The sequence below is a fragment of the Engraulis encrasicolus genome, chromosome 3 (assembly GCF_034702125.1).
Source record: "Engraulis encrasicolus isolate BLACKSEA-1 chromosome 3, IST_EnEncr_1.0, whole genome shotgun sequence".
Taxonomy (NCBI): Eukaryota; Metazoa; Chordata; class Actinopteri; order Clupeiformes; family Engraulidae; genus Engraulis; species Engraulis encrasicolus.
Window position 1 is genome coordinate 33,939,177 of NC_085859.1, and position 72,089 is coordinate 34,011,265.

Sequence of the window (72,089 nt, forward strand, 5' to 3'; positions counted from 1 at the left end):
GTAAGTTTGAATTGATAAATCCCTGGCTATATGTAAAAAGTGTTACATCATATTTCTTGTTATCATGTTGACACTTTTATCCAAAGAGACTCACACTTAAGGTACAGGGTATTGGTTATGGTCTCTGGAGCAATGCCGGTTGGGTGCGATGCTTAAGGAGTAAAAGAGGTCTAGTGGTGTAAACATCCAAAAGTGCAGGTGCTGGACAAAACTCATACAATATAAAAATAAAATGAAATCTCCATACACTCACTCCCATTTGGTTTGTATTTCCCAGTTAACATTTCTAACATAATACAAAGCAAACCGAGAATGAGTGTGAATACATTTCATCCACACATTTCACCCACACAAATTCTTCTTAATACCTAGAAAGTATACCCAGCTCCATGTTAAAAAAAACCTCTCTGTTGATCTACAAAGCCTTGCTCTTGATGGAATAGCTTAAAAGCCAACATAATTTGACAGATTATTCAACCTGTGTAGACCTACTGTACTTGTGAAAGTCGTATTTTTCAAGCTGTTGTGAAATGTACATTTTAACATATAGTTTTATGTAGTCAGTCACAGAAAAGACTAAAACATGTCTTCTTTGTGTGATTGCCTGTATAATTGTGGAATATAGCGAGTCAGCTGAAGTGTCATATAATCTGTCCAATGATTATTTAATCATTAGGGGTAGCCTATGGACAGGTATCCATTATCACTTTGTTCAGTGGTGAAGTGCAAGTAATATTATTGCCGTATTGGCTTACACATGTTGCTGACAACAAAAGCTAAAGAAAAGAATATCTAATCTATCAAACTACCTGAAAACAGCATTACATGTAAAATGCCAACCTACCATATTTTCTTTACCATATTTCATTAGGCCTGAGGTAGAACAGGTGAGTATTTATTGAGTTAGAAGTCCGCAACACTGTTATTTGCAAATAAATCACTGGGAGCATTAACAGTGTTGCAGACTTCTATCATTTATTTCAGTTACTTTATTTTGTCCAGCACCTGTACCACTGATGTGCGCGCATTCTCTACCTTATTTATTGAGTTAGGCTAAGTTTACATGGGGACGATCAAAATGGAAGACACAACATTGGCGTCTCGTCTTCAATTTTTTCATGCCTTTTATACAAGGACAATTGCAAGTGGAAAAGATAAAATATTTTGTCTGAAATGTCTTTCATTTACATGGCAAACATTTCTGAATGGGCAGCATGAATTCTAGAAATAAATTAAAATATTACGCAGTGCACCTTTAATGTCTTTTCACATGTGTCCTGCTTTCAGACAGTGCTGTCCTTGACCCAGGAACCCACACATACCCATTCACAGTTGAGGTCCCTGAGTAAGTCCTAATAATACTCCATGAGAAGATATTATTTTTGTATCAGAGTGGGACACTGAATATGTCTAATTCACATTTTCTTAGGAATTGGCCACCGTCCTTTAAAGGAGCATATGGACACATTTCCTACAAGTTGAATGCAGAACTGCGGTGGGCTGGGTACCACAAAAAAGATGTAGTGCCTGTTGATTATATACCAAAGCCAGATCTGTCCATTCTTGAACTTAAGGTGAGCCTGTTCTTTATCAATGGCCTCGGTTACATGGGACATTTAATTGCGAATAAAACTTAATTCTGAATGGTTAATTTAGTAGGCTATCATGTAAACGTAGCCATTGTAAATCGCACTATTCTATAGCCAAGAAATGGCACTCATGGCAATTCAAATCAATGTATGTTCTACTCTGGATAGCACATCTTACTTGCTGCCAGCAGTCAGCTGTACCTGATTAATGACTAATTAAAGGATAACTTCTGCCAATTTCGACATGCAGTTGTAATGCTCACACTACCCTGGACTTGTCAGTACCTGAGAATATTTTTAGATAGTTTTTTTTTCTTCAGCCTTTTCCGAGATACTGGTCATTGTAATGGGGGCAGAGTATGTTAACGTTTAAAAAAAACTTTTTGATTTATTCCCAATATCATCCAAAAGGTTATTCAACATCAGCAGACAACTAGCAAACAGCGATACCTTTTTGGATAATATTTGGAGTAGGCCTATGTTAAGAGGGTTTTTAATGTAAACAAAGTCTGCCCCCATTAGCCCGGAAAGGGCTGAGCCGAAAAAATGCAGCATCACCTGGTACTGCAAGTCAAGGGTAGCGTGAGCAATACAACAGCACATTGAAATTGGCAGAAGTTCTCCTTTAAGCTTGGACGTTCTCTTGCATTGAGTGACAGTTCTGTGTTCTAAAATTAGGTGGTTCCACAGTCGAACAAGAAGAATAAGACTTCTGTCAGCGTCCACACAGACAAAATTGGCTACTTTTGCGGTAAGATTTCAAAACAGTGTATGAGGGCTTTTTCACACTTCAGCCATCTAAAAAGGTTTTTTTCTTTTTCGACTATTGATGACAGGATAGTATGAGAGATGGACAGGAAGCGAATGGGGAGAGAGATGGGGAGAGATCGCAAATGACCCGGGCCAGGAATCGAACCGGGGTCGGCTGCATGGTAGATGAATGCCCAACCGGTTGGCCACAGCAGGGCCACACTTCAGCCATCTAAACGGATGACTCAGCTTTTTTGTGCACAAAATGAACGAATTAATTTTGAATGCACCAATCCATACCCAGACCCCTCTGAAGCAGTTTGTACTCGAATCTTTATTAGTAGGGCTTCAGTATAGTTAGCTAAAAATGTAGTGGTACAATTCGCCTATATCCACATTATGAACCCAACATGAACTGAGATCTCTTGACCTATTCAATTAACCTCTTGGCTTACCATACAGTTGCAATAGCTTGACACTGACCAGAGGTTTATGTGGAGAATACTCACTCTCTGAGGTGTTCTGGCTGTCACTGCCCCAGATTTCAGCTATGGAGGGATCGCGAGAAAGTGTAGAATGAATGGAAGTCAATGGAGATGACCAAAATAACATGCCATTTCTTTTTTCTTATGTCATGTTTTATTTTAAATTCAATATAACTTGCTATAAAGACAATTTCTTTCCATATTTGGATTTTTGTGTTTCTAGGCTGTCATACAACGACTGGAACTCTGATTAGCAGAGGCCACTGTCAGTCAAAATGATGAAAAAAACTTCACAAATAGCATGAAAATAGACCAAACTCACAAATAACTTGAAAATTATTTATCCCATTTAAAACCAACTACTGTACAGTATAATTCATCACCGGTAATTGCAGTCATATTGCAAAATGTTGCTTTTGAGGAAAATATTATGAGATCAAAAATGTGAGTTAAATGACTTCCAAGTCCCAAACCTAGTAATAATATATCATACTGATAGAGTATATCACCTTTTGTGTAACAGGAGAAGGAATTTCAATTGTGGCTGACGTCCATAATGACTCCCCTCGTAACGTCAGGCTGCGCTACTGCCTTCATCAGAAGATAGTGTTTGTTGCCAAGCGTTCAGTGGAGATAAAGAGAAAAAAGATATTTGAAGAGAGTGGAGATTCCATTGCACAGTCCTTCAACAAAACCGTAACCAAGGTGATCACCATCCCAGAAGGTCTCACCATGTCTATCCTCCACTCCAAGGTGATCGGAGTGGAGTACAAACTCAAGGTAAAGAACCACCATCAGTCAAATAGAACAGTCTTCAAATATGGAGGTGGCAGGGTGAAGCTGTGGGATTGGGTTGGTCTTTTAAGGTCTTCTATTCATACTATTTCATTAGTAAAATGATGTAATACAAAGCCAGTGGTGTGGTCCAGAAAGAGAACGCAGTCCCTCTTTGTTATACACTCACAACACAGTTCAAACACAAAATACTGGAATTGAATCCGAGTCGCTGGCATAGCAGTGAAGTGCCCTACCGTTAGAGCCAAGGCAGGGCCTCTGATGTAATTTCAGTTGTAGCATCACAAAGGTGAACTGGATAGCATCGCATGCGAGCAATGGTCTATGTAGCATGTGTAGCAGAGTGGAGGTTGGTAGGATTACTAACTTTTAAGCAATTAGGTTTTAAAAGGTGACTACGCCAGTCTCGTTAAGGGTGAGACAACCCAGATGTTAAAAATACAATTTTCCCCGACAGGTTCTAGATGACAAGGATGACACAGCTGTTGCACATACAATAGTTTTTATTTTCTTCTGCTTTCAGTCTTATTCGTTTTCAAAATGAGCAGGCAGTTCACTTGAGTCCATATACACAAACAGAGTCTTAACTCGACTGAAGTCAATACAGGTACATATCGTGAAACGGTGACGGCTTAAGTGCGAGAGCACTGAGTAGGCCTAGTACAGGTAATTTACTGAGTGTGTTAACTACACACTGCACTGTGAATGCAAAATAACACTGCAATCAATCAAAACTGTACACACAAAACATAATCAAAATAAACAAAATAAGTCACAGCACACTGAAATGATTCACAGTGAAGAGGTAGCCTATGTTTATCAAATCAGGCCTCTTGGCAGAGAGTTTACTATACCACTCAGGGGATCTACACCTCACCAATAAGTTTACACGATACTGCTACAAATCTCAACCGGCCAGTCCCCAATCACTCATCCCTTGTCTAAGGGGTGGGTGACAGGAGCTGACCGTGTCAGACCGTATGGCTGAAAGACAAAAGCGTCGCGCACCTGCGCAAAGGAACAACAACCTGCCACTAAAGGAGCTCGTGGTGGTAAAAAGGCAAAATAACAAACACAAACACCGGGAAAAGACGGCGGCGTCCCCCACCCCAGCCAATTGACAATAATGTGCTCAACCTAGAAAGCACAAGACAGACTGGGTTAATGCCAGGGAAATGCCATTATCAATGAGCAAGGTGTGGCATGAAAGCCACAGGCACAGAGTGACGGTTAATTAGAAATTACCTTCAGTTGCAATTGGGAAGCACTGGACCGAGCTTGGAAGTCTACGGTTGACCCTTGCTTCACCATGCAATGCTGCAGTGAAACAACATCTCATTAGCCACAGTACAAACATAATTGGCTATCGCCAGGTGCACACAGAAGGGCTTACCTTCGAGCCGGTTAGGCTACATGCGGCAACCTGGCGTCCGCATTTCAGCTGCGCTCTACGCGCTCCAGTGTGGGTCCAATACCCAACACGCCAACATCACCTACTTCACCCAGCGTACAGGGCTTCCCCAAGCGCCAACCGGTACTGAGGTTAGCCACACCTGGCTAACAGACAACATAGTAGGCAATTTATACTAACCGGAAGGGCTCCACCCTCGCCCACACGGGCAGCTGTTTTCAATTACAACATGCACACTAACAGGGGACCTAGTCCAACCTGTTACACATGGCACACATGTATCTCACAGACTTCCTGTATTGCTCAGGATAGAGGATTTGCAAGAGCCATTAGTTAAATTTGAAAAACAGTTCCACTAGCTACAGTATAACAATATACAGTAAGTGTTAATTCCTTTAGGAGCACTGGAAAATGTTGCATGCCCTGCCATGTTCCTCTCCCATAACTCAAACACTCTCTCTGCATCAGGTACACCTTGACAGTGTAGTTGTCAGGCTTCCAATCACCATTCTCCCTGGCAATGGAGGTGGGCAGACTGAACCATCAGCATCCATCGGATTTAGGGGCGGTTTGAAACCAAATCAACCAGCATTGAGTAGCGATGCAGCCAACAATACCCGTCAACAAGCAACAGCTCAACTAGTACCGCATGGCGATGTCCCTCACAATATGCATCAACAATCAGTGTGGCAGAGCGCCCACTATAGTAATACTCCTCAACAGCAATGGCAGAGTGAAGCCTCATACAATGCACAACAACAGTGGGCCAGCCAAAATTATAGTGGTTCGCCCAATGCTCTGCACCAGCCAGAATGGAGTGCACATGGTACAACTCAACCAGCATGGAATAGTGATGCACCCAACACCACTCTGGAACCAACGTGGAATAACACACCATTCACTATTCCTCAACCAGAAGCGAATAATGGTGCACCCAACATAATGCAACAACCAGCCAGTCCTGCACCGCAACCCCCTTGGAATTGGAATGCAAGCAACACTATGCCTCAACCAGCGATGGACAGAGATGCATCCAACATTATGCGCCAAATGCCATGGGATAGCAATGTACCCAACCTCACACAACAGTCAATGTGGAATAGCCACGCACCCAACACTACACAACAACCACCATGGCATGGAAGTGCCCATAACCTTATGCAACAACCAGTCTGGGGTGGTATTGGACCGCCCTATCCCACCCAACCAGCCTGGGGTGGCAATGCACCTAACACTACACGACAGTCAATGCGGAACGGCTATGCACCCAACACTACACAACAACCAGCCTGGTATGGAAGTGCGCCCAACATCATGCAAAACCCAGTCTGGAGTGGCAATGGACCGCCCTCCCCTCATCAACCAGTATGGAAAAGCAATGCACCCAACTATATGGCTCCAACAGCAAGGGATAGCGGCCTCCCCAACACTACACCACAACCACCCTGGCATGGCAGCGCCCCCAACAATATGCAACAACAACCGGTGTGGAATAGCAATGGACCCCCTTCTAGTCATCAAGCAGCATCAGGTAGTGATGCACTTAACACTACACGCCAGTCAATGCAGAGTCGCAATGCACCCAACTCTATGGCTCAACCAGTGTGGAATAGCATGTTGCCCAACACTACACAACAAGCAGCCTGGCACGGAAGTACCCCCAACCTTACACAACAACCAGCATGGGGTAGTGCAGCACCCAACACAACACGACAATCAATGCAGAGTAGCAATGCACCCAACTCTATGGCTCCACCAGCAAGGAATAGCGGCCTCCCCAACACTACACCACATCCAGCCTGGCACGGAAGTACCCCAAACCTTACACAACAACCAGCATGGGGTAGTGATAGGCCACCCTCTACCAATCAACCAGCATGGGGTAGTGGAGCACCCAACAAAACACGACAATCAATGCGGAGTAGCAATGCACCCAACTCTATGGCTCCACCAGCAAGGAATAGCGGCCTCCCCAACACTACACCACATCCAGCCTGGCATGGAAGTACCCCCAACCTTACACAACAACCAGCATGGGGTAGTGATAGACCACCCTCTACCAATCAACCAGCGTGGGGTAGTGGAGCACCCAACACAACACGACAATCAATGCGTAGTAGCAATGCACCCAACTCTATGGCTCCACCAGCAAGGGATAGCGGCTTTCCCAACACTACACCACATCCAGCCTGGCATGGCAGCGCCCCCAACAATATGCAACAACAACCGGTGTGGAATAGCAATGGACCACCCTTCACTAGTCAACCAGCCTGGAGTAGTGGAGCCCCCAACCCTATTCGTCAACCAGCGTTCAATAGTGGAGCCCCAAACACTATGCACTATACATAATATAGTGTGCCATACACTGCCTCTCAATCAACATGGAAGACAGAATTCAGACACATTTTTTGAACAGCCCAGTTATGTTTTTTTTTTCCTATATGAAAAAGTGCTGATATACGTACAACAGTACACTACTCATTCTACATGAGATGATTAGATATAAGGCATCATTTTACAGTAATATCAATACATCAGACATGTTTTGACAATGACAATAAACTCTTGATTGATTGATTAACGTAAGGTTTAAAATTCTGTAACATCTGTAACACAAATTAAATGTCTACATGAGCTGTACAATATTCATATTATTTTGATAAACCTTGAAAGGTGATTCCTGCTTACGTAAATCAAAATCATGATTTGACATGTACTACCTTAGTGATTTTTTATGACTCACACTAGGGCTGCACGGTATTAGAAAAATATGCGATACACGATAACATGACTGTATATCGCGATATCGATATTACTCGCAATATTTAATACATACATATATTTTCTCCTCTACTTGCCATTCTACACTTTATCCTGTATGAAACAACTGAGAGCAATGTTTTATTTAAAACATTATTTTTATTCGGAAAAAAACATGTCTAATATACAGCATCAACTTAAAATGTCAACCTTTTTAATACCTTTTTTAACCTTTTCACCAAATTGGCTGTCATTAAAAACTAAAAAGTAGGTATCACGATATAACCAACTTTTGCGATACGTGTATCGCAAGCCCTGATATCGCGATATCGATAAATTTTCGGTATATCGTGCAGCCCTAACTCACACCCAAAGAGACTTTCTTCATTCTTATGAATTCAAATTTCCCTGTTGTTTACTTCAATTTCAGCATCTTTTTGACTTTAAAAAAAAAAATATGTTTCACCTGGAGAACAAAAAACCTATCCAAATAAAACAAAAATTAATGTTAAGATTGTTGTGACTGATACCAGATTTTTAGAGTAATGTGAGATCAGCATTTCATGTAGTATGTCTTGTTTTTTTTGTATTTATGGCTTCCGTATGGACTGATGTGTTATGATGTTAGAACATCAGAAGTGCATTGCCTAGCCTCTATTAAGGATTTTATTGCTCCTTTCATAATCTTGTTCGTAATTTTCCTGCAGTAACAGTGACTGTGAATTAGGGGCTAGTGTGTTGGAGCCATATTTTTGATTTATATCCATTTGCTCTAAGTTGCATTGTAACCTACCTGTTAATGAAAGACTTTTAGGTTGGTTAAATACTTACCTGCTACCTGTTTGTTTTATATACTTATCTTTTTATTTTTACCTGTTTATGTCTTACATACAAACGTACGTACGTACGCCCTGCACCTGTAATGTGATTGAATGGTACTGTGAACCCCTCCCTTCGATGTGCATTGGTGACACGACTCACAAATTGCTAATTAATTGGTACACTCACAGACAGAGCGTGGAGAGGAAACTGCATAACGTTTCCCTTTAGTTTATATCCATTGTTTCTTTATTTCCTGAATTAGGTTTATATTCGTTGTTTCTTTATTTCCTGAATTAATGGAAAGTCAACCAGACTGTTGAAAACTGTTGGGCATCTCGTTTTGTAATTCCATTTCTGTGCGTGTTAACTTGGAATGCACGTCTGAACACCTTCACACTCTGTCTCACATGGCCATGAAAAGTTTGGTAGGGAAATGGCCTCTGCAGTATTGTAATGCAAAAGTGATGGTGGTGACGTGCTATGGTTGTGACCCTTGCAGTGTTCGAAACAATGAACAAATTTACACAAGCTTCAGTGATGGTTATGCATGCAATCGAGCTGAAGGGTTTGAAAAGGGGTCCACAGTAACGTACATGACCTTATGAATGCCTGAATTTATTGTCTTTTAAAAAACGTTGATGACGAAAATGTAGGGACACATTTTGAGCAATCAGAAAATAAGAGTAAATATTGTTCTGACTGCAGTTCTGTAGAACTATTTCAATATGTTCTTCCATGTAATGGTGATATTATTCAACTTCATCAGTGAGTTTTTAAATTTGAATTAATTGAAATTATTATACCCGTGCTTAGGACAACAGGTTTTATGGGGGAGGGAACGTTTTTAGTAATGGAAGACAATAAAATTACAATTAAACATTTAAAATAAATGCACATTTGTGTTGCAGACCCCTTGATCATTGCCCAGAATTGTGTTTGTTCTTGAAAATCTCAACAAAATTTGCACTTATGAGCCATGTTTTGCCAAACGTTCAAGAATCAGTGCAATGCATGCTGAGTGTGCCAAATGCTAACAAATTAACGCCACTGATTTCTGGCACGAAGGAAGACCAGAGGTACACATGAACTCGTCTCAGATCAGACAAGAACATATAGCTCAGTGTGGAAACACAGTAGACTGCTTCTTTAAGCACACACTGTGACAAAGGACAGATCCTTGTTCACGGGTGATACATCTGTTTCCACACACAACACACACAGTTCACAGATATAAATTTTTAGTAATTTATTCATCTTCTGCTGATGGACTAATTACATACCACACTGTTTGAACTAAGTCAGAGTAGGCACCCGATACCGTCCAGATACTGCCTTTCTGCATGCAAGTTTTGACCATCAAACATGTAGTTGCCATTATACAAGCATTCCAATGACACATATTTCCACAACTCAGGGGTGCATTTCTCGAAGCCATAGTTGCTAACTATGTTAGCTACTATGTTGTTTGCAATGCAATTTCCCATTGATAACTACCTAAGTTGCTAACTGGCTAACAACTACGCTTTCGAGAAACACACCCCAGGTGTGTAAAACGGCTGTAAAACAACAATGTTTATGGCAACCATTAAAAGACAGTTTACTGATGATTAGTCAGTTTAATGATGGCTTATGGACTGGATAACTTGAAAAATGCAGTAGGTTGAAACACAGTGTCAATAAACTCACTGGCATCAGCCAGAGGAGTATGTGGTTCATCTTTTGACTCCTATTACAACAGTAGGAGAGAAATGTGGGTAGGTAAGTAAATAACCAACACTCACTGCACCATCAACAGTAACTCATCCCTTTCGTGAAGTCTTTACGAGAAAGCCTCGTGGTGCCTTTACGAATAGCCTCGTTTCTCTTGGTTGGGCGACGAAAGGGGGAACTGACAATTGGGGTTAAGGTTAGGGATAATGTTGGAGGAATTGAGACATGGCATGAAGCTGAGACAACGACAGCGCTCCCCTCCCGGAATGCACGCTTCTCTCTCTCACTCGCTCTCTCTCACCCACTCGACAACAGCGCGCGTTGCCCAACTACGAAAAATGAGGCTATATCGTAGCGGCACCACAAAGCTTGTAGTTGATTTTTCACAAGAATGGGCTCGCACCATAGATGTCCTTCAACCACACACTACAACAACAGGGCCGTCCCTGTGCCAGATTCACTGAAACACTAGAGTGCTTCAAAACCAATGTCATGAATTTAGAAGAAAAGACTACAATCCCTCAAACAAATATATAGTACCTGCAAGTGGACAAGGAACATTATTAATTAAAAATAAATAAATATGGAAATGGTACCTCAGCATTTTTGAGCCCATCTCTGGGGTGATTAATATGTACCGCATCTCCAATGAATGTGATTTTTTAAAATCTTAAGATATTGTGTGTGTGTGTGTGTGTGTGTGTGTGTGTGTGTGTGTGTGTGTGTGTGTGTGTGTGTGTGTGTGTCTGTGTGTGTGCGTGTGTGTGTCTGTGTGTTTGTGTGTTTGTGTGTTGGGTGGGGGGGGGGGGGGGGGGGGGGGGGGGGGAGGGGGGGGGGGGGGGGTTGTTGGGGGGTGAGTGTGGATGTTTTATATGGTTGTTTTTTTTTTCTTTTTATAATGTATATTTATGTCTTGTTGATAATCTGGACCCTGAGTCTGTTCAATAAAAGTGTACTATTACTTTCTACCTCCACATAACTCACGCGGATATCTGTTTTAGGCTATATACTTAGTGCTTCATTATAGTCACCTAATGGTCTAACGATTGTCTCTTCCCGCTAATAATATCATAATTGTCATGAGGCGAAAGATCAACATGCTGTATTATACACTTCACAGTACCTTTGACCTCATCAACAGTGCCCTCACCTTTAGTATACAGTAGATGTTCACAGTCACATACTGTATACTGCACTGTACACAGTGGCGGAACAACTGCACGCAGGGCCCCAGGGCAAAACACTCATAGGACACATATGAGGGTATGGCCAGAGATTCTAGAGGTATAGAGATATGCCAACGTAATAGGTTGCTATGGTCACCTAACATGACCAGGTTCCGGTCTGCCTAAAGGGGCGTGTCATAATACTCCTAACATTGAATAGAACAGTCCTTAGGTCTGCCTAGGTCTGCCTAAAGGGGGATCCCTCCCCTCCCCCTTGCAATAATAGAACCCGGAAACAATGGGCCAATGGAACCTCTCTCTCTCTACTCTCTCTGGTATGGCCTGCCAAGGTCATAATAGGGCCCCTACCAATACAAGAGTGCCCAGGGCCCAGGGGCTCACTTACTGCAAAACTCATGAACCTTGACCATAATGGCATGCCCCGTTTCACTGCCGAAGGGCAATTTTAGTCAGGGGTTAGATGTGTGAAGGTGCATTGCTGCTGGTTTCTTGTCAGACCTACAGTAGGTGGCATCCCTAAAAGGGGCTCTTAATTAAAGCATAACTTTAGGCCAGCGACACTGTGCTGTATGCAACATGTGTGTTTTTTAAGAGTTAGGACAACCTGTCCAGCCTGCCCTGTCTGTTTTTCCATTCTGTTCATTCACAACAGGTAAAAACATTTTTGTTGTAACAACTCCACAGGTTAATAAGTAAGCACAAGTCTGCCTGTTTTTTTTTTTTTACATCGACCTGGCTGTTCACTTCACATCTCAACCAAGTCAGGTAGGTACGTGCTGTATAGGTAGGTGTGTCTGTGGGCTGTAACCAGAGAGGATATAGACTGTGCATACTTAGGCTATATGTGCTTGGTGATTTGATATTTCACAGCTCACAAGATGCTGTCTGCTGTCAAGGGGATTACAGTTTCCTATGACAACATCAACACTAGCAACACCTTCACCTCCGGCGACACGATACATGGACGAATTAGAGTCAAAATAGCCAAGAAGACCAAGATAGATTCACTGGTGATAAAATGTATAGGGGAAGCACGGGTGCGTTGGGGTCAGGTTCAAATATTTGTTCCTTTAGGCCTATTTGGGGTTTTTTTGTTTAATATATTTTGGGGGCTTTTTATGCCTTTATTGACAGGACAGTATGAGATGCTGACAGGAAGTGAGTGGGAGAGAGAGATGGGGGAGGATTGGGAAATGACCCTGTCCGGACTCGAACTGGGGTCCCCATTGGCATGAAAGCCCAAATGTGGGTGGCTAAGTCACAGCGCCCCCCTAGGCCTATTTGTTTTTTTATGAAAAAGGACACATATTTTAAACATCAGCAATTCTTCGTAAACAACATAGAAGGTGATGGTAATGTAAAATCGTACCATTTATTGAGGTTTTGAATAACCCTGTTCTTTGGGCTTCAAATACTTCAATGTGATGGCCTCTGTTTTGTCTCACAGATGACACATGTCCACCTCTAAAAATGAAGATGGACAACCTTGTAAGTTTGAGTTAATACATTTATATTCTGTTGATATTTTAACCGTCTAAACCCAGGCTGTGTACATGTGCAAATTTAGATACTGTATATCAAAAACTGAATCTCCATTTTAGATAACTAAGGTCCATAGCTTACAGCTTACAGCAGCACAATTTAGAGAATGATCCTAGCAGTATGTGCTTTACTTTTGAAAGTCTTCTTTCACGCTGTTGTGACTGTGAACTTCAACATCATTTACCTCAGACAGCACTTCCATGAGCCATATCTGCAGCTCTAGACATAAAAGTTAGGATGTGATAAAAATCACACTGCCTTATCAACCAAGGAGTTGGCATCCAGTTTTATGACATGGACATGCACAGTAAATGACATACAGTATATCACGAAAGTGAATACACCCCTCACAGTTTTTGCAGGTTTTTTTTTTTCTGAGTGAACAAGAAATTTAAGCAGTTAAATAAGTTGTTAAAATGTCACTAATCATTGTGTCAAAGTGAAATTTCTGTAATGCTTTCCTATGAAAAGATATACTCAAAAATCTGCAAAAACTGTGAGGAATGTATTCACTTTTGGGATATACTGTATTGTGAAAAAAGGGTTGGCAGCTGCAAGTAGACTAAGTAGACTAGGTGTTGCCTCAAGAAACAGTCAATTGTAATAATTTAAGTCCTGAAGTAGCCCTTTAGTCTACTGCACAGTATAGTCTGCTAAGTTCAAAAGTGGAAAAGTGAGGAAGCACATGAAAGGAAATTATTACGTCTTTTGTACGGTTTAGGGTAATTGTTGCTTTAATATCTATTCAAACTTGTGTCTTCAGTGGGACCTTCGGTGTTCTCAGATAGTGCTGTTCTTGGGCCAGGAACTCCCCATTCAACATACCCGTATCACATTTGAATTTCCTCAGTGAGTCTCAATGCCATTTAGATGCAGCAAATGTTCTCCATGTGTCAGAGTGCAAAGTGAATGTGTCCATCTATAATAGTGTTTCTCAACGGGGGTGCTACAGCCCCCCAGGGGGCGTTGGGGAGCCCTAGGGGGGCGTTGAGAAGGACACAACTGAGTGGGGGGCGGGGCTTAGTCACCATCGGGGGGCATTAGTCCATTTTATTTTTCAATGCTAAGGGGGCATTGGCAGGCTTATGATGAGGTCAGGGGGCGTTGTGAGGCTTATGAGGAGGTCAAGGGGGCGTTTGTTCAAAAAAGGTTGAGAACCTCTGATCTATAATCTCCATCTCGTTTGTCCAGGGAGGATTTCTCGGATGTTTCGTGTCTACAGCATCCTTTGTCCTCTCTAAGCTACAGTATATTGTTCTCAGTAAAAAAAATAAAGCAACACAATGTGTGCATGTTGAATACAGAAATGGTATTGTCCATCTGTTGCCCTGAATTAATGTATGGAAGTGTTATAATTATTATTACCATTTGTGTTGAATTACGATTATGATTATGATTATGACAATTATGATAATTATTATTATTATTATCATTATTATTATTATTATTATTATTATTATTATTGCTACTGTTGCTGTTGTTGTTGTTGCTATTGCACAAATACTTCTATGGCCTAGCTCAGAGGTGAGGAACCTATCTCTTGAGACCGTTTTATCCGGCCCCCGATATAATTTTAATGTTATGCAGCTTCACATGAAATATGACATTGTAAAGGAATCTTAGAAAATACATTTGCAATACAATTAAGATATATTCAGGGGACCTAGTGAAGGTGGGGTCTGTTTTAAAAGTGGCTGCCTTCAATATACCTGTAGGCCTTAAGTGCAGAGGGAAATCCGGATTTGTGTTCGGGTTTGTACGGCTCTCGGAGGACTTTTACGGTCCTTGGATGAATTTGAAGTGGCCAATCAAAAGAAAAAGGTTCCCCACCCCTGGCCTAGCTTGATCCCCTTGTTCTTCAATCATTCATGTAGGTTAGGGCAGGGGTTCCCAAACTTTACAATGACGAGGCCCCCCATATACAAGATTCCAGCCAAGGCCTCCCTGACAAGGGGCCGTGCATCATTTTATCGGTGCTCCCGCTTTCACAACTAAATAGATTTGGTGTATTTCTAAACCCATTCAAGTACTACAGAAAACATCATGCCTATAAACTGTGTGTTGATGACAACACAGTCAAAGTCCTCCCTCAGTCTTTTCTTCTCATGCACAATCAGCAGGCATTGCATGGACATAGGCTTATTTTCCTACAGGCCTACAGGCGTTGAGGTGTGTGAGGCAGTGTCCCACTGGGATTGTTTAGCTTATGTTTGGTTTATTTTGCTTTAATTAAGTTATTCAATCCATTCAGTTATTTATTGTTTGCTATACCTTTCCTTCCTATTTTTACTTCTTCCAGCCATTTGGGGCTGCTGCTCCCTTGCACGAGTGAGGCATAAATGCAATTTAATTGTGTGCAGTGCGCTTGTGTGCTGTGGATTGCTGTGTCACTATGACAATGGGAGTCTGAGTTTCCCAGGTGGGCTTTCGGACTTTCCCTGATGGACTTTCAAAGTCTATCCACCCGATAATGGAATAAAAAGTGTAACAGCTATGTAATGTCATGTACTAGAGTTGAAGCTAGCCTACATCTACCTTAACCCATTGACGCCTAAGGCACCTGCAAAAAAGGGTGCTAAATTCCTGAGCCCTTTTTAAGAAAAGCTGCACTCAGTCTATAAAAACCTAAATATCTCAGCTTCTCAAGTTGCATTGAAACGCAAAGACCCTCATTTTTCATTTGAATAAGTTCATTCATCTCAAACAAACTGAGATTTTTCATTAAGTTGTCTCAAATCAAATGAGCCTGAATGTTGCGTAATGAAGCTCCAGGTGCCAGGGCCAATGTTGTGCAACGCAACATCAGGCATCAATGGCTTAAAGGTGCACTGTGTAAGATTGTGGCCAATAGGCATTGCTATGCTTCTCATTGAAATGGTGCTGCCTATTGCCAAATTTGATCTTTTCGTGAATAGGCCTACTTATTAAACTAATAGGCTATTTAAGTTAGTATGACCAAAGTAGGGTAGGCTAAAGTTTTGCAGCTAAAAATGGCAGACCATGGAGAAGATATGAAAAGTGCATTTTGTCATATTGAATTTAGAATTTGATGGTGGTGGGAGGTCTAATTTGATAAAAGGTAGCCTAACATTTGTGAATGGGTGTGGCATGAATTCTGGAAATGAATTAGGCCTTGTAAACAAATTACACGGTGCACCTGTAGGACTAGTTTTACTTTTGACATGTCTGGTTTTGGTGATTGTTGTGTGAAAAGGTAGATAGGGCCTATTTAGGGTGTGAGCCAGAGGCCCAATTTTCACATATTGGTATCACCTGGGGTGGCAAAGTCTATCAATGTTTTTTGTAATCCTCCATGCCTGAGGGACATTATTTGCTATGATAGCCCTCTGGAAGTGGTAGCTTTCTTATATTTTTTACTCACTTTTATAATGACACCCAGTGCATTTCGCAATACATGCCTGTATATGGATGTACGCGTATGCAAGTGTCTGTGATGATGGTATATGTTTTTATTGATGTTACATCACATGTAGACACCTTAGGGATTTAAAAAATATACAGGTTTGATGGATAATGTACTTTCCTGTGAATTATACAAGTCAAAATGTATCCGTCATACACTTTTTCAGCAATATAATGCAAGGTTAGATTGATGCAGAAGCCTGTAGGAGGGTGGGTCAAATCCCAATGATTGCTATATCATATCTGTAGGGTGTGGGCATTCAGAAAATATATGGGTTTGCTAGTTTAATATACATTATACACCTATTTAGGCCAAAAAACTATAACTGTCTAATGGATTTCAATGGAAATCAATGCATTTCAATGTAATGCAAAGCACATTACATAACTAAGGTATAGTGGAATGTAGGAAGTTGTGAGATGCCTCAATGCACATTATATCACATCTACAGTGTATAGACATAAGAAAATATATGGATTGGATAGCTTACTACAAATAACCCACTTATTTTGGACCCACAACTCATGGCCGTCCATTAAACATCAATGCATTTAAAAGTATGAAATCTTTAGGACTTTACAGAGCGTATGTAGGGATAGAGGAAGTTATGAGATGTTTCAATGCACATTATGAACCTTTGGGAAAATATATGGATTAGATTGCTAAATGCACATAATTCAGGTACTTTAGATGCTGACCATTGAAATGCATTGCAAATGCAAGTTCTGCAATTACATTGTAGAACTAAGGTAGAGGAATGTAGGAAGTTGGGAGATATCACAACACAAATGTAACATCCAGTGGATCTTTAGAAAGCCTACATACATTATGTTAAATAATCTTTTTTCAGTCAGTGGGCCAGGACACATTTAGCCTATATTTCTAATAAATTAAAGTGATGGTAGGCATGTGCTGGAGATGCATGCTAAGATGTCCTAAAATGGGCCAGAGTGCTATTGATACAAACTTGACCACGCTTACTTCTTTACATGAAATGAGATTTTCTTTTGACAATTTTGTTTTGTTGAACCTCAAACCCATAAGCACTGGTAGTATTGGGTCACCCATGAAGTGAAAAAATGTTGCCTGGTCTCCTTTTATCATATAGCCTACTTGCAGTTATGGAAAAAAGTTTCTGACACCCTGTGGATGATTAGTTGATGGGCATGTGGATGTTATTTTCAGAAAGTACTATTCAATGGCTGACAAGGCATATTAGATCTTGATAGAGACCATAGTGTCTTGGTTGCAAAAATGGCTCAACTTGAGTCTACAAGAGGTGGACACTCAAGTGTTTGAAAACAAGATTAATTAGGACAAGGCAAGAGGTCAAGAGGATACGTAACTCTCAGAATGGCATTTTCAAAAGAAGAATATTACAATTGTCAGCTCACTCACAGAAATGAGAATGTAATGACACTAACTGTTAAATGAAAAGAATGCAAATAGTGCATTCAGAATCCTTCACACGTGCCAATTGCACCTATGGTATGCTGTTTTAACAAATTATAATGTGTGTGAATTATATTTTTCAAAATCTCCATCACTATTATCATAATCAGCCAGGTTGGGCTATTATATCTAGTCTTCCAAAAACCTAGTCATGAAGAGATTCAGTGTTTGCGCTATAGCTGTATAGAAAACATGGTGAATTATAAATGATGAAGTTGAATTTAGGAGCTCTTTGCCATTTGTTGGGTCCTGTGGCTTTTTCCCCATCCAATCAGCATCATTGGTGATTGCTGGTTGCTGGTGCAACAAATTGGAGAATGATAGGGGTAAGTTTCATGAACAGTTTCAATTTCTGAGTAATGAGTTGATTTTAGAACACATGACACTAAGGGCCTCTGACTCAGTTCCTCTGGCTTTTGAGGGTGTCTTTGAACTTCAAACTGTAAACCCTACTGGGAAGTGACAGGGTGATCATACCTGTGCTTTTGGTGGCTGTGAGACCCTTGCTTCCCACATCCCTCAGACGTTTTGGTGATGTATATTGCCACAAACCTACTGCATCTAACCTCTTCAATGCAGACTTAAATTTCCCGGCTGCGATGTACCTTTCCATGGTACAATGTACTAAATAATGAGCTGGTTGTCTGAGGGCATGTGGAGGCAATCTTCAAAGAAAATGGCTGTATGAATAGGAAACTGAAGGATACACCAATATCTCCAGCCTTCTTGGGAGCTGATGCTGCCTCATTCCCATTGCAGGTCTCCACTTGCACTAAGTAACCACAAGTAATGCCTTTTCCCTCACCACTGATCTCTGGACTCACGATACAGTATGTCTGAATTTAGTGTCATCTGTAGTCATGCCTTGTTGCACTGCAAGTTGTGAGATTGGTAATGGGCATCTTGAAACTTCAAGCCACATCTTGATGTAAGCTGAAAGTCCTCTTTCCAGATACTGTTCAAATGGGGACTTTCTTAAATGGGGGGCACATCACTGAGCTCATGGGGCATGGCACCAAAGACATCAGCAAGATCCCGGACGATTACATGGGGGTTCTTTTTGCAAGCTTTGCTTTTTGGATTTAGTGTCAGGTCATGCTGTGTTACCCAGACATGCCGACATTTGAACAGTATCAATGTGCATGATTGGCCATCCTTTGTGAAATAACAAAAGGAGATTAATTTCCAAAATAGTAAGTGAGGAAATTGTGTTGAACTGGCAGATAGCCTATTCATTTGTATACTTTTCCTTAGAGATCAGGACCCCAACTGCTCTACGCCCCACTTCACACTACACACTTCACATGCAGTCAATGATTTCAATTCACTTTGTTGCCTCTGAGTCTAATAGAGTGAAGCACACAATCAATGCTCTGCACTAGTTTTCCTTGAATATCTTTTCTTCCTTGATGAATCATCAAATCCCAGTGAGATTCCTTCATCCCTCCAGCATGTTTGTGGAGTTATATTCCCGCTGGTTGGTGTTCTCACAAGTCTGTAGTATAGTTATTGTTCATCATGTACTTACTCATTCTCCAACATCTCAGTCACAACCAGTGTTGGGCAAGTTACTTTGAAAAAGTAACTAGTTACTAGTTACTTCTCCAAAAAAGTAACTGAGTTACTTCCTGAGTTACTCCGGTATCAAAGTAACTAGTTACCAGTAAAAGTAACTATTGCGTTACTCGCCCCCCGACCATGTTTCATAAACCACATAGGCCTAGAGAAGGACGGTAAAGACAGGTAACGTTACAAACAACAATTTATTGCAACATAATAAACCAAAGCCACTGGATGGACAAAATATATATATTTTTTTTTTAATAAAAGAAAATAACACATTTTAATAGGCTTATTTAAATTCAACTGAAAATGTGCATGTTAAATCCAACTTTAAATTACTACTAAATGTAGTATTTACATTTTAATTATTACTAAATGCTACCCTTTCAAACAAGACTACGATTACGTCATTTTGTAGTTCACAGAGTCGTGAAGCAGTAAAAGACCACGACCACAAAATGCGGAAGTAGCCACTTTGCGCCTTTGTCTCGAAGCGTGCGAGTTGAGTTTGTGTTGTTATCAGCGAACTATCAGCGAGCTATTTCATCGTGGTTAGTGAGAAGTTGAATCATGATGAAGTTCTGAGCATGAAGTTCTGAGTTATTTGCCTATTCTGACTCTGAAGGACAGTTTTTATCTCACGAGGAGGATAATGATCGGACGAGCACTCTTTGTTTACCGCGGCGAAACTTCCGAAGGCAGTGATGCCGACATGCGAAGCAAGGATGTTCTCTAAGCACACACACACATTGCAACTCATTCGGTGACTTTATCCGATCTCAAGTGAGTCGGCGGTAGTGGCGAATGCAGTCGTAGTGCCCATACAGTTAGGCCTATTGGTGGAGAAATTAGGGGTGAGAGAAATGTTTCTGGTAATGTTTGCTTGCGCTCCCTCCATTCAGCCCCCGGTGATGCGGGCCACCTATCCGGACGCAAACGCAACAATCCTGGGATCAGACAAACACTGTTCACCAAGCAGCACACACACACTCATTCTGTCCCTCTTTCTGACTTCTACTGGCTGGATGGCAGCGGCGAACGTGGCCATATGACAGTATGGAGAGGTTTTGGTACTAGAACGCACGGTGATGACGCATAGGCTACCCAACCAGTAACGTGCAGTAACGGAGTGTATGAAATTGTAACGTCGTTATACTGACAGTAAGAATAATTAGTTAGATTATCCGTTACTGAAAAAAGTAACAGCGTTAGTAACGCCGTTTATTTAAACGCCGTTATTCCCAACACTGGTCACAACACATATGAAATTAAACAAGACTCACCTGATGCCATTTCTGTTTGTATCATGATGTACCTACTTATCTGTCTTTGACACTACAGCAGTCAACACACCTAACATACCCAGCAAGTCAGATTGTACGGTATGTTTAAAAGAAGACACATTTTCAGAAAAAGTAATGGTCTAGTTTAGTTCCAACCAAAATGAAAATACTGTTATGCATGATCTCCATGTACTGTTCTTGAAACTGATGTGTGTGCAATTGCGATCGCATCGTCCAGTTTTCTCCGTTACACTTTAGACCTACCTTCATTCTGAATATAGCCTAGCTTGATTTGATTTTCAATGGCTAGATGAGTTTTGAGTCTAAAATAACTGTACTGCATATCAAGCCCATTTGTTTTCCAATGGACGGCTATGAGGTTTGGGTCTAAATAACTCTGTAATGTGTATCAAACTGACTAATCCATGGTGCCCAACCTATTCCAACTCGGGATCCCCTTGAAATGTTCATACATCTTCAGGGCTCATCACTGACTGAATAAATAAAGTCCCACTTGGAATACAGTAAGGGCCAACCAGTGGGCCCAGGCCTACAGTTCGAGAATCATTGATCTAGTCCATATACTTTCTTAAGGTCTACATACTCTAGATGTGATATAATATGCATTGGGACAACTCACAATTTCCTACATTCCTCTACAACACATTTCTGTAATATACTTTGCATTACATTGCATTACATTGCATTTTCATTCAAATCCATTGGACAATTATGAGTTCTAGGCCTAAAATAGCAGCATACCTTATATTAGGCGATCAAACACATGTATTTTCTGAAAGCACACACTCTCCAGATATGATATAGCAAACGATGCAATCCAACCTATCCCCCTGGGGTCTCCCAACTTCCTCTATCCGTCTGTAAAGTACATTGTACTTTGAAATGCATTGATATTTAATGGACGGCCATGAGGTGTGGGTATAAAATAACTGTGTAATTTCTATTAAGCTATCCAATCCATTTATTTTCAGAGGTCTACACACTCCAGATGTGATATAATGTGCATTGTGACATCTCCCAACTTCCTACATTCCTCTATACCTTAGTTATGTAATGTGCTTGGGATTACATTGAAATGCATTGATTTCCATTGAAATCCATTAGACAGTTATGTTTTTTTGGCCTAAATAGGTGTACAATTTATATTAAACTACCAAACCCATATATTTTCTGAAAGCCCACACTCTACAGATATGATATAGCAAGTATTAGGATTTGACCCATCCTCCTACAGGCTTCTGCATCAATCTAGCCTCGCATTATATTGCTGAAAAAGTGTATGACGGATATATTTTGACCTATATAATTCATAGGAAAGTACATTATCCATCAAAACTGTATATTTTTAAAATCCCTAAGGTGTCTACATGTGATGTAACATCAATACAAATATATCCCATCATCACAGACACTTGCATAGGGTGAACTATGGTAAATTGGGACACTTTTGGTAGATCGCAAAAAAAAAAACACTTTAAGTTTAAAATACACCAACATTTAGTAATTGTATGTCTTCATATGGGTCTTGGGTACATTTCCATGTAGGAATTAGATTTTGAAGTATGATATTTTATAATATATTAACATTTAAAAACAGTGAGACACCAACTTCGTTGTGAGAAAATGCTATGGCAATTTGGGACACCCTTTAATGTAAAATGGGACAGTCTGTTTGATTATCATTATTTTTGCACAAACTGAAGAATAATATTGTTTTTCTCTTGTTAACTGTAGACCAAGATCTTAACTATTTAAAAAATGATATAACGTCCCTGAAACATTTCCATTTCAAGAGAATATTGAAGGAGTATGGCATGTGTGACTGTGGCCATGGCCATTAGCATGTGGGATGCATATTACAATACAGGCCTATGGCGTGCTAATATGTTATGCTAACAGCTAACAGAAGCCCATTCTGTTGCTATGAGAAAACTGTCCCATTTTAGCTTAAAATATTGTCCCAAATTAGCTCACTCCACTATACTTACTAAAAGTATGTCTCCTTAATAAAGTAAAGACAGATGTGTAAATGTTTTGATATTGAGTTAAACCTTTAGTAAAACAACATATATTTCAATCATATTTTGTACCATATAATCACTAATTCAGCCATAATATCCTTATGATCTGATAGCATAATCGACATGTCAGCTAGCTAAACTGATAAGTGTTGGATCCACTGTCACTTCAAACCTTTATTTTCATTTCTTTTATGATACTTAACACCAAATAAAATTATTGTTCCTTATACATGACAGTTGCAGTAACAATATTACATCCCATTTTGTGATTGGCTGCTAATATTTAGAAAGAAAACAACCCAAAACCTTATTTGTCCCAATTTGGCTGATGTCCCAAATTACCTTAGTTCACCCTACGCCTACATCCATATATAGGCATGTATTGCAAAATGCACTGAGTGTCATTATAAAAGTGAGTAAAAATATAAGAAAGCTACCACTTCCAGAGGGCTATCATAGCAAATAATGTCCCTCAGGCATGGAGGATTACAAAAAACATTGATAGACTTTGCCACCCCAGGTGATACCAACTTCTGCTCCGGCCCATGGACTAATTTAGCAGGGACTGGCAAGTAGGATGCATGACCACTGTCATGACACAGGCCGCCCCTTCTGGGTTTGCATGGAATGCAATGCTTTCGTCACTTCGGTCAGGGCAGTGGCATATTGTTGACAGAAACTTGGTAGGCTAAACAAAGTAGTAGGCCTACTTATTTTCACGCGCTGCAAGAAGTCTGCAGGCAGCAGACGGGTTGATCCAGCCCTAGAAACCCTGCTCAGAGCTGTTCTCTAGCTCTGACCCTGCTTTGCTCTGATAAAGTGTCTAGAACTTCTATCTCTGAAGCTGGACATGGTTTGTTGCTGACCACGCCCAATAGCCACACACTGTTGGACCGCTGGCGTGTTGAAACAAGCGTAGCCTAGAATCATGTTTGCTTGGGCACTGTAGCTTTTCAGGACTCCATTATTATCATTCTACTCTTTGGCTAAATCACATTTCCGCCGTGAACTAACCTATTTGGGAAGATGTCGCAAACTATTAAGAAGATTTCAGTTACCTACGATGCCATCAACTCCAGCAACACCTTCACATGTGGGGACATCGCCAATGGACGGGTTGTCGTCGAAGTAGCGAAGGAGGCAAAGATTGACTCGTTGACGATTAAATTCAAAGGAAAGGCGCGCGTGTTTTGGACTGAGCGTCATGGCAAAACGACGCACACATATTTTGACAAAGAGAAATACTTCGACACGAAGTTATACTTCATACGGGAAGCCAGAGGCAACGGTAACCTACTCAAAAACCTGACTAACATGCGACGGCCTATGGTTGCTTTAACCGGTTACGTGGCGCTATTCCGACATGTCGCTATTCCGACATTGATGTCTATTGACGGAATACCGGCGCGAGTTATGCAATTTCTTTGGTTTGTGCTACGTTGCTCAGCTTTTACTAAGTTTAGGGAGAGTGCATACAGTTACCCTAACCCTAACCCTAACCCTGACCCTAACCCTAACCCTAACCCTAACCCTACGGTATGTCAGCTGTCTGAATAGCGGTATGTCGGAATAGCGGTATGTCGGAATAGCGATTGCCCCCCGCTTTAACCGTGCCATTGATTTAAAACGCTGATTGTGTTTGTGTTTTGTCTTGCAGATGACAGGAGCCCGCTACTAACAAATGAAAGTGGACAGCCATGTAAGTTTGAATCATACGTGAAATGTTATTAAATAGACTAGTGTAGCCTATAGGCAGGGTCTAAATGCGGGTTGTATGGAGAACTACGCTTCACGTAGTAGAAGGGCTATTTGTGAAACGCTTTCTCCAAGCTACCGAGATCTTAATAGGCTCACATTTCATATGCCCTGAAGGTAGGCTACTTAGTTGACAGCTTCAATGTGGCTCCCTCTGTCTGTGCCGGCAGCATTAGGTCTAGGCCTATGTGTCAGCTATTTACAATGAAAACATCATGTTCAGGTAGCCTGTCTGATATGATCAATGGTCCACTTGTTGCAACAGCTGATTACTCACCTGTTTGAGAACAAAGTCCAAAGTGAGATAATTAGCCACACTTGGAAGAATGTTAATTACTCATTTAGATGTAAAGGTCTTGAAATAGTTGATTCTACAGGATAAGACCCCATCCAGGAAATTCTGCCCTTTTTATGGGCAGCAGAGATCATGCATTTTCCCTGACTGACTTGTTGCTGATGTAGGTGCTTATTTTCAATGCATTTCATTGTGTGTGTGTGTGTGTGTGTGTGTGTGTGTGTGTGTGTGTGTGTGTGTGTGTGTGTGTGTGTGTGTGTTTTCACATTCATGTCAATATGTCTTCTGTTTCCAGATTGTAATGTTGTCGCCCCAGGGACTCACACATATCCATTTTCATTTCAGTTCCCACAACAGTAAGTCCATTGATAGTACAAGATGCAAGGCAGAAAAATGTCACCCACGTTTCAAAGTGGGGGGTTGAGCATTTCTTTGTTTCCCATTTGCACAGGAACCTTCCAGCACCCGTTCAAGGAACAGCTGGATGGATTGCCTACCTCTTGGAGGCCAAACTGAGCAGGTCTATGCGACTCTCCAGCAAAGCTAAGGCAGAGATTCCCTATATACCGAGGCCAGACCTGACCATTCCTGATCTAATGGTAAGCCTCAGAACCATTATGTCTTCATACAGTGACTCATCCTGTCCCATACAAGATAGAACACTTTTTTATGATGTGATTTTGCCAGCACTCACTAGTAGGGCTACCTGTTTTGCCGGCGGAAATATTTGGAATGCCTTGTGCCTTGTATAGTGACCTTTAGGGATGCAAACGATTAATCGATTAATCGACTTGGGCATGGGCATGAAGTGAAGATGTGAAGAGGGATGTGAATAGTGGGAATATTTAAATCACCCTTGGTCTAAAGAATTTAAATGGAATTCATTTAAATGCAGCATTTTATCTGACTTTTTAATATTTTAGATTAAGTTTTTTTTTTTGAGAAACATGGAGGTTTCGGGGGAAAAACGCTACTTATCAATTAATTGTAAGTCGATCGATAAGGCAATCAACCAACGATTAATGAATGAATCCATCATTTGCATCCCTAGTGACCTTTATATTGTTCTAGTGAGTTATTGGGTGACTTTTGTGTGGAACCATCAGTTGTGCCGTATTGACGTCAGGTGGATATGTGACGGAGGTCATCTTGCACCTGTTCACCCCCCTCGGGGATCGAACGTGCGACCTCGTCAACTACTACGGTTCGGCAATGGGAGACACAGTACGATACCGCTGGGCCAAGAGACTAGTCTCTCGGCCCAACGGCACGAGACTGTATGAAGCTATCGGAGGGAGGTTTACCAATGTTCCACGCCAACTCTGTGCTAGTTAGCCTCCGTTACACTCTCCCCCTTAAACCTCACTCCCATCCCGGGTCAGCGGCACCACTGTGACGGAGGTCATCTTGCACCTGTTCACCCCCCTCGGGGATCGAACGTGCGACCTCGTCAACTACTACGGTTCGGCAATGGGAGACACAGTACGATACCGCTGGGCCAAGAGACTAGTCTCTCGGCCCAACGGCACGAGACTGTATGAAGCTATCGGAGGGAGGTTTACCAACGTTCCACGCCAACTCTGTGCTAGTTAGCCTCCGTTACAGATGGACAGCTGACATTTTTGTTGGACAACTGCTAGAATATATATTTTTGTTAAGCACATAATTCTATATGTGTTCTTGCATAGTTTTGATGCCCTACATAAAAATCTAGAATGTAGTGTAAATAGCCACAAAAATAGATCAGAATGCATTGAATGAAAAGGTGTGTCCAAACTTTTGACCTGTACTGTATGTGGTCCAACCTTAGGTGCCTCAACACGGGTCGAAAGACAAACGTATGAAGGTGTTTACCTCAGGCAATGTATCCTTCAGCATTCACACGGAGAGAATGGGCTACTATATGGGTAAGATTCCAAAACAATGCATTTATGCAAGGTGTGTGTGTGTGTGTGTGTGTGTGTGTGTGTGTGTGTGTGTGTGTGTGTGTGTGTGTGTGTGTGTTGGTTTTCGTGTCTCCTATAATTGGCACAAAGACAAGGCAAGTTTACTTGTATACACAAAAGGCAGTTCAGTGTGCCTAGGAAATACATGTAAGACTGATCCATGTATATTGAAAATGCAAAACGATTTGGAAATGTGATGCGAGTCCTTATGATGTCTGTTACTGTGACAGGAGAACGAATTAAAGTCGTGGCCGAAGTCCAGAACAACTCATCGCGTGAGCTCAAGCTGAAGTATTGCCTTTACGAGAAGATCAGCTTCTTTGCCAGACATAAAAGGAGGTTGAACTTAATAGATATCGTTAAAGAGGAAGGAGAGTCCATTGCTCAGTCCACACGTCAAACCGTTACCAAGCTGATCACCATCCCACAACAAGGCCTCAACGTGTCTGTCCTCGACTGCAGGATCGTAAAGGTGGAACACAGGCTCAAGGTAATACAAAGTAATAAGCATTTATGATGAGACATAACAATAATAATAATATTGATAATAATAATACTAATAATAAGCATTGGCATTGATGGCATTGATGAGACATTGGCTACGTTTCATGAAAGATCAAAGTAAACTCGAGCAAACTATTTAAATCTGAATTATTAATTCGGAATTGAAAACGTCATGTAAACGTAGCCATTGTGATTGCTTTTTAAAAAAAAAAAAAACTTTTTTTTATCAGCACAGCAAAAAAAGCCCACATGAAAACACCTTTAGCATTTTGACATTTGTGTTCATTCTATGTATGGTAGGTTTTAAAGAAATGGAGCAAAATTGAGCCATCAATTTAACAACATAACAAGTTCAACAACTTAATGTTTTCTAGTAGGCCTACCAGTTGTTGACATTAAACAAGACTGACTGACATTTTCACCTTTTATGTGAGTCCAGGTCTGTTTGCAGTCATCATCTCACATAACTGGTCATTGTGCTTTGCCATTACGTCTCTCTCTCTCTCTCTCTCTCTCTCTCTCTCTCTCTCTCTCTCTCTCTCTCTCTCTCTCTCTCTCTCTCTCTCTCTCTCTCTCTCTCTCTCTCTCGCACACACACACACACACTTGCAATATCCATAGTCAAACAAAAGCATTCAAAAGGCCAGGCTCTCCTTTTCAAAGCAGGATATTAGTATGGCGATGAATGATATTAAACCTGCAGTCTACAAGCTGTGCTGTGGAAGTTCTTGTAGCCTGGTTGTAGCATTGTAACGCCTGTAAGTAACTCAAGCGTCCTCTCTCCACCAGGTCTACCTGGACGTTCCCTACGCCTCAGACCCAGAGATCAAATTTCCCATTGTCATCCTCCCCGTGCCGCCAGCCAGTGGGCACGCCGCACCTCCACCTGCATACTCCAGCGATTTTGGGGCCTGGAACACTTCCGGCTCGCCCATGGCCCCACCAGCATGGAATAGTGGAGCACCCTACTCGGCGCCTCAACCAGCATGGAACAGTGTGCCTCCCAGTACCCCTCCTCCACCACCATGGGATAGTGGTGCCACCCCAAATGCCCCTCCACCAGCCTGGAGTAGTGCTCCCCCATCAGCGCCCCCTCCTTCCTACGACTCCTATGCACTCTATCCTCCCTTGCCCAAATCCTAAATCAGTCATTCCTTGTGCAGCCTGAGGATTTTTTAAACTAAATAACATTTTTTTAACTAAATAACATTTCTGTCAGATCCACTCTAGTCAAAAATGAGACGGGAAACAGAGATAAATTTCTTAAGCTTTATTTCTGAATGCATACATTTGTGTTTGGGGGTATGGCTCTGTTCGGAGGAAGTTCCCCGGCTTCTCCATGAGCTCCATGGAAGCCAATACAGGGAACAGCAGCATCCTCAGGTGGTGTGCCTTCCATTTAGCTGGAAAGGCAAAATACCCCCTAGAACAGAGCAAGCAACAACAACAACATGACATTGTTTGACAACGATTAGTCTGGTGGAGCAGGGGAGGTGGTGGGAGCAAAACAAGCAACAAAAAGCAATGACAGGAAAACAAATTCGGTAGTTTAAATAAAGCGCGCCATATGTCAGCATCCAATTGCGAGCTGCAGCTGATTAACCAAAGCGCAGCTGATTAGTGGAGAGTTGTATGGGTTGGGTCGGCGTCAGCCAATAGGCAAAAGGGCGCGTTGACTATGTGGTCTGCCAGAACTAACGCAGATTGCTCGATTTTTTTCTTGAGCACATGGAGCACAGGGTTTTTTGGGGGGGACTGAAGTCAGGAAATCAGACTCCTTAGGCTTTCAAAGACAAATACAACAACCATGTGTTGATTTCATGTACAGGATGTGCAGGCTGCGTGTGGGGTGCTTTGTACGGTAATTCATACAAGCAGAAAAGAAACCATTATAGCGCCGATTTATCTATAGATCTATAATGTTGATAATATTATGAACTTTCTGCTGGATTGAATTACAATGTTACTCTTGCATGGAGGCATGCAGCACATAAAATCAATGTGTTATATTTGTCTTAGAAATAAGGCCTTAATCATGATCATCAGCTAGAGACCAGTGGATTTTCTTCAAAAAGGAGTATGTGATCATCGATGGATGATGTTGGGAGAGGGCTATTTCAGCGGAGACTCTTGCTACTGTAGGCCCTTTTTTTAAGGAGTTGACAGATGCAGGAAAGGCGACATCCTTCCTGACTTATTTCTTTGGGAAAATCCACCAACTTTCCATGGACAAAATCTACCTGGACAGCCTATATACCTCAGTACTAAGTACAAATCATTGCTTTCACATGTGCAACACCTCAGAACTGACACAAACAGTCCCTCCCAAATGTTTTGTCGCTTATCCATGTTGTTGGAACATCAGCTAATGACCTGACTTTTCAAGTAAGTAATCAATTGGCTTCAGAGGTCACCGATATGAAAAGTACAACCTGTCAACTGAAGTTTTATGTAAAAAAAGTGTTGCACTGAAGAAAGATTAATCGTCTCATTAACATAGAAATGGCAAGACAAATGTTTTGTCGCCTACAAAAAAATGTGTTTTATTTCTTTAGTTTTCTGTCATAAAAAAGCTCAACTGTACTAAGTCTGCTTCATTTCACTACATGTTACTATTACTCTTGCTTGTAAGCCACTTTAGATAAGACTAAATCATCTACTAAATGTGATGTGTTACACTGAGAAACATCCAGATGTCAAGCCACTTGCATTGGGCAGAGATTATTATTATTATTATTATTATTATTATTATTATCATTATTATCATCATTATGTAAGACTCAGACAGCTGCTGGAGTTTGATACCACAGTGTTGCCAGTGAATGAATGTTAACTACATTGTCAGTTGGCAAGGGCAGGACACGGCCATGTATAGTAAGCACAACATTACATGTGGATTGTTTCCGAACTGTTGTATTCACATGACTGGTTTGCATGCAACGAAAAAAAAATGTGTTTTGTGTGTAATAATTTGCCAACTCTCCTTTATTTGAGACACATCCGTCAACCCTCTAAAGTTTTGTTATTTCTGCCAATAATTTCTTAAATTGCAATTGTAATAATAATTTGAAAGGCCAATTTTGTTTTAATAATCAAATATAATGTGTTGTGATTGTCAATATCTATCTAATGCTGCCAGGTCATGTACTTAACATGTTCTTATCATACACAATAAATAATATATTTTGAAGTAGTTCATGAATCCATAACTTATTGGAACTTTCAGATAGGGCCCATATACGTTCTTTGACAAAATTAGACCCGCCATCCAGGCTCCCTGCAAACCTATAGCCACTGCTGTACTATTCAAATTTGGGAAGTCTCCCTGTTTCCCTACCCAAATACTAGTGAAAAGAAGCCTAACAGGTTTGTGTCTATGTGCCTTAACTCAAAGCCACGTATTGCTTAGTGTGACTCCTCACCAAAAGTAGCGATACTAAAAATGTCCAAGAAATGTAGGTGCACTCAAGTCTCAAGTCAAAAATTGTATATTCTAGCCAAAAAGTAACAAAAAGAACTAAGTCAGTGGATAAAACTGGAGCAACAGACGTTTCGGACCTAGTCCATTTCAATGTCTCCAGTAGCTACTAACCTCTATTTTGAAATTTGCTGTTGTACTAATGTCAGACAACAAGGAAGCTCAATGTACAGACTTTCAGAGCCCAGGAGGGCAGCTTACAAGACACCAGGCCACTCCCAAGCCACACATCCTGCTAAGTAGGCTAGGCCCTCCCCTCACCAAGGGGTCTCAAGTACAAGTATAGTGTGCATACTGTGCTGTATGTGGGGTCAACACCCTTCATAAATTGTGTTAGGGTCATGGTCAAGATCAAATAACCAGGTTAAAAATTAACAATCAGGTTAAACAAAACGAGGGTAAGACCCACAAGCAGCGGCAAGCCCTTTCAGTCTTTGCTGAAAAGACTTGACTGTACATCATAGCAACATGTAACATACAAAGACACTTTTGGTGATGTAAGGTTATAGTAACATAGTAACAGTAACGGGGGGTCTGCGGATTCAATTTCTAGGGGTTCATCTGTCCGTGGTCTGATATAACAGCTTATTAGTCATTTTGTTTAACCCAGCGTTTAACCTTTTTGAATAAACTTCCCCTGCACCTCATCATAAACCTCCCAACGCCCCCCTGACCAGATCATAAGCCTCCCAACGCCCCTCTTAGTATTAAGATATAAAATAGACTAGTATCCCCCAGAGCCATACAGAGGGGAGAGTCGGGCAATCTCCGCTGTGTGCTTAGGCCGACTTCCTCATTAGCAAAATTAGCTGTTTTAGCCTCTCAGTACTGCTCAGCGTTGCGAGTGTTAGTTCCTAGTAGTGGGCGTAGCACACAGCAAATGCAATGCGATGCAATTCAGGGAATATGACAAGACTTGCTGTTCGTAGTAATAACTTCAGATTAACATCACAGATGGTAAAACTGTTGGGATTATCACCACCGAGACAGTTGATGGTTTACATATTTGTGGTGATTATCCCGCAGTATAGTTCGTTAGTCCTTATTTTTGGCTGTTAATGTGGTGGTTCTATGTTGAGTCTATGGAAAGACAGCCGCTTTAGGAACACCCTTATCTCGCTGAAAGGCGGAGCTGCCATTTAATTCCTGATCCTCCAATCGCGTAACTCTCCCCTCTGTATGGCTCTGGTATCCCCTAATGGCAACTAAGCACCGCCCCCTAACAGCTGTATCCTTCTCAACGCCCCCCCAGGACTGCCCAACACCCTCTGGGGGGCTGTAGAGTCCATGTTGAGAAACACTCGTTTAACCAGTTATACTGGTCTGAACTTAACCAAACAAAGCTGTTTTTCATGTACAAGACAGCCTCTTGCACTGTGTAAAACAACTGTGCAATAGGTATATGTTCTTCCAAGGATTAAAACCAAAGTTTTGTGTTATTTCACCACTCTGTTAATTCATAACAGTTTGAAAAAAAAAAAAAAACTGGGCGTAACTGCAGGCAAATCCCCTTGCAGAAGCAGACTCATCACAGGTATTGTAGTAGGTCCACAACCAATCCCTTTATAACCACACCCATAAAAGGTAGGTGTGTCTTTGTGGTGTACAAGGTAGATAACAAAACGCTCTGGCTTGCACATATAGCAGATACTTGAAGTGAAGTGCTCTGCCAAAGTGAAGTGCTCTTCACTTTTTTTGCAAGATGTCACAAACTGTTAAGAAGATTTCGGTTACCTACGATGCTATCAATGCGAGCAACACCTTCACTTGTGGAGACATCATAAATGGACGGGTTACAGTTGAAATAGCCAAAGACACAAAGATTGAGTCGTTTCGGATTAAATTCAAAGGGAAAGCACAAGTGCGGTGGACAGAGCATGACCATCATGGTCATCATCATCATCATCATGGGCATGCTGGCCATCATCATCACGGTGGCCATACGCGCACATACTATGACAAGGAGAAATACTTCAAGCTGGAGCAGTTTTTTATACGAGAAGTCAAGGGAAATGGTATGTAAAACTGTAAAGCTCACAGTGACCCTTTTGTTTTGAATAAGCTGCTCTGGCATTGCATTTACTGTTTTTTATGCTTCTGTTTTTTTAGACATTTGTCCTGTTCTGAGAAATGCTGCTGGAGAGCCTTGTAAGTACCTCTCTCGAACCATAACCATTAAAAATCGACACATTCCTGAATTTGATAAGTGATCAAGTATGGCAAGACAATGTTCCAGTGTGTTTGAAACAGGTTCATCAAGCTCCTTATTGTAAATGATGAGATGGCATTCTCATCAGACCTGTTTGCATTGCTTCTCTAAAGGATGTCCCTATGGGCTAATGCAAAGCATGGCCTACTGCAATATAATACGCAATATACATATAATACACAATTTAATATATTTAAAGAAAATCGTTTTTGTGTTGTTGTGAGTTTATAGTTTACTGTTTACTTTCTGTTTGTCCTTAAAGGACCAGTTCGGTCAGTTTCAACATGCAGTTGTAATGCTCACACTACCCTGTACTCAGTACCTGTGTTTTTTTTCTTCTTCTTCAGCCTTTTACGAGATCTTGGTAATTGTAATGGGGGCAGCTCTTTGTTACATTTCATAAAAAAACATTTTTATTTATTCCCAAAAACATCCGAAAAGTTATACAACATCAGCAGACAACTAGCAAACAGGGAAAATGGGAAAATTTTGGAGTAGGCCTATGTTAATTTAAAAAGAAATGTAAACAAACGCTGCCCCCATTAGAATAGCTCATATCTCGGAAAAGGGCTTAGCTGAAAAATGTGGCATCACCGGGTACTGACAAGTCAAGGGTAGCGTGAGCAATACAACAGCATATTGAAATTGACTTTAACAGTGTGTACAACAATCAAGCCTGCTGATTATGGCAACTCAGTGTAGCGTTCCTTGAAAGTTTTGAAAGATTTCTTGAAGAAATTATTCACTGCATGATTTTGAAATCATTACACCTTCCATTATTTAAACAATAAAAAAGACCTCCATCTTTTTCCAGATTGTGATGTCGTTGCCCCAGGAACTCATGTGTATCCATTTACATTCCAGTTCCCTCAGCAGTAAGTCCTACTAGTACAAGGATGTAAAGAAGGAAGGAAAGAGACTATTACCCAGATCGTCATCACACAGTTGGAACTGAACATATCTTTCATTGTCCATTTTCCTCAGGAATCTCCCACCGTCTTTTAAAGGATCCGTTGGCTTTATCGCCTACACCTTGGAGGCCAAACTGAGCAGGTCTATGCGACTTTCCAGCACAGACAAGGCAGAGCTTAAGTATGAACCAGGGCCAGACCTGACCATTCCTGGTCTAATGGTGAGTCTCAATAGGCCAACATATAATACCAATACGAACACCTTCACACCAACACCCATGTCTTATAAATGTGTAATCAGATGATCTTATTCTAGGTAGTATGGACGCTCAATTAATTGAAAATAATAGAAAATCGTGATTTAATCGTGATATCGAAATCAAGATTTCAACCGGGATTTAATCGTGGCAATAGTGACCTGCCTTCGAGCGTCCTTGAAGCAAGAACATGCTGACAGACTGGTATTTACGACCAGAAATGTGTCCACCTAAGTTTCATGATATTGCCTTTTACATAATTATTACAATTCAGTTTTATGTTGTTCATCCCTTATATAATTCTTTCTTGGTTATTTCATTTTCATAATCGTGATAATCATTTTTTCCATAATCGTGCAGCCCCTACTAGGTAGTATGAGGCTACCTCCTCTGTCGTCGAACAGTTAAATTCTGAGGATTGAATGAAAAGACGGTAAAATAAGAGAAAACAAAACCCTGACAATTCTAGACTCTATCAGGTAAACGGAAAAAAGGAGGCCAGACTCCTCTGTCGTCGAACAGTTAAAATCTGAAGACTGCGTATGTTTTTCAAGGTTTTATGTTTATTTATGTTTTATTTTATTATTATTTTTACCTTATGTTTTATCTTAATGTTTTAAATGTTTTTTGACTCTAATTCATTTCCTTCTTTCTTCCCTGTTTTCCTTTCATTTACATTTGTTAACTTTGTGAAGCACATTGAGTTGCACCTGTGTATGAAATGCGCTATATAAATAAACTTGCCTTGCCTTACATTCAGTTAAGGCCTCTTGACCAGGGAAAGGACATGTTTTTCTTACCATTTGGGAGGAGATTCTTAAGACAGCCCATTCCATCACACATCTGCTACTGTAACTGGTGCATCATTGTCTTGTTAAACACACTCCATTGAGAAATGATCGAGATTGATTGGTCACTGGTCTTGTTGGAATTTGAAATGTTTTAGATGGTCAGACTAAATGAGAAGCGAAACATCTGACTCCATAACCAAGACTAATTTCTTTCTGGTGGAGACGAATGAACAACTCGGTGTACTGTGGTTCTCAACCTTTTTTTGAAGAAACGGCCCATCATAAGCATCATCATAAGCCTCCCAATGCCCCCTTGACCTAACTGTACTGTCTATGTCTAATTGTCTATGTCCACACCTAAAGTCTTTGTCTATGTCTGCATGGGAAAGTAAGAAACGTAATTTCAAATTCTTTGTATGACCAGTGCATGTCAAGAAATTGACAATAAAGCCGACTTTACTTGACTTGACTAATCGTAACCCTGAATCCTGCCAGCGGCCCCCTTTGTAAAAAAAAAATCAAATTGACTAATGCCCAGCAATTGCAACTTAGTCGAACGTAAGGCGAACTTATAGGCATCCCTATCGTCCCGTGGGGATGTAGAGCCCCCATTGAGAAACACTAGTTTAGTCTAGGTGTAATTTATGTGTAACTGTCTATGTCTAATTGTCTATGTCCACACCTAAACTCTATGTCTATGTCTGCATGGGAAAATAAGAAACGTAAGAAAGACGACTTGACTTGACTGGACTAGCTTGGAGGTTCTTGTGTCCCAGCTTGTGGGATGACAGTTTTCTCTTCTTCCATCAGGTGCCTCAACATGGGACCAAAGACAAAAAAATGAAGTTGTTTACCTCTGGAAATATTGCATTTAGTGTCACCACGGAGAGAATGGGCTTCTCTTTGGGTAAGATTCCAAAAGAGTGGTACAACGCTAAGCTGTGTGTGTGTGTGTGTGTGTGTGTGTGTGTGTGTGTGCGTGTGCGTGTGCGTGTGCGTGTGCGTGTGCGTGCGCGTGCGCGTGCATGTGTGCCTGCGTGTGTGTGCCTGCATCTGTGTCTGTCAGTGTGTATCTGCATTTCAGGGTGTGTCCATGTCTGATTCCTGGAATATGAAATCCTTGTGCACACAGGATTATACAAAATCCATCCCGTTATTACTACTAGGTGGGACACTCTGCATTTAATAGCGCTGGAATTTGTCTGATCAACAAATTCAACCATTATCATGTCCAAAGAAATCTCAGGACATTTACAGTAATATGTGTGGATTCTGATAAATCACTCTTTGATGAAGTTTACCTGTTTCACATCTGCATTACTGGAGGCTTGTGCACAAGGACGTACAGTACATGGGCATTGTATTCAGTAGAGCTAGAGTTTGTGTCTGGCAGATAAATGACAGCTACAATGCAGTACAATGGTAAAAAAACCAAATGCTTTTATTGTGTATCACATCCAAAGGAAAGCTATATCTTGGTGAATTTAATATCACCGTGTCTGCCCGTCTTTAATACCACCATTTGTTTCATGACAGGAGAACAGATGAAAGTCGTGGCCGAAGTCCAGAACAACTCATCTCGGGACCTCAAGCTGAAGTACTGCTTTTACAAGAAGACCAGCTTCTTCGCCCAGAACCACAGGAAGATGCACACGGAAGACATACTCAAAGAGGAAGGAGAGACCGTCGAAGAGAAGAAACAACAGACCGTGACCAAGATCGTCCCCCTGTCTCCCCCCCTCACCGCCTCTGTCCTCAACTGCAGGATCATAAAGGTGGAATACAGAATTAAGGTAAAGAGGCATCTGAGATGACTCAAAACTGACTGACCCCTTTTGAAATGTGTGCAGTGTCTAGTATGCGATAGGGCCAATAATACAGTGTGTGTGTGTTTCACCACTGTGTAGCGTGAGCAATAACTCAACATGTCAAAGCCAAAGTACTTCATCAACATAAGGCGGTAGCAGAATGGCCTTCCACTATAAATAGTTAAGTAATAGTTTATTTCACAACTACAATAACATATTTAATCACTTAAACCGTCAATTAGTAATTTGTAAATAGCGATCGATCAAAACTCAATATACTAAATAAGTTACACGTAGGCCCTCCACACATCTTCAATACTTTATAATCAGTTTATGATTTCCATAAACGGCTATAAAGCTATTTGTAAGTAACCTATTTTTTTAAAGCAAAATGATTGTTTTCAAATGATTAATTTGTGGTTTATAAATGATGAACTATATTATAGTTCATTAGTTAGACTTACACAAACTGATAATTAAGTAGTTGTAATCCTAAGATCAACCATCAATGAACCATTTAAAGAGGAAGGTTATTATGAAGTTCTACCCGCCAGGGATACTGTGGGTGTTCTCTCGTGGAGTGAGTAAGCTAGCCCATACCAGACACCAAACTCCTCTACAAGCAAGGGATCAACTTCTAACCTTTGTGTTCCCTTTACGAGAGGTTGCGCAACGTGACACAAGTAGTAAAACCAGTCTGACAACTGTAGAGCTTTTCGTTTTCCTCCCCCCTTTTAGTGGAGTCAGTTGTAGAACATCCCCTCTTTTTTGTGTTCTTTTATCTGATCAAGGCCAATATTTGTAGTTTCATGATGACATGTGATTGATGGGCTACTTGTGTTTTGTAATTACAGTTTACACACACGCGCGCATACACACACACACACACACACACACACACACACACACACACACACACACACACACACACACACACACACACACACACACACACACACACACACACACACACACACACACACACACACACACTACACGAAGTACATGAAGCTTGTACACAGTGCAGTGCACAAATATAGAAATAGATGAACAAAATAAATAGAATAGATAATATACAAATTAAAGGCCTGCATCTTATGTAGTCAATGTTTTTTTTCCAAACTCTTCTTTACCAGTTCCGCTGGTCATTCAATAATTTAAATGGCAATGTTTTCAAGGACGGTGGGAAAAAAAAGGTCATGCAGAAGTTGCCGTGACGAGTAATTTTCCGTAACTCAATTATTCTCTCTCCACCATGCAGGTCTACCTTGACGTTCCCTATTCTTCAGACCCAGAGGTCAAATTACCCATTGTCGTCCTCCCTGCTACGTCACCCAGTGGAAGTGGAAAGGCTGCACAACCACCAGCAGCACCCTCCTTTGGATTTGAGGGTGGGTGGAACCCAAACCAGCCAGGACTCAACACCACCCCCTATGTTTCACCTCAACCAGCATGGAATAGTGCCATCCCACCGGCTGGGCCCCAACCGTATGGGCCTCAACCAACATGGCCGGGCATGCTGCCCCCCAATGCTGCTCCACAAGTATGGAACCATGCGCCACCCCCTGGGCCTCAACCTGCATGGAATACCATGGCCCCCGGCAGCGCCCCTCCGGGAACATGGAGTGGTGCCCCCCAAAATGCCCCTCCGGGAGGGTGGAATAACGCCCCGCTAGCTGCACCTCCCCCTGCCTATGGCGCACTTTACCCCACCGTCCAGGATTCCTCAGAGACCAAGAAATCTGATTTGCTGTGATGAGGCTTTTTCACCATAATGTTAGGTTGGCTAAGTTCCGTTTTGAAGAGAAGCAGGTATACTACCGGGTTTGAGGCAGAAAACATTGTCATCTCAGCTATATGTCTACAAGTATGTTACTATTGGATGGAGCTTACAGTACACATGTGTCACTACTTTGATGCATCGAAATCTGACGTGATCTCACGTCATGTGAAAATGGGAAAATGGCCCGTTGTCAACTTGAGACGTTACCTTTGTTTGTGGCATCTGGGAATAATAAGGATAACGATGACTGGAAATGTTCCACACCAGCAACAACGGAACAAAATATAATGGAGAGAATTCCTTGCTGAAATCTTTGATCATGGTTTCGCATTTGTTTGCAAGTTGAGAAGAAAATCAACTAAATGTCGAAGGATCTATGATTGTACTTCCTTACAATGAACCGTCCTACTGAATCCTACTGTTTACACATATTATGGACTTTACAGTTCATGCAACTTCTCACGTTTTAACATTTGTTCAAATTGCTATTCTACAGATGCCATACATATACTCTCTGACATGTGCTTCATGTGATTGCTCATCTGCTGCACTAGCTCTTGGTGGATATTGTAATGGGGGCGGCATTTGAGCTTCAAACTGCTTATTTCAAACTACTTATTTAAACTACATTTAAACAACATACAGTATTTTAAACTACCTATTTTTTTACCTTTAATCAACCTTGTCACGGCTGCCAGACAGAAGGAATCAAATTTAATTTATCCTATCCTGCCAGGGAGTCCTTGTCAAAATGGCAGCCAACAAAAAGTTCCAGACATAGACAAACAAACATGTATTCAAACATAATAGGAAAAATAAAAAACTTGCATAAAACATAATAAGGAAAACAAAATTAAATACACGTTTTGTGGAGTAACTCTAAAAGCTGTACTGGCGTACCAGGAATAAAGTGCTACCGCCAGACATTAATTGACAATAGAAAATATAAAAATGTTTTTTTTTTTTTTTGACTGAATGAAGCTATAATTATACAGGGGGGGGGAAATCCTGATTAATTGTTACCCTATATTGTTGATGTTTTAAGTGATAGCTCATATAGCTCATATCACTATGATTTACTGTAGTAAAACAAGCACAAAAAAAACCCCAAAAAACTTGGCTATGGATGTTCACACATGGGTGTCTAGGAAGACTTACTAACTGTAACTAGGTTGAAAAGATAAATAAATGATTCTGACTGAAGTGGCCCTTGTTGAACTCTTATTAAACATATTGCAAAATAAAACTTGGAAGTGTAACAACCTGATTACCTGATTTAGTGTCACCTTATGTCACTTTATGTCACCTTATTCCTTGCCTAATGGCTAAATTGTCAATGGACTGTTCTGCCTTCTTAATGGTAATGTGTATTGTCTGTGAATGCCTTGCTATGGCCACCGCGTTAGCTCCAATAATGGGAGATACATGGTCACAAAGTTAAATATTGATGGAAGTTTGATGGTCACATAAGCGGTTAGGGCGTCAGACTTGTAGCCCACAGGTTGTCGGTTCGACTCCCGACCCACCAGGCTGGTGGGGGGAGTAGTTAACCAGTGCTCTCCCCCATCCTCCTCCATGACTGAGGTACCCTGAGCATGGTACCATCCCGCCGTACTGCTTGGGGCGCCATTGAGGGCTGCCCCCTTGCAGGGGTAAGGCAATTTCGTTGTGTGCAGTGTTCACTTGTGTGTTGTGTAGTGCTGTGTCACAATGACGATGAGAGTTGGAGTTTCCCAATTGGCTTTCACTTCACATATAGGCTACTCTACATAGCATTACTCAAATGTATTCATCAGTAGATGTTCTTGTAGAACTACTACTTGGCATACTTTCAATGCCAAGTTCATATTCACAAATGTCTTCATCACATGTTCCAGTTCTTTTTTCCCCTATTTGCCCATCACCCTTTGTCAGTTTTTAATGCCACACATTTGTGACATTCCCCAGTCTCATAGTTGCCATTCCTCATGACATAGTCTCACTGCCACCTGCAGGAGAACACGTGTTTAGAATATTATATTGTAGAGACTGCCACCTACTGGGCGAATTGCAAATGCATGGACGAGTTCCTGGAATGAGTAGACCTCCTCTGACCTCCATGTTCAGTGGCGTAAACAATAACATGAAGGACACAATCACACTCCTGAGGCTAGGGGTCACCCATCGCTGCGCAAGCACCAAGTAGCCCTACATTCCTCTAAGGCGGTGTTTCCCAAACTTTTTTGTCCCGTGTACCCACAAGCCACATTGTCATATGAAGAGTACCCCCATCACACATGCTCTATATCTATTCTGCTATCCCAAAGTGGCTACACCCCATGTATTTGTTTTTATTTTTTTCCACGTACCCCCTGAGGTGTGCTCGCATACTCCTAGTGGTACACGTACCCCTGGTTGGGAAACACTGCTAAGGTGACCATCAGGGATATTTACAAATTAAGAGTTTCGTTACAAAATGGTGTATCCATTATTTTTTACTTTTGCATTTTATTATTGGAAATGACTATTCAGAAGTGTTATGATCTATGTGTGAATTCTTGCCATGCAAATATTTTGAGAACATACTTTTTAAACCTATATAAAATGCATTTTGCAATGTATTGGAATGCCCAATACAAACATGTCAACTTTCCAAAATGGATATACACCATTTTGCAATGAAACTCTTAAAATACTGATTACTGTTCAAAATATATTTTTTTCTTGTTTTCATGTTTAAATACTACTTAGATTACGATTATTATCATCATCGCTAATGAAAGGCAAACTGTCATCTAATCAAAGATTTATTTGAAAAGGATGTCTAGAATTTATCATTTTAAACGAACAATTAGCCTTCCTCATTTCCAATTTTCATCTCATCCCTCAGACCCAGAGAGGTTGGGGAGCCCTGCTCTAGGCACATCAAGAAGTCTTCTTTGGCCATGCAAGAGCTGTTTCTCTGATAGAACAGCTTCCAATTGCACGACTGTAATATCCAATCCTATGTTATAAATCATAGGCCTATATAAAATTGTACTACACTCTGTACTACAAATTGCACTAAAATTGTACTACAAATTGTACTACACTTTACTCTTCCCGTGAATTAGGTGCAGTGTCAAAAGTATGTAGGTCTAACAGTATGTAACATTATGTACTTACCTGGCATCTCAAGATTAGGGTCAGGGTTACAGTTAGGTATGCACAGTGTAAGTAGTCTAATGTTCCATGTTGATACATGGAGTTACACTAAACAAGACACCAGTTGTGAAATGCTTTTAAACCTGCTTTGGCATCAAGTTATATGAAAAGCAATCTGTTCTATTCGAATGTTTCCATAACACACATTGTGACACAATACATTGCAACTACCAGAATCATAACTCTGATGTCTTGCATGGTTTTATTGAACATTTTATTTATTTACAAATGGCTGAAAATGTCTTTGTTTTCACACTACTGTACTATGATATTTATATTGCCACTCTTCGCCTACATAAGATTATACAATAACCGACTGCACCATTGTATATATTAGTAAATTGGGAAAACATGTATAGGTACCTGTACTATCATGTGTATCGGACTATCTGTAAACTGGGAACACTGACAAAGCATTTGTTTTAGAGCCCACTACACTTGCCTTGCAGCTATGTTTATGACTTCATTATCGAGTAATGCATTACCCAAAAAATGCATCACTATTTTGCCACATTTTGGTATGTAAATTATAAGAGAGATGGAGAGACCTATGAGTGAACTGTTGAAAAAAAAATTAAGCAGGTGTGTGTTCCTGCATGAATGTGTGTGTGTGTGTGTGTGTGTGTGTGTGTGTGTGTGTGTGTGTGTGTGTGTGTGTGTGTGTGTGTGTGTGTGTGTGTGTGTGTGTGTGTGTGTGTGTGTGTGTGTGTGTGTGTGTGTGTGTGTGTGTGCACGCGCGCGCGTGTGTGTGTGCGCATGTGTGAGTGTGTGCATGTGATCTGCGTATTTTTTCCAGTAGAAGAGATTGTAACCTCAGGCAGAGAGCATGTTTTGGGCTGATCAGCCACAAATGCAGACCATAAAAATATGTCGGATTCTTAACTACTGCTTTGAAATGATGGAGTGTTGCAGTGGTCTGATGCTGTACTTGGATCCCATTCTTGATCAACAAGCACATCATATTTGAGAAGGTCATTTGGGTTCACATAATCATGTCCACATAAGAAATATAGGAGATATGGACACGAATATTTTTGAAATAACTATGTGGATCTTTTTTCCTTTGTTTGGGGGAACAAAGGTGTCACTTGCCCCGGGCCCAGAAGGGGAGGGCAGAACTGGGTCCCTATTGCATTGACTTCCTACTTGCGTTGGAACAGACTTTTCCTATTGGAAGTCTCAGATTTTATAGAGATTTTGTTAATGGTTTTAACAGCCCCTTTGTGTTGCGTCGCATCCCGTAAAAACGCAAATGACATAGACTACGCTGAAAGGTTTACAATGCATAAAATAATCCTAATGGTTTTGGCACATACTTGCCTCCATATAAATGGAGCCATGAGAGGTGGAATGAGAAGGGTATGCATGGGAACAACTCCTGTCAATCAAAGAGTGGTTAGTATTGTACAGTTTTTAGGAAGTGTCTTTAGGCTATAGCACTGTGTGTGGATAGGAGACAGACCCAGATAATCTAATCAGGGAGCCACATTATTAGATTGTCTTACCACAAATTTGTCTCACTATGACCTAAAGTAGGCCTGCCATGTATTTTTATATTTCTTGACAAAAATACCAGCATTGGTTATTGATTTTTAAAAAAAAGCTAAATAACTAAGTATCAATATATCCCTGCCATGTTATTCCCTCAGGTATTCTAATTTTACGTTTATCTTTACAAACAATAAGTGGGTCAATTGCCCATGGCGGCCATGTACACATCTTTACCTTCACACATACTGTACGCTAGTTTATCAAAAACTCTGACTCGATCTAGTGAATCAAAATATATTCAGTATGTCTAATTCACTATTTAGAGAACATGCCATGTCTCATCTTCCATATGTCCCCTTCCCTCCTTCAGACCAAACAGGGCCACACATGGCTGTGCATTATTGGTGTGTGGTGGTTGTGGTGGTACACACATTCCCCACTGCAGCGCAATGCAAATCTTGAGTCACAATAGAATACCCAGTGTCCCTTTTGCTGTACTGCCGTATGTGCTGGGGAGGCTGTTTTTGGAAAGGAGGGCTGGAGTAGTGGTTTAGAGAGAGAGAGAGAGAGAGAGAGAGAGAGAGAGAGAGAGAGAGATCCCCCACCCCAACCCAACCCAACCCAACCCAACCGCCAGTGAGTACCCATGACAACAGTTTGAGCCTGCTGGCAACTCCCTGTCTTCGCTGGTTGGGGTTGCCATGGAAACTCCCCCTGGGACTCCCCCAGATCAACGGGAGGGGCGTCCAGTTGACTAACCCTCTCCCAGTTGGGGAGCTGCGGGGAAAATGCACTGCAGTAAGATCTGAGCGACCAAAAAAAAAAACCCTCGCCTGCTTGCATGCTTGCTCGGTAGGGACCAGAGGCCCAGTACTCTGAATAACCACCAGAAAGACTGAACGAAAAAGCAAGAAAGAGACACAGACACAGGGAAGGAGAGAGAGAGAGAGACAGAGAGAGAGAGAGAGAGAGAGAGAGAGAGAGAGAGAGAGCGAGAAAGAGAGAGGGGGAGAGAAGAAGAAAATAAGCCTACAGAAAACACATGTACCCACCACTCCGTGCCCATCCAAATGAATCCTGTTAGCTCGGCTATTCATGCAGGCTCTCATTCGCGAAAAGTGTGGCGTGCATGCCGGTCTGGCTTTGGGATGAATGCCCTACCACGGAGCCTGAAGGCAACCTTGCTTCCTGTGCCAAACAGTTCCATTTTTTGAGCGAGCCTGCGTTTCTTTGCGAGAAAGAACCTCGAGAAGGTTTGTGGTATAGTCCATTCAAGCAAAAAAGGGGACATTGCTTAAATGACACAATATGTGACACAGACAAAGTCAAAAAGGCAAAAGTCCACACTACTACCAATGTCCCAAGACTAGCTTTTGTGGACCCACACGTTTCCACTGATCATTGAAGGTGTCAAATTTCTGTTAACAATAGCATGCGGTTGCAAGGGCAAGAACAACAAAGGACAACTGTGTTCACAGCTCAACCAAAAAAAGGAATATAATGCTCCAGTCACTCAACGTATGCACCATTACGTTAAAATGGAATCCTCATTTCCCAGTCACAACACTACACTCCCAAAGAATACTTCTGCATTGCTGTGTTGAAAGATACTACATGGCTGAGATGGTGTAGGTTTGGGTTGGAAAGTGGTGGGGATAGTATAATGGCAAATTGTCCATAGCAAACTATGTTTGCAGTATATTTGGGAAAAAGTGATGGGGACAAGCTAGGTTTACCTGAAAAAAGTGGTATGGACATGTCCTCATCCACACCTAAAATCACACCCATGACTGAGAAAAAGGAACTGAATGGCCCCAAATAGTGTAACGTACAGTTTTGAGTTAGGTCATTATATAATGTGACTGATGTAATTACATGCAGTGCATTCTTCATGACGTGGCAGATAAATAAAAAAGTAGAAATTAAAAAAATAAGTAAAAAACAAACAAACAAAAAAAGAGCAGAGAGAGAGCAAGAGAGAGAGAGAGAGAGAGAGAGTGTGTGTGTGTGTGTGTGTGTGTGTGTGTGTGTGTGTGTGTGTGTGTGTGTGTGTGTGTGTGTGTGTGTGTGTGTGTGTGTGTGTGTGTGTGCTCGAGAGAGAGAGACAGACAGATAGACAGACAGGGAGAGAAATAGAGGGCAGGTTGAATTGTCTGTTTAAATGCCCATGTTTTCAGGCGGATGGAGCTATTCAAAAGAAATATTTATGCATCTGATGACAAGTGAAGGCCAACAGTATTACTACTTCAGTTTGTGATGTGTGATGTAGAGACAAGCCCTTGTGCTTTGCACCTTGCTTGTGTGTGTGTGTGTGTGTGTGTGTGTGTGTGTGTGTGTGTGTGTGTGTGATGTGAATGAATGAATGATCTATTAGCTTGACACTCTTCAGATGAGTAATATGGCCCGCACTTCACCGTGACAACACTCCTCACAAGTGCACATAGTGTAAGAGGTCCTTCTCAGAGATCTCTTTTGCAACGTAGTGATCCTACCGTTTTAAGAGTATTTCATTGACACGCACATATTATAGCATTCACGTTCTTGCTTATCAGCATCGCAGATGGTCTACTCGCCTGCGAGTTTGGAGTGTCTTTAAAATGGCACCAATCTGTCTGTGTCCGTGAGAGAGGTAAAACACTGAGGGAAGTCTATTGGCCTTGTAATTGCTGCAAGCTGCGTCCCCCCTCTTGAAGATACGACAATTACCTTTAGCACACTGTGCAGAGAGAGAGAGAGAGAGAGAGAGAGAGAGAGAGAGAGAGAGAGAGAGAGAAAGAGAGAGAGTCCTTTGTTGTGACTATGATGGCTATTTTTCGATAAGAAGTGAGGCAGTGAAAAGAGAGAAGTGAGGCCTATTTTTTATGGAGGATTTATTTTGGAAAAAGCATAAGAAGGTCTCACAGAAAAGACATTTTTTCCACTTGAATGGCTTCAAAGTTTTCTAGCTTTAGTGTTTTTTTTTCTTCTTAATAAATGTTTTTTTTTTCTTTCCTGTAATATAAAAAGGTGACACAAGGCCTTGTTTGTCGTCTTACGAAAGGCAATTTTTGACGAATTCCACGTTAATGCAACTAAAGGATTAACAGATTTCATTGCTAGTTGAGAAACGTGCATTTTTCACTACCCTAATAAGTATGACTAGTTTAACAATTACTACTGAAATCTAAGTATGAGGTGTACAGTACCTGTAATGATAACCTTTGGATAACAAAGTTTTTTTTTTGTTTCGTTTTGTTGTTTTCTCGGATGTCACATTAGAACAAAAACAAGCAACTGTAAATAAGAGACAATAAACAAACAAACAAAAAAACAAACAAAAAAGACAAAGAGATACGAATAAAAAAAAGGCTTATTTATGGAATTCTGAGAAGCAGCCCCCGCGGCAGAGGTGCACGTTGCAGATCTTGCAGCCGAACACGCTTTCGTGGCGTAGGCCCTTGTTGGTGCAGTTCCGGCAGCGCCGCGAGCGCTCCGACATGCGCTCCAGCCGGTGCCCGTACTCCAGCGGCGAGTCGGCGTGGCGCTTGCGGGCGGCCCGCTCCATGCCCCGCGCCCCCTGGTAGTCCCCAATCAGCTGCTGGGCCAGCCGCACCCGGAAGTGGCGCTGGCTGAACTGCTTGCCATTGAAGCCCGCCGGCGGGGCGCCCGAGCGCGTCTCGCGCAGTATCACGTAGGCGTTGACGATGCACAGGTTCACGTAGAACCACAGGAAGTAACGCCACCACTTCTTGCACGGCCGGCCCACCTGGTAACACTCGCGCAGCTGGTCGCACAGGTCCACGCCGCGCATGTTCTCCTGGTACAGCAGCAGCGGCAGAGGCCTCGGCACTCCCATGCCCAGGCCTAGGCCCAGCCCCATGCCCACGCCCAGGCAGGCCCCTGGTGCGCTGCAGCCGCCACTGCTGTCCCCGTCGCTGCCCTCTCCGTCCCTCTGCCTGCTGGGGCTGATGCCCACGATGCCCGGCGCCGAGTTGGTGGACAGGCAGCTGACCACCTTGGCGTCGCGCGTGACGGTGGCCACCAGGTTGCCGCGCTGGCACTGGTAGAACTCCCCCGGCGCCAGCTTGCCCACGTTGCGCGGCTTGAGGGTGTCCGGGTAGCCGCGGCGGGACGGGTGGGTGGGGCCGCAGGCGTACAGGCCGTCCCGCAGCAGCCTCTGCAGCAGGGGCACAGAGGTGAAGAAGCTGTCCATGAAGATGTGGTGGTGCTTGGCCTCCAGGCCGCGCACCAGCGACGTCACCGCCTTGCGCGCCACGCCGAGGGCCGCCTCCTCGTCGGGCTTGCCCACGTAGACGCGCGTACGGTGGCAGTAGCCCGAGCGCGAGTCGCACAGCATCCAGACCCGGAGGCCTTTGCGCAGGGGCTTGGAGGGCATGTACTGTGTGGGTGAGAAGCGGCCCTTGGAGGCCAGGGCACACTCGTCAATGGTGAGGCAGCGGTTTGGAGCGTACGAGTCCCACATGGTGCTCTCCACCATGTCCAGCAGGGGGCGTATTTTGTAAAGGCCGTCGTAGCCCAGTTCGCCACGCGTCGGCTCCGACTCGCGGTCGCACAAGTGCAGGTTTTGGTTAAGTTTCTCGAAGCGCCTTGCTGTCATAGTCTTTTTGAAGCCAGCGTTGCCTATGAATATGTCACTAGCCCAGTACATGCCATAGTCAGGGAGCTGGTTGATGCCCATGAGGATATTGAGACCTATGTATGCCCTCATCTCCCTCAGGTCAGTGGGATGCCAATGGGCATCTGATCTCCCGCTCCTCCTTTGCCTATAGAGGGCGTAGTTGTTTGTTTGTTCTACCATGTGTTCAAACAATGAATCTGGGAAGAGCAACCGGAAGTAGTCTAGTGTGTCAGCATCATCCCCCAGCGAGTGCTGAGGGCCACTGACAGCAGTGAATGGCTCAATTGATATTACCTGATCGGGCTCTCCCCAGAAGTCCGGAGAAGTGCAGTCTTCGTCCAAAAGATCATCCGAACTGAATAACCCCGAGTGTTCCTCCTCCTCCAAATCAGAAAAATCAATGTCCGAGTCGGTAGACGCTGTTTCAGAGCAGTTATTGGAGGTAGAATAATAGGACTCCTCAGCGTAATCCTCTGCGTACTCTTCGTGCTTGATCCCATTTCCAGTGACTAAAATAATATTGCAACCGCCTCCCGCGATGTAGCTGGCTGAGTCCGCAGTCTCGTCTGCTGCCGCTGTGCTTTTGAATTCAGTCTCCCCCTCGTTCTCCTGTAGTTCTTCTTCCTCATAGTCCGAGTCCGGGTCTCTAAAAGGAATCTCGAACCACTTCACATCTGCTGAAAGATTTAACGGACATTCTTCACTGTCGGAGACGGTATTAGTTTCTGTGTCCGCGCTAGTTTCCAAAATAGTAAAAAGCTCTCTCCTTTTTCTTGCCGCCATGTCGGGGTATTGAACTGCCCCTGCATGAGTCTTTTATTTATGTTAGCGGGGTAAATATTTCTAAAAACTAGCCGCAAATTTAAAAATCATTTGAACTGTACTTATGTGCGTCCACGGGTAACTCGGTGGTCTTTAAACCATGCTGTTTTGGGAGCCTTGAATCTCATTGTTTCCGCTCTTGGTTTTTCTACGCTTTGTAGCGCAGTGTGGCCGCAGACGTCAGAAGCTGCTTGCATGTCCTGCTTTGTAAGGGCGTTTTGCGACTGCAGCTGGTGGGGTTGCTAGTTCGCTAGGCTGGCAGATGGCCGCTTGCTGTTGAAATGCCCGCTGGCAGTCGCCACTCTTTGTAGCTGGCCACCAATCACGAATAAAACCCCATGGAAAACCAGGTATAACAATTATGTGCCCAAGCATACAGTAAGCACTCTTGGTATGACAATCCATAGTTTTAATGAACGATAACTTGACCAACATGGCTTAAACACATGCTGCGAATGCATTAGTAACAACACCGTTGTTATGGGTGCGCAATTGCCAATGCCAACCCCTGGGCGCATCGTGACATCGCCTGACGCAGATGTTTGACAGGTAAATGTACCGGCAACACTATATGTGCGTGTCGTGTTTACGCTCTGCAGTGAAACAAACATCAATCACAGTCGTGGGCAACAAAGCAGTAGTGCACGGTGGGGTTATAATAGTGTATGTAATTCAAAGACCAGTGATGGGGAGCAGAGGGCATGAAGGATAGGCTACACAGAAGAAATTGTAAAGTTTTGTGTCAAACAAGCACAGCAGTTATTTCCCCTCCCCTCTCTGTTTAAAAAGCCTTGGGAGTCATCTATATCTCTCCTCCCCTCCCTTCCTCGTGTTCAGTCAGTGGTTGGCGCTGTGCTTGGTTGAGCATGCAGCTCTGAAAAGGAAAAAAAGCAACTTCAAGATAGCACAGAGGCAAGAACCAAAAAAATCTCCAATGCATTTTGGCAGCTTAATGCGTAAAGGCACAAAGATTAATTCGGCCAGCGTCACCATAAGTTGGTAACACCACAACCCCCTTTTTTTAAGTGGGCAGGGTCTATTACTCCATTCTGTAACCTCTTGCTTTTGAGCCACAAAATCATTGCATTACCATATTTGTTAAAAGACCATAGTAGTCAAGGTGAGGATGTCACCGGGATTTGGCATAACCTAGCACACCAGCACCACACACCAGCATAGTACTGGGTGTTCTTGTGGCTGTGTGTGGAAATGTGGGCTGTGCATGGTGCTGGGTAGCAGTTGCTAGTCTTCTGTTCTGAGAGGGGGGAGCACTGCAGTGCAGTGAGAGAAGAATGTGAACTATTGCAGGAAGCCAAGCCTGAAGAAAATGTCCATGCCGAACGCCAGCGTTCAAGCCTGCTGGTGTATAATGGCAGCCATGCACCACATGTGCCATGGACATTTAAAAACACACACTCACAACTATAGCAAGCATAGTTCGACCATGCATGCATGTCTCTAGTTGTTTTGTCTTTGTGTTCTCTTTCAAATCTCCGCACATTCACATGATATTATAATGTCTTGCTTTTTGCATTTTGGGGAGCTCTAGTCTTAGCCAACAAAGCTGACTGCGCTAAAACGGGGAGTTTTAATTTTAGGACGAGAAGCTCTTTGACGCCTTTATGCTTCTCTCTGTAGAAGTGTTGGTGGGTCCATGGCAAGCCACAGCCACTGTGGAAAGGGGGGGGGCACACCTCTTTGGAATGCCTCATTTTCTTTTTCTGTAAGGCGACACACGGCACAAGCCCAGCAGTGAATTGGCAATGGTTAGGCATTGAGAAAGAAAGAGAGCGAGTGAGAGAGAGAGAGAGAGAGAGAGAGAGAGAGAGGGAGGGAAAAAAAGAGAGAGGGAGTGTTGGTGTGCTTAAAAAGATAACTCCACCAAAAATAGAAAGGGAGGGGAAAAAACCCTCACTCCAGCATTTCAAGGCCCCCGGAGCTCTGGGCTGCAGCAGACCCCATGGAGACTCCAATGGTGGGGTGGAGAGAGCCACTGACCAATGGGGGCTGAGACTGTACGTCTGTGTGTGAGTGTGAGTGTGTGTGTGTGTGTCCTTGCGTGTGTGTCTCTGTGCGTGTGTGCGTGTCCTTGCATGTATGCGTGAGTGTGTGTGTGTGTGTGTGTCCTTGTGTGCGTGTGTGTGTGTGGTGGAGAAAGGAGGGGGGCGCTGGTTTGGTAGAGCAGAAGGGGGAGGGGGCGTGAGGAGAGAAGGAGAGCTTGAGTATGCGGGTGAGCGAAAGAGTGGCTCAGAGAGAGAGAGAGTGCAGCACGGAGAGAGTTGGTGGTGGTGGTGGTGGTGGGGGGTGCGGTGGAGGGAATGAGGGAAGGTGGAAGGAAGGTGCTGGCTCCTCCCTCTCTCTTTTTTTCCCTCTCTCTCTCTCCCTCTCTATGTGATATCAGAAATGGTGGCATCTTGTTTTTAGGTATTGGCAGTTGAAGATGTCATAGCATACTGTATAAGCAGTGTAATACATGCACACAGCGAACACACACACACACACACACACACACACACACACACACACACACACACACACACACACACACACACACACACACACACACACACACACACACACACACACACAGAGAGACACACACACACACACACACACACACACATGGGCACTTTTACAGTAATAGAACATAGGATAGTAGTCTAGCTTTGATATGCCAGAGATGACAGCAATTGTATCAAAGACTGACATGTCAGTTTAGAGTCTAAACAATGGGCTTTTGAAGTCGACAAGTTCATTCAAGGATATGTACAACTACCATAATGTAAACACATTCGTGAGTAATTGACATGACAGAAAAAAAATCCCATGTATTTGTCATGTTGCAGCTTGCATTTATTTGCATCAATTTGCACATATTAATTTCCATCCATTAGCACATTGCAATAAATGAAGAAGAAAGGGGAGCAAAGAGATCCTCCATGTCTGTAAGCTGCAGTTACAGTTCATGTGCATACATACACCAATGAGTTACATATGTAGGCAGAAATCCCCTCAAGACGAAACCATTAAATTGATTACAGCATCTGTGTTCTGTCCAACTCGTGTTGTAAGCTTCAGGGGTTTGTGGAACGGTACGCAGTGTTGCCAGATTGGGCTGTTTCCTGCCCAATTGGGCTGCTTAGGATGGCCGTGTGCGGGAAAAAATGGCATTTAGCAGAAAAACCCGCCCAATTTTTGCCATAGAAATCAATAGAATTGGGTGGGATTTTGTGCTTCTAGGCGGGTTTCGAGCATTTTTTGGGCTGGAAATCATCAGCCTCATCTGGCAACCCTGACGGTACGTTGACATGGCATGCACTGACAGCTTTGGCCGGGCCCCGGGACGAAGTCATCTAAAAGCCCCCCCCCCTCCACGCAACACATGCAATGTAATGAGGACCCGATTATGAGCCCCTTTTATCCCTGGGGCCTGGGGCAGCGTACCCCTTTGTCCCTCCCGTCGACTTCCCTGATGTATACATGACGTGTACATGATGGACAAACCAGACTGCTTCTGATTCCAGCATGCATATGGGCCTAATCTGGCAACTTCAGCTTCTCTGCACCTGGTGCCAAATCCATGCGTGTACTCGTACTCTCTATTGTACATGTGCCATGTTATAGAGTCAATTCCAGCTCCCAGCAATGGAATTACATGAGGAAAAGCTGGCAATGTGAATAATGTGCTACAGCTTTTAATTTGGTGCCACTTTAAGTAGAGTGTCCTCTTTCGACCTCACTCAGTGCCTGGTTTTAGAAATGTACCAACAAAATTATCAAGATAAACAGAAACAGTGTGAGATTTATGGGGCCGGGGCCCAAAATGTTGCACCTCACAGGAAAGTTAGGCAGTTACGGGCACACAGTCTCTCTCTCTCTCTCTTTCTCTCTCTCTTTCTCTCTCTCTGCACTGTGTGCTAAAGGTAATTGTCGTATCTTCAAGAGGGGGGACGCAGCTTGCAGCAATTACAAGGCCAATAGACTTCCCTCAGTGTTTTACCTCTCTCACGGACACAGACAGATTGGTGCCATTTTAAAGGCACTCCAAACTCGCAGGCGAGTAGACCATCTGCGATGCTGATAAGCAAGAACGTGAATGCTATAATATCTCTCTCTCTCTCTCTCTCTCCCTCTCTCTCTCATTCTCTCTCATTCTCTCTCTCATTCTCTCTCTCCCCCCCTCTCTCTCCTACTTGTACAGTACATGGATTTTTACCAGCAGACCACCAATACTACAGTCACTTCACCAGCTCCATTTTGCGACGTCATCCCACCACCACCCTTGACACTCCTCGTCTCCTTCCCCTCTCTGCTCTCCTCCTCTGCCTGTGCTGCTGGGAAGAGGAGGATGATGCCAGCAGCAGCAGCAGCAGCAGTGGTAGTGGCGGTGGTGGCCATCTTGGACTTCTTTGACGTCTTTGGGGCAAAGTGACCTCCAGAGGGCAGCTGTGAGTGGAGAGCCTGTCTGTCTGCCTGCCTGTCTGCCTGCCTGCCTGCCTGGCGGAGGACACAGGATGTGGTGGTGGGGGTAGGGGTAGTGGGGGGGTCATGTGGTGGTGACACCCCTCTGGCTCATGGCTCTGGCTCTGGCTGTGGCTCGAGATCTGGATCTGGCTTCTGTGGTGCACTCTCTGCATATGGCCGCCTGCTTGTTCAGCCATGTTGTGTCAGTTCAGTTCAGTACAGCTAACGAGTCGTGGGCACATTTTGTTCTCTTTCTTGTTTTTTTTTAATTCAGAGGTACATCTACAATGTCATCTTCTTAAACCTCAATGTTTAATACATTAAAAGATTATGGTGGGCAAGGGGGTAGTAGGGGTGTTGGGGGGTTTATGTGCTGGTGACACCCCCCTGGCTCATGGCTCTGGCCCTGGCCCTGGCTTGAGATCTGGATCTGGTTTCTGTGGTGAACTGCATATGGCTGCCTGTTTAGTACAGCCATGTTGTGTCAGTTCAGTTCAGTACAGCTAACGAGTCGTGGGCACATTCTGTTCTCTATCTTTTTTTTTTAATTCAGAGGAACATCTACAATGCCATCTTGTTTAACCTCAATGTTTAATACAGCGAAGGGTACATTTAAAGAACTGAGTTTCATATCGCAATCCTTTTCAAGCATCTTCACTTTGCCTCATGTGCTGAAGTCATTGTCGTGTGTGTGTGTGTGTGTGTGTGTGTGTGTGTGTGTGTGTGTGTGTGTGTGTGTGTGTGTGTGTGTGTGTGTGTGTGTGTGCGTTTGTGCGTGCATGTGCATGAGTGCCTGTGTGTGAGTGTGTGTGTATGAGTGCCTGTGTGTGCATGCGTGCGTGCATGTGGTGTGAGGGGCTGCCTTTTAATTTTCGATGTAAGATGATAGTGGGGACAGATTGTGCGATCCGCTGGCCAAAGGGGGCCAATGTGTCGCTGTAAACTGTGTCTGCGGGGGAAAAGGAGACCAAAAAAAAAGAAGCGCAGGAGGAAACAGAAACCCAGTTGTCAGACCGCCATGACCAGCAGATGGCCTGTACAGAGCGGGATTTATGTCAAGAGAAAGAGAGCTGATCAGGAAGTGACTGTCTACACCAAGCGACACAGCCAGCGACAGACCGTGCGTGAACCATAGACAAGTAATTAGCTATCAAAACCAAAATAGGATCTCGGGCAGCACGTGAAGGAGTGTATTATCAACTTGGGAAAGTCTGTGACTAGAGTCGTGTTAGATATCTGTGTGTGTGTGTGTGTGTGTGTGTGTGTGTGTGTGTGTGTGTGTGTGTGTGTGTGTGTGTGTGTGTGCGTGTGTGCGCGCGTGTGTGTGTATGTGTGTGTGTGTGTGTGTGTGTGTGTGCGTGTGTGTGTGTGCGTGTGTGTGTGTGTGTGTGTGTATGTGTGTGTGTGTCTGTGCGTGTGTGTATGTGTGTGTGAACAGGGTCAAAGGGACAAAATAATCTCTTGGACAGCACATAGTAGTGGAGTGCATACATGTGGGAGAGATTGTTACTGAACGGGCCTGAACGCCTTTGATGGTGTGTGGTGCTTTTCACGTGTGACATCACATTAGAACCCCTAAGAACCTTCCGCTATAGTGGGGGACCCTAAAACTTTTCAGAGGAACACAGAAAGGTTTCGGAAGAACCGGAAAGATCTTGATCCACTTGTTCCACATCTATTAATTGGAATAAGAAAAATGCCATTAATTAACCATTACACAACAAAGGTAAAATGAAAGTGTCAATCTTATGGCTTTCTTTACATAACTTTGTGTGTCATTCTACATTTAGATTGACTTGAAAGCTTTAATGTCCTTAAAAAGGCAATTTGTGATGAACCCTTGCTGAATCACTGAGACATTATTTGCCAAGATTTATTTTTTCACCCCAATAAGAAAATCCGAAGACTCATCTGATCTGCAAATGAATGTTGTACTATCTTTGTAAGTGTGCATTGATCCAATTTTCATATTTCTCATATTGCTGATGGTGTTGTTCCTTATCTGTAAGTAACCAATTATCTATCTACACAGTAGTATTCAAGATTCAAGAGCTTTCAGATGTGTTGCAGGGGTAAGAATAGGAAAAGACGTGTGTGGTTACCATACCACTAGATGGCAGTATATATTAAGGCCTGACTGAATGATGGTGTGGGCTTTTCCTCTGGCCCATTGTTGGCACTGAGAACTGAATCTTCATCAAGTTTTAATTATTTTACACAAGCAACTTCTTCTTCTAGTGATATTGAAATCACATTGACACCTTGTGTTAATAAGACATTTAGCTGACAAGGGAGGGAAAGTATTGTGTTCATAATGGACACCTAGAATGCTGAAGCAATTTGCTGTTTCATTAGCCAGCTTTGTTTTGTACCAGACAGCAGCGGTTCGACCAATTTGGAGGCCCAAGGCAAAATATAGACACAGGGCCCCCTTGAATTGCTTTCACTGGTATTGCCATGGCGGCGGGGCTGATGCTGGGGCCCCCCTAATACAATGGGCAAATTTTGTGGGGCCCTAGGCAACTGCCTAGTCTGCTTATTGGTAAACCTGACTCTGGCATCAGTGTTTGAGCTTTTGCCATTTCTCTATTTAGAGGTGTTTGTACTGTGTTCCAGTAGGCATGGGCTATATGCTTTTTCTCAGCATATTGTCAGAATCTTTATAACCTTATTAAAGATGTGTAAAATGATTCGTCTTTTCAACGTACTGTGGGGATATTTTGCTATAACTGTGCTTTTCCACAGTGCAAAGTTCGCTTCACCCACCAAACGTGACACATAACGCAATATTAAGTCAATATGGCACTATACATGTTCAGTGAAAATAAGGCTTGTAAATTGATCCACCAAAAGCTTTTCCCGCAGTTATTTACAAAAGGGGTGGATTTACTTGGATTGACAGGACTTAGCGGTTGAGGCAGAACAAAAAAAAAATATCACAAATGTCTGGCCAATGTGAAGTGATCCTCAGCTGTATTATGTTAGTGTGTGTTTTTAGTTGATCCAACTGCTGGCAACGTAGATGTTTAATGTAAGAGTTTATCCAGTAATTGGAAAGGGAAACAGAGGTTAATGAAAAGAAAATGACTGAGATTGGTGGCTATTAAAAAGCCATTACGGTGGGAAGTTTAACTTTCCAGTGGTGATGATGAGCTAACTGATGTTTGGGACCAACTTGACTGCTTGTCAGTGGAAGTATCAGTAGACCACTCAATGGGAATGTGCGGTAGGTAACATATAGGTAGTATGTATGGAACTGGGCACATATGGACCCGTTTGGAAGTCATGTCATCACTGACTCCGCGCACATTTTTGTGTCAAACAAATGCTCACACAAACAAACAGACAGTGAAGACCCTAAAGACAGTCCTGAATTGTGTACGGGTGTAAAAAATAGAGATCCTAAAAGTACACTTGTTACGCTATTCCGAGACGGAATAGGCTGTTCCAGAAGCATAGGAGATGTTTGTGGTTAGGCCTACAAGAAATTAAACGTACCGACTGGACTGAAGACACCATGAGGAATGCCCTTGTCTGTGGTGCCCACTTCATATCTGAAGTTATTGTGAGCATCCATTTTCTTATTTTGGAAAAAAAAACACCTGGCTAGTTTCTTTACTAATGTGCGATGTTCGACTCTGCTCCAACAATGCGCACGCATCCCGATTACGTCACACCTATGTACAAACAGTAAAGGGGTGTAATACAACAGTGGTTCTTCGTGTCATTGGACAATTCTTCATGATCAATCAACTTTGTGGGTAGCTGTGGTGTAATTGTTAAGGAGTTGGTCTTTGAGTCATATAATTGAATCCCCTGCTTAAACATAGGTGGGTTTGGGAGTAAAGTCAAATGCTTTCTTGCACCTTCATCCATGGCTGAGTTGCCCCTGAGCAAAGTAGAGACTGTCTACCTGAATAACTGCACAGTAAGTCAGATAAGAGAGACAGCAAAATATTATGTAATGTCATTGTCAGCTAAATGTAATGTGCATTTGGTGTTCCACCACCATGGCCGTAACTACCATTGAGGACACAGAGGTCATGTCTGTATTTTTTTTTCAGTAATGTAAAATTTATCTATGATGAAAATTGATATATGATCAACAATGATAAATTCAGTCTGTATACGACACCCCCATTTATCCTCAAGGCAGTGATTAATAAAAACAAACTTAAGAGTTTGACTGAAGTATTTAAAGCATTCTAAATGCACGGTATACAGTACAGCACGCAATATTTGACAGCAGCATTTGAAAATGTCTGGTTACAGCCCTGTCCACCCCTATCCTAGGTCTCCTGACCTTTACTTCCAAGTTTGTTTATTGAACACTAGAGGGAGTCATGTTCTAACACAGAGATCAGAAGAGGCCTCCTGATTTGGTGGTCGCCCTGCAGTGTGTGGAATACTAATCAACAGGACTCTAAATTCAATTTCATCATCACCAGCCAAAATGGCTAGTAGATGTTAATCATACTAGCCATACACACACTCACTAATGGGTCAAAGTGGCTATAAGTTGGACTTTTCTACGAGCCAAACTGAAATTTCACCAGCGTTTGGCCGGTTGGCTGGTGTTAGATTAGAGCCCTGCTTATCAATATTATCAGAATGGAGTGTATCTTTGATTAAAGGATGTCCACGTATTTGTCTAAATGTTCACCATTTGATGGACCATGCCTACCAACTGAGGGCATTAGAGGGACACAAATAGGCCTACCACCTCACTTTTTAGTGGCTTTCTTCATAGATTTTTTTCCCCATTTACTGATTCTATGAATGGTGACCATTATTGTAGCCCCATAATGCATGACGTACCTCCGGTGGCACGCTGTATTGAAAAGTTAACTACCATAGTACTACACTACTATGACCGAACACATAGCCTTTAATGCACTATGCCATTCTAGTAACAGCAAATTTATAACGGCGTGTCTTAACGGGTTAAGCACAAAGCAAACAGCAGTGGCAAGTTAACATGACTTATGTTCTGCATGAACACACCAGAAGAGACAAAAGCTACAAAGACTTGCTGAACTGTTTTCATAGCTGGAGCGACTCGAGTTCTGAAAGTGACAGAGTATGTCCGTTTAAAGTAGAATGCAAGTATTCCTACATTCCCATTAGCTGTNGCAGCTTTCACCAAACCGTATCCTTCGCTGAAGTTCAACAACAAACGGATGCTCATGTCGCTCAAATCGCCTCTTGTGGCCCAAATCACTTTTCTCTCTTTTGTTTCCAGCTCCTCTATTAAAAGTCCATTACTTCTGTTGCCGTTGTCGATCTTGTCATGTTTGGTGTGCTTGCACAGTGCAAAGCTATGCATTTGTTGTGAATTATCATAACTAATGTGGTTTTGATCTTAAAACACGATCAGTTTTTTTAACGTTCAAGACGTCAGCAGGCCGTGGCCACTTTGTTAATTTGTCTGTATTTTGCTTTACAACATTTATGCTTTGAAAATGTACAAAGTTTTGTGGTTTGTTTTTAATATTTCCTTCCTGGGTGCATCAAGTAAACAAAATTCAATTGGAAGCTTTTCTTGTCATAACACAAGCACATGTCAGTAATAATGAATCATATGAACAGGACATGGGAATATGGGAACTCCCTTTCAATATTGTGTCGCAAAAGGGTGACCACACCCCAGTGCCAGTATATCTACTGTATTGCCACAATTGCCTTACTCATTTATTTATTAGCATCTCTTTGTTTACAATGTTTTTTTTTAATTATGCGGGTGTGTCTGTTGTTGATGCCAAGATACATCCAAGTTTAACTTGCGCTTTTAACCCATCTATAAAATGTTACCGCATTTACCTGTTACATGCAAACAGGGTCCAAAGTTGTGAGCACACGTCACTGAAACAATGTTAAATGAAGATTATTTGGATGATTCTGATGAAAAAGGAATGTTTCAATGTTATCTAATGCCATCTGATCATTACCATTTTAGAAATCACTATGAAAGCTTCACAAATATGTGATGCTTAAAGTGTTTCCGGTAAAAACCTTACCAGTAACTATTTGTCAGCTTTCAAATGTGACATCATTTATCTAGACTCTAGAACTACCACATGACTCCTACTCTTCCCTGTACTTGGCACAGTCCAATGTAAACACTCAGACAGAGAGCTGGCCAGAGAGAGGGCCTTAATGGTGATGCATGAGAATAGCTGTTACCTTTTTATATAAACCTCATACGTAAGTAGGTGTGCTTTTGGGTGGTCCGCATATCTGGGCCGTTGACAGTTTGGTCATTGTGTGTCAGTAGCCTACAGCAGCAAAGAAACGGTAAGAGGTTAAATTACCTTTTTATGATATTGTTTTAAGCATTGTTTTACAATGCCACCACCTCAGAGGAGGATGCACAGTAGTAGGCATATCTAATGTTTCATGACCTGCAGCACTCGGAGATCTTCAGGCTTTAGAGTCTGATGAGGTGCCCATACGTTTTAACTCACCAAAACCAAGCAAATGATGTAATCCAACAGTTGAAACAAAAGTAGTTGAATAATATTACATTTTCAGTGCAGTGTTCCAACAGCAAGGTATTGTAAAAATGTACTACTGTACCGTATTGTAAAAATGCACTACAGAACAATGTGCTTTCCTAATGTAGTCTCATTGCACGCACAGATGCAGCTATGTATATATAATAATAACTATGCTATTCACAAAACGTGGGAGAATTTTGAGATTTGAAGACTGTTGATTGTTGACTTGTGGCCATTAGTTCAAGTATGCTGATGACAGCTATTTAGATTAGATAACTTTTTTGGTACCCAAAGGTAGCTTATATAGCTACAGTATAGTACTTAATACTTTTCTTTCTTTCTTTCTTTCTTTCTTTCTTTCTTTCTTTCTTTCTTTCTTTCTTTCTTTCTTTCTTTCTTTCTTTCTTTCTTTCTTTCTTTCTTTCTTTCTTTCCCATCTGTCATTTCCATTTCATACTATTCCATTCTTCCTGTGCATTTTGTGCCATCTGATTTATAGTCAGTCCAGAGCTCTGCTCTACGCTCCTCCTCCTACCCCACGGAGCTTCACTGGAGCTCTGCTGCTGGGAGGAGTTGGTCATCTAGCCTACGTCTGCAGACATATGGCACTGGTTATCATGTCCCCAGCCTGACACAGGAACCCACGTCATACGGGTAGAAGAAGAAGGAGACAACTTCCAATCAAAACCGTCCTGACGGATGCATGGGATTGACCTCTCTTCCTGCCGGAAGGCCAACCTCCAGTCTCAAACCCTCCCATGGAGAGGGAACAGAGGTGAACGTGTATGGCCTGCATGCCTACCTGGGACTGGATGAAAGGCCATCAGTCATTTTCTGGATATTGGTTCCCCTAGGCAAACGAATATGAATATACCTGGGTCTCTGGGCTGTATTGGACTTTGTGATATTGGCCTGAATACAGAAACAACGTCTTTTAAAGGGTTAATGTAAGAAAGACACTACAAGAAAACCCTTTTAAAAGTTTGCTAAATGAGTGGCTTGGCATTCTTCTTTTGCTTTGAATATACCTATATTTGGGCTCAATAAAACTGTTCTAAGGGTGTTTTTACAAGTAGCCTATTTTGTGTGATGTGTTTTGACTGACTGGCACTGAAGTAGGGCAATGGTGCCAATGTTGCTTGCAGGATGTAACAAGGTCACCTTCTGCTAACGGAATAGAATGAGCAATGTAATAGTGAACAAATAAACCCACAAGTTTAAACTCGCAAGGCGAGGATGAATGATCCCAAACAAGAATGACAATTTCAACGAGTCATCTCTCTCCATCTCTGTCTCTCTCTCTCTCTCCCTCTCCATCTCTCTCTCCCTCTCCATCTCTCTCTCTCTCTCTCTCTCTCTCTCTCTCTCTCTCTCTCTCTCTCTCTCTCTCTCTCTCTCTCTCTCCTCTCTCTCTCTCTCTCTCGATCTGATTTTGTTTCAGACACTTCTTTCCACAATGGGACGCACATTACAGTAATCTTGCCATGTCCAGACAGATGTGCTTTGTCTGTGGTGCCTGCAGTCCTGCCGTGCGTAGATGCGTCCCAGTGGTTTTGATTCATGGCTGCACTGACACAAAGTGTTCACATACGACGCACGGCTAGATGGATGGATGGCGTAACATTGCGCCACAGTACAGAATAAATAATGCTTTTTTTCTCTTCAGCTGTGGTAAGCTCTCTCCTCTGGCTCTTGAGGGGCTGAGTCATGCCTGATAGGGGGCCAAAAGGAAACAGGAGTGTTATTGTCCTCGGCCTCACAGGCCAAAGTCAACCTAACCTCGGTTGGTGGGGAATCTTAACGGGTGTAGGGATGGATGGGTCTCTCACTGTGTGTGTGTGTGTGTGTGTGTGTGTGTGTGTGTGTGTGTGTGTGTGTGTGTGTGTGTGTGTGTGTGTGTGTGTGTGTGTGTGTGTGTGTGTGTGTGTGTGTGTGTGTGTGTGTGTGTGTGTGTGCGCGCGTGCGCTCACAAGCATTCACGTACAGCATTTTGCATCTTCATTGCCATGCAACAGCCAATTTAATTAAACCTTATGTGCCTCAAGTATGAAGTTATTAAATACCCCCCATCCATCAATCCATGCTGTACATAATGAATGGCACACATGTGATGTTTTCATTTTTTGCTGAATAATGGAAACGTGTGAGTGTGTACAAAGTACAAAGGTGACATGTAATGGCACTAGGAAGCACAGAGGATGGGTTGGCACTGTGGCTTACAGAGGCGAGGACAGCACAGTAGTGTAATGGACAACAACAAAGAGCTGTGATGTCAGAAGTGTACCAGCTGACGTCTTGAGGCTTCGTGATGATCAGAGGGGAAGAGGCGGAGCGGAAGACAAGCCATTGTTTACCATTTTTTAATTCCAATGGGACATAGAAGGCGCAGGCGGGCTTCTGTAAAAATGAATAGCCTCCCTTTCCATGCCACTGGGGGACATTACTTTTGTTTTGAAAATTAAATTGGACTTTCCCCCCTTCCAGGATAAATGTCAGTCGTTATTTGTGAGTGTGAAGACAAATGTTTGCTTCATCCTCAGGTCAAGTGAATTCATTCACACTCCACATGACAAAAGAGACAGCTAGGTGGAGAGATGATTTGTCAGAGTGTGTCATTATTCCTGTCTTAAACGAGTCTTGCTCAGGGATGCAAAACGAATTTCAGTGTAAACTCACAATAAAGTATAATCGTATCGTATCGTCTGTTGTCATTTTTTATATTAATGGTAAGCCATGCTTATGAGGAGGTATAAAAAACAACAGTAAGAGATCCCTCACCAAACTCGTAGCCCCATAATGCTTAACGCGCCGTACCTCCTGTGGCACATTGTATTAGGTATTGAAAAGATAACTACCACCCCTGCCGTGGCCAACCGGTGGGGCGCTCGCCTGCCGTGTGGCTGACCCGGGTTCGATTCCCGGCCCGGGTCCTTTGCTGCCCCCTCCCCGTCTCTCTCCCAGTTCGCTTCCTGTCCGCCTCTCATGCTGTCCTATCGAATGAAATCGGAAAAAAAGAAAAGAAAAGTTCTACATTATTATGACATAACACAGACAGAACCTTTAGTAATGCACTATGACTTGGTCATTGACGTTCTGGTAACAGCAAATTTGTAACGACATGTCTTAATGGATTTGATGCATTACTTGGGCACGACATAAGCTTCACTCGGCTTCTCTTTTCATTATGCCGGCTATCTTAATCACAACTCAATCAAATGATTAATAGTGGAGCAAGACAAATTAATATATTCATTCAAGAAAATGAATTAATTAGTTGTAGCCATGGGACTGACACATTGCTTTTCATCTGTGTGTGATGTTTGTGTTGGTTGACCCCTTTGCCATGCCACTTGCCCCTGTTATTCCGAAAGGGACAATGGTGTGTGTGTGTGTGTGTGTGTGTGTGTGTGTGTGTGTGTGTGTGTGTGTGTGTGTGTGTGTGTGTGTGTGTGCGTGTGCGTGTGTGTGTGTGCGTGTGCGCGTGTGTGTGTGTGTGTGTGTGTGTGCCTGAGTGTGTGTATGTGTGCACGTTTCACACGTTCAGCTACGTGTGTGTGCATGTTTCAACACGTTCAACACGTTTCACACGTGCAGGGGGCAACCACAAGCATGCATCTCACGTCGAATTCAGACTCATATGTCACATGTGGAACACACACACACACACACGCACACACACACACACACACACACACACACACACACACACACACACACACACACACACACACACACACACGCACACATTATGTCAATCACAGTTCATATGAAATGGCCGAACATGGCTTTTTTAAATAAAGTTAGATTTGTATAATGATTTTTGACCTACCGTTCGATATACCAATACCAATACCAATACCAACAACACCATTATAGTCCTATTCATTCTCCCCCATCCTCCTCCATGACTGAGGTACCCTGAGCATGGTACCGTCCCACCGCACTGCTCCCCATGGGGCGCCACTGAGGGCTGCCCCCTTGCACGGGTGAGGCATAAATGCAATTTCGTTGTGTGCAGTGTGCAGTGTGCAGTGTTCACTTGTGTGCTGTGGAGTGCTGTGTCACAATGACAATGGGAGTTGGAGTTTCCCAATGGGCTTTCACTAAAACGTACATAGCCTACCTATGTTGTACATACTGTACAACAAACATACATACATACCTTCTTTCTTTCTTTCATTCTTTCTTTCTTTCTTTCTTTCTTTCTTTCTTTCTTTCTTTCTTTCTTTCTTTCTTTCTTTCTTTCTTTCTTTCTTTCTTTATTTCTTTCTCTATTTCTTACTTTTTTTCTTTCTTTCTTTACCATCTCAGCATAGTACAACATACTGTACAACATACTCACATACTTTTTTCTGAAACTTCTATCAGTCAGACTTTCTGCAAGGTCAAAGTGATGCCGTGAATGTCTTGAATCCATTACAGGAGGAGCAGCCTTAATACGTCAAACCATGATTGATGACTGCAAAGGCAAAGTTATACGTGTTGTGTCAACACTGCCTATTTCAAAGGTATAATCACAGACTACATGATGCTTCAGGCCTGAATAATGGACACCATTTATCAATATCCGTATTACAGAAAAGGAAACCTATTGTTTTGACTTCCAAGATGGAGCACTTGGCCAGAGGAAACCCTTCATCTGCAGAAGTGTACACGCCAGGGCTTGACACTGGCACCTGCCAACCGGCCAAATGCTGGTGAAACTTGGCTGTGGCTGGTAACAATTTCAGTGTCACTAGCCAATTTGGCAGATAGCTTATTCTATGGTATGACATATCAGAATGGCGTATATTCTGCACTTCGCCCCTTGTGTGTCCATTGTTTGTATTTAAGTTCAAGAAAAAGCTTGGTTACTATTTGTTTGTTTTGTTTCCATGTGGAAACCCATGCACTCATCTTCATGCTTTGAGCACCTGATCTTCTGCGGTTAGATGTACAGCGTCATGATAAAAAAAAAGAATAAAAATAAAAAATGTGGCTAGTAGAATAGCTGGATGGCTGGTGACGCTGGAAAACCACTAGCCACAGTGGCCGCCAAGCGAAAAAGTTAACGTCAAGCCCTGGTACACACTCACAGTTAGATAGTAAAGGAAGTACCAGTAAGAAAAGCAATGCGGCGGGTGTGTTAAGGACATGAACTAGTACCCTCTCATGTCTGCATATGTAGTACATTTTTGCAGTGCTAATTTAACACTTAGAGTGTCGATTCTACAACTTCTGGATTGTAATTGGTCCCAGGATATACTCTAAACGTGTTGAATTAACACTGCATATTTTTCTACTCTGTACGCTATGTACAGTACGGTGCATCAAACGCCCCCTATGAAAAAATATTGCCTTGACCCTACAGTAAAAATGTTCTACGCCCAGTAAAAACACACTGTGTAAAATATTTTGAAATTTGAATGAAGTCTACCGGGGCCACCAGCCCCATGAAAATAGAAAATAATGGTGATAGTCCAAATCTAGAGCAATTAAGGCAATTGGACAGGTAAAACCAGGTAATTTGAAATCTGTGGCACTGGATTATAGCTTTTGAATCCAGGTTTCCCCTTGTCTTAAAACAGAGGTGGACAAACCCTGTGACACATTTGCCCCAGCCAATATAATGAACCAGCTGATCCTAATTACCACTTAAGCCAGGTTGATGAGGTAATTAGTGAAATCACCTGTATTGGGAGCACAAACAGAAGGAATATCTAAGCAGGGTGTGTATTTAGTCGATCCACTTACAGAGACTTCAGTCTCGGGACAGACTGATGATCAAACTGCTATATTCAGGCAAAGTTGCTGTTTTGCAACACAATATCAATGCTGCCATGCTGCCTTGGACAACTGCTAGTATCAAGCAAGAGATTGCAGAGCTGTATGACTGTTATATTTGTGTGTTTCACCTGTGGGCCTACAATTCATGGAGGAACATCTGTACTAAAGCTAGCTGTGAATGCTCCTTGGAATGATAGGCTACAAGGCAGTCAATACAGCTGTATCGAATGCCATTACTTCTTTATCCCATCGCCTGTGGTAGTATTTCACTTTACTCCCATCAGATGAGTACCATAACTTACCTGAAAGGCTCTTGGCAATGAACCCTGGACCTGGTGATACCCATGACATACCTGGAAGTCACTTTAGTACAGGTTTTGGGAAGCCACTCTTTCCAACATCACAGTTGTATTGGCTGTACTCTATAGACCTACTGTGGGGATTTCTTGAAAAAACACAAGTCATTCCAAGGAGCATTCACAGCTTAAGTACAGATGTTACACCAGGAATTGTAGGCCCACACGTGAAACACACATATATAACAGTCATACAGCTCAGCAACATCTTGCTTGATACTAGCAGTGGGTCAGCTGGTTCATTATATTGACTATATTTGGAATATGTGGCACTGGACTTCAGCTTTGGGATCCAGGTTGCCCATCACTATCACCATTATTTTGTATTTTCATGTGCCTGGTGGACCCAGTAGCCAGTATTTTTTCATAGGGGGCGTTTGATGCACCCTAATGTACAGGGTATACGAACACAGTACATTTCTTCTGTGTTAACTCATATCGAACCATAGGTCAAAAATCGTGATACAAATCTATCTTTATTAGAAAGGCCATGTTCCGATATTTCATATGAACTGCGATTGACATAATATAGTGTGTGTGTGTGTGTGTGCGTGTGCGTGTGTGTGCATTAGAGCTTGAGGCATGTGCATGCATGTTTGTGTGTGTGTGTGTGTGTGTGTGTGTGTGTGTGTGTGTGTGTGTGTGTGTGTGTGTGTGTGTGTGTGTGTGTGTGTGCGTGTGTGTGTGCGTGCGTGCGTGCGCGCGTGCGCGCATGCGTGTGATTTAAGTGTGTATGTGTGTGTGTGTGTTTCTGGGTATTGTATTTCAATTGGAGTGGATTTCAGATGATCTCAACAAGAGCTCTGTGCAACAACTGGGGTGCATGGTGGCATGGTAGCAGTTTCTAAGAGAAGAACACCAGCAGGAGACAAATCCCTTGATTCATCATACTTAGACTATTGGCCTACATGCACACACACACACACACACACACACACACACACACACACACACACACACACAGACAGGCACGCCTGCATACTCACCCACACACACATGCACACCACACACATGCACGCACACGCACACATCTAAAATCCACTCCAATTGAAATACAATACACAGAAACGCACACTCCAACACGCACACACACACACACACACACACACACACACACACACACACACACACACACACACACACACACACACACACACACACACACACACACACACACACACACACATGCACGCACATGCACGCACACACTAGACAGAGACACCACCGGTGGCACATTCACCCATTATCGTTCCATCTGGAGTCGATCGAGTGCATGTGTTGGGGTCATCACAACACAGGCCTTCTCCATAAGCCCACCTATTTGGTTTACCTCAGGTTTTCCCAGAAGCACCGCCCTCCGTCCTCGCACCCCCTGGAAACACTTCAAAAGCCCTCTAACCTAAACTGGGCCGTTCCTGGTGGCTCCCCTCTGAACCCTCTGAATCCTCAGAAGGCCATGTTGATCACTCCTGTCATCACGTCCGCCTGTGTTGCGGATAAACAATGCGGCAACCTGATGCTGTGTCCGGCTTAGAAGCCGCGTGTAAGGGCAGTCTCTCTATCAGCTTGTTTTTGGGCTTGTTGTTTCGGTGTGTCTCTCATGACTTACATAACATTGGGACCTGTGTAGTACTGCGTCTTGTTTTACATGATCTTGTTTGCTATCTCTGTCAGGCGTCTGCCTATTTATGTCCTGAGTTGTATAAAGTAGAAGTACTCTTACAGATGTACAATATAAATAGGATGTATTGAGTATTATGATATTACAAAGTGGAATTCGATTGCATTTGTAAGAGTACCTCTACTTCTACTCATACAACTCTGTTTATGTCATTGTCTTTTTTATTGGGCTTCCCTGCTGCCAAGCAGCTCAAAGTGACTCATTTTGGGGCATTTTCTTTTCAATATCATGATGTGAAAGTAACTTATGACTTCTGTTTCCGTAAAATACTGAATAGATAATATATATTGTGTAGTATCATATTGGATCTTATTGTAGGATAATTTAGAGATGGGGACGTTGTTCAGCTTTAATGGCTCATTTACAGTAAGCTTGTTAGGCTTGTTCAGGTAATTAACTGCCGTTATAATGGGAGATCTGTCTCCCTTCTATCTTTTGGGTTTTCATACGTCTTTCTTAGTTTTTGTACAATATATTTTGTATGATCATGCACTCCATTCCCACCTGACTATGGCTATTTTGATTTGAGAGGAAAGAGCCTCCCTCATTCCTGTCATTAGTTCTCAAATTTTGAGTAAAGGCATATTTTATAATGGGATGATTGCCTGGTGATGAAAATGAGATTGCCGTTAGGGAAGCAGAATGGTGGTGGTGATGGTGATGGTGATGGTGTGTGTGTGTGTGTGTGTGTGTGTGGGGGGGGGGGTGTCAAGGGAAACTGATGGTCAAATTCACATAGTAAATATGGCACATCTGTGTAGAATGCAATTGGACAGACGTATCTGACGGACAGATGTATCTGACGTACAGATGTATCTAATGAGATGCTCTCTTTTATACAAATAGTACTGCAGTAATCCATGTGGCAGATGATGTTTGGATAGTATGTTTTCATTGGACACCTAGGCTACTCGGTTCAGGCAATTGCACAGTATTGAATGGGTGGAAAATAGCTTACATACAGATACTGATTTCACCAAGACTTGACACTATGAAAACATAAGCTCCTTGAATCAACGTGTTTCACCACCAGGCACATGCATTTCCTAAAGTGATTCTATTTACATTCACATTCTAACTCTTAATTATTTTAGGGATGAAAGACAAATCAATATTTTGTCATAGGCCTACATTGGAAGGTACAACTGCATTCATTTCCCTCAGGTAGAAACCCCTCCGTAGACCTCTGTTTCTCATATTGGACTTTTTTCCCCTCAGGATTTTAATCAATCTGCTAATTCGAAACATGTCCCATTATATCTCAATGGCAGCTCAGGCTACACAGGGATTTCCCCACTGAAAAACACAAGAACACAGCTTCGTGTCTCCCCATGCATGCTAAATGCCTGTGCCCCAGATTTATAATCTGAGGGAGAAGACATTAGCCTCTTTAGCCAGCTTCAGAGATCCTTCACTGTGAAAATGCAGTGTTAAACCAAGACTCAGAGAGTCAGTTTCATGTCTTAGAGTACATTAGAGTACTCTGTGTTGATTTAAAAGTACATTTTTGTACTGTGTTGGTGTGCGTGCACATGTGTCCAAGTGGTGCTGACAACATTGACGTAAGGGATAAGAGTGATGTGGGACATGCTGTGTGCATTGGGAGCCATTTTGATTATTGTGTTCAGATTTCTGTCTCTGTGGAATTGGCTTTGACTGGGGGTCTGCAGACTGCATTAAGCACACCACAGCAAACTGAGTCTGACTGGTTGGATTAACATGTATTTTGCTTGGAGGGCGGTTTCTGATTTTCAATGGATATTAATATTTTATAGTGGCAAACCTTCTCATGCTGTGCTCTGTACTCTATTGTGTCTTAGTTTTATATTGAACCTTTCTGTAGCAATGGTGTATACCTTACATCTAATATGTGGCAATCACTTATTATGTTCTAGTTGACACAATACAACTGATGACAATCTTGTATTATTTTCTAACTGGCATGATAATGACTTTCCTTGTCTGTGCCCAAGGAAAATCAGTTGGTAGTCAATTCATTTCCTGTGGCCTGTGTGTTCCAAAGGGCACACGGATATCCGGATACTTTTTTTTCTTACAAAACCACTTACGACGTAATAAGGTCATCCAGAAATCCACAAAGTACTGGATCAACTTAAGTGTTTGTATTCAAGGGATTCAAATTCTGATCACATTATATTCCAAATAACATGACGCTAAATGTACGTGAGCAACGTGGACAAAAGAAGGAGTGGAAATGGGAGGTGACGGGCACCTTTTACCATGCAGTTTAAGAAGTGTTTTGATCCATTCAGCCCCCCCTTCTCTTCGTTCTGCACCGTCTTGAGAGAGGATCTCTGGGCTTGGGGGAAAGTGATTTGGACAGGTCTTGACCTCAGTGGGGCCCTCTCCACTGAGCCTTCACTTGGCCCCTGGCTGCTTTGAAGTTGCCCGCCGGCATTTTCTTTATGATTATCAATTTCTCCTCCTGTCCTGCCTGACCGTCTAAACTCCAGACAGTCTGTGGATTCTTTTAAAAAAAATATATATATTTTTGGTCTTTTTAACTCTATTTATGGTAGGACAGTGAAGGTGGTGACAGGAAGCGAGTGGGGAGAGAGAGAGACGGGGAAGGGCCGGCAAAGGACCCGGGCAGGGAATCGCATCCCAGATGGTAGTCGAGTGCCCTACCGGTTGGCCACGGCAGGACCCAGACTGTGGATGCTAGAGTCTTCCAGAGTCAGACAGAATGATGCCGGCCTAGGCTATCTTGTAAACAACCCCCCCCCCCCACACACACACACACACACTTTGTGTCCCTTCACAGCAAACTGTTCAGTGTTAATTCAATACTTACATAATTGGACCAACACTATGAGCGGGAAATGCGACTCTAACTGTTGAATTAACACTGAAATACTTTATGCACTGTGTTCTTAGAGTGGGGCAATTTAGTGCATGTGTGTACCAACTATATGGATGAGTCTGTATGAAATGAATGTGCTAAATGTGTAAGTGTGTTATGTATGCTAAATGTGCTAAATGTTGGCTATGCTATTAATGTTTGAAATGTTTGCATGCTGTAAGTAGAAAGGTGTGATTGGCAGGCAAATTAGGCTACCTCTTCTCTTCTCTACTCTACTCTACTCTACTCTACTCTACTCTACTCTACTCTACTCTACTCTACTCTATTCTAAACTTTCCCTTCTCCTCCTCCTCCCCCTCCTTCTCTCTGTGTCCGCGTGGGAACGGCTTGTTAACCCCGCTTGTCTGTGTCGTAGGCCGCGTCGGTGGCTGGAGTGCCCTGGGAGTAAACATGTCTCTTCAAAGGGGAGGCTCGCCGCGGGGGACCCTCTGAGTAAGACAGGCTAGGGAGGCACCGGAGTGCAGCGCGAGAGTTTTATGTGTGCCGGTTGGTCAGCTATAGCTGCTCGACGGCTACATCTGTTTGCAAGCACCAGCGATGACGCTCTTGTGTTGCTTAATTCAGCAACTAAATCTGTTTACACTAGGGGTCAGGTTAACGCTTCCACACTCTCTTTCTACCGCTTTCAATCTCTCACCCTTCCTCTCCCTCTCTCCCTCTCTCCCTCTCTCTCTTTCTCTCTCTCTCTCTCTCTCTCTCTCTCTCTGTTTAAGACACTACCTTTCACTTACAGATTCACTTGCACACACATGATGTACGCATGCATGCACGCAGGCATGCACACACGCACGCACACACACACACGCACGCCACACACAGAGAGAGAGAGAGAGAGAGAGAGAGAGAGAGAGAGAGAGAGAGAGAGAGAGAGAGAGAGAGAGAGAGAGAGAGAGAGAGAGAGAGAGAGAGAGAGAGAGAGACTGTTTGGCTTGCTTGTTGATAACCCCGTTAATCATTTTCATGCATTTGTTTGATTTGGACAGAATTGATATCATGTTGCCAGCCACCAAACTCTCTTTCAAATGAAGATTGCCTTTTCCGCTGTGGCCATGTCTTATGTAAGGTGGGGACTGTAAGGCCCCTTTCCTCTCCACCCACCGCTGGACTTTCTCTCCCCATTTATTACAGGACTGGCGGGGCAATAAAATGGCTGGGCCCTTGAGCAGGCTCTTTTAAACAGAGGGTCTCCTCTGATTCCAGCAGAGATGCCCACAGGCTAGATGGGACAGTTTGTTGGCCTGCTCAGCAATAACCGGCATCCAAAAACCTGTCTCCAATGATCAAAAGAATTGGCGAAAGACAAGCCCACAGAGACAACTCATTTGTCAGCATTTACAGCTACAGAAAGCCAAACAAGCTGTTGAATTCTCACATCTTTGTGTACGGCATGCACAATTGTCAGCACTAAATTCAAATATCACCAATATGGCATATGAGATCAATCAGGTATACTGTATGTGACCAAACACTGTTACCACTTAAACAAGGCCAATCATTTAAAATTGTAAATGATCTTACTCCCCCTCCCCTTAAGAAATGTGTGAGTCTGAGTAGAGCAGAACACAACACACGAGCATCATCTAGAGGGGACTCATAAGTGTGTTTAGAAGCACCACTTCAAAGTGCCTTTTCTGTAAAAACAGCAGGGCTATGGAACAGTATTCCTGTAGGTATTAGGCAAAGCAACACACTCAGTAGTTTTAAATCAGGTCTTAAGAAATGGCTAAAAACAAGGCAGCAATGTGAACATTTTTAGTCATTTATCTTATGTTTGG

General features: G+C 42.6%; 3 protein-coding genes across 3 annotated transcripts; 2 read left to right on the top strand and 1 right to left on the bottom strand.

The window, feature by feature from the left end:
- The first annotated feature begins 23,475 nt into the window (after positions 1–23,475).
- Positions 23,476–29,898, top strand: LOC134446030 (arrestin domain-containing protein 3-like). Its single transcript, XM_063195253.1, has 7 exons — positions 23,476–24,103; positions 24,473–24,514; positions 25,161–25,221; positions 25,317–25,464; positions 26,676–26,772; positions 27,042–27,301; positions 28,105–29,898. Exons 1-7 carry the CDS (start codon positions 23,842–23,844, stop codon positions 28,456–28,458), a joined length of 1,224 nt encoding a protein of 407 aa, XP_063051323.1. The 5' UTR covers positions 23,476–23,841; the 3' UTR covers positions 28,459–29,898.
- A 2,557-nt stretch (positions 29,899–32,455) lies between these two features.
- Positions 32,456–38,895, top strand: LOC134445360 (arrestin domain-containing protein 3-like). The gene is made up of 7 exons (XM_063194444.1): positions 32,456–32,808; positions 32,903–32,941; positions 33,817–33,877; positions 33,987–34,134; positions 35,772–35,868; positions 36,498–36,754; positions 38,031–38,895. The coding sequence occupies exons 1-7, from the start codon at positions 32,496–32,498 to the stop codon at positions 38,523–38,525; spliced, it is 1,410 nt and encodes a 469-aa protein (XP_063050514.1). The 5' UTR covers positions 32,456–32,495; the 3' UTR covers positions 38,526–38,895.
- A 7,680-nt stretch (positions 38,896–46,575) lies between these two features.
- LOC134444534 (piggyBac transposable element-derived protein 4-like) lies at positions 46,576–48,627 on the bottom strand. Its single transcript, XM_063193826.1, has one exon. The coding sequence runs from the start codon at positions 48,625–48,627 to the stop codon at positions 46,576–46,578; it is 2,052 nt and encodes a 683-aa protein (XP_063049896.1).
- Positions 48,628–72,089: the final 23,462 nt, after the last annotated feature.

Bases quoted from the DNA above. Each gene is read 5' to 3' on its own strand.
- LOC134444534 (XM_063193826.1), bottom strand. From the start codon at position 48,627: ATGGCGGCAAGAAAAAGGAGAGAGCTTTTTACTATTTTGGAAACTAGC.
- LOC134446030 (XM_063195253.1), top strand. From the start codon at position 23,842: ATGTCGCAAACTATTAAGAAGATTTCAGTTACCTACGATGCCATCAAC. The intron at 25,222-25,316 runs GTAAGTCCATTG...CCATTTGCACAG, and splicing joins TCATTTCAGTTCCCACAACA to GAACCTTCCAGCACCCGTTC. The intron at 25,465-26,675 runs GTAAGCCTCAGA...GTCCAACCTTAG, and splicing joins TGACCATTCCTGATCTAATG to GTGCCTCAACACGGGTCGAA.
- LOC134445360 (XM_063194444.1), top strand. From the start codon at position 32,496: ATGTCACAAACTGTTAAGAAGATTTCGGTTACCTACGATGCTATCAAT. The intron at 33,878-33,986 runs GTAAGTCCTACT...CATTTTCCTCAG, and splicing joins ACATTCCAGTTCCCTCAGCA to GAATCTCCCACCGTCTTTTA. The intron at 36,755-38,030 runs GTAAAGAGGCAT...TCCACCATGCAG, and splicing joins AGGTGGAATACAGAATTAAG to GTCTACCTTGACGTTCCCTA.